Source organism: Diplotaxodon limnothrissa, linkage group LG17 (genome assembly GCF_057381915.1).
Source record: "Diplotaxodon limnothrissa isolate DT_005_m linkage group LG17, D_limnothrissa_male_GT1.1, whole genome shotgun sequence".
In the NCBI taxonomy this organism is placed as follows: domain Eukaryota; kingdom Metazoa; phylum Chordata; class Actinopteri; order Cichliformes; family Cichlidae; genus Diplotaxodon; species Diplotaxodon limnothrissa.
The window spans coordinates 38,863,286-38,935,374 of NC_140612.1; the positions used below are offsets into that span (position 1 = coordinate 38,863,286).

The 72,089-nt window shown below is 42.1% G+C and overlaps 2 protein-coding genes across 2 annotated transcripts; both read right to left on the reverse strand.

The window, feature by feature from the left end:
- Positions 1-15,133: 15,133 nt before the first annotated feature.
- lrig3 (leucine-rich repeats and immunoglobulin-like domains 3) lies at positions 15,134-39,525 on the reverse strand. Its single transcript, XM_085375445.1, has 19 exons — positions 39,202-39,525; positions 34,994-35,065; positions 34,810-34,884; positions 26,365-26,499; positions 25,836-25,979; positions 25,020-25,163; positions 24,784-24,927; positions 23,733-23,876; positions 21,409-21,489; positions 21,230-21,301; positions 20,659-20,730; positions 19,882-20,045; positions 17,461-17,796; positions 17,088-17,369; positions 16,524-17,000; positions 16,254-16,412; positions 16,022-16,141; positions 15,643-15,897; positions 15,134-15,553 (listed from the first exon to the last, which is right to left on the reverse strand). Exons 1-19 carry the CDS (start codon positions 39,399-39,401, stop codon positions 15,318-15,320), a joined length of 3,312 nt encoding a protein of 1,103 aa, XP_085231571.1. The 5' UTR covers positions 39,402-39,525; the 3' UTR covers positions 15,134-15,317.
- A 29,362-nt stretch (positions 39,526-68,887) lies between these two features.
- Positions 68,888-69,996, reverse strand: LOC146615425 (uncharacterized). Its single transcript, XM_085375560.1, has 4 exons — positions 69,931-69,996; positions 69,519-69,840; positions 69,292-69,419; positions 68,888-69,178 (listed from the first exon to the last, which is right to left on the reverse strand). The coding sequence occupies exons 1-4, from the start codon at positions 69,994-69,996 to the stop codon at positions 68,888-68,890; spliced, it is 807 nt and encodes a 268-aa protein (XP_085231686.1).
- Positions 69,997-72,089: the final 2,093 nt, after the last annotated feature.

Here is a 72,089-nt window from a genome sequence, read left to right on the forward strand (position 1 = left end):
CTGGCAAGACTTCCAACAAACCCCCTCATTCCTTTAGACTGGGGTAAAAGCATACAAACCAGACCAGCGTAGCCAACAGCCAGGTGTACTTAAACATTAGTCAACCAGAAGGATGAGAGAGAAATAACACATCCTATGAAAGCAAGAGTCTACATCAGTGTTTCCATACACAAACTGAGTGCATGAATCCAAAGAACTTTACGGTGAACATGACTACAAGAAAAGCAGTCAGTTTCACTGCTTTCCTCTACAATGCTTTTCACACAGTAGACCGAGTGCAAGACTAAAGTTACTGCTCCTGAATAGGGGATCTGATTAAATCCTCTTCCAAACTGCCGGCACCACCATCGTGAATCTTCCATTTCATAAACACACAGCTCCACTGTGGCAGCCAGGGAGCCGCAAGACAAGTTCCAAGTGCAAGTTTCAACAGCTAGCCCGGTGCACAAGCACACCTTTTTTCCTCATGTTGAAGAGGAGAGGCCTGAAACAACAAACCGCCAGGCAAGAAGGGCTGGGGGGATTAGGGGAGGGGGATGAGTCATCCAGCAAACAGAGAGTCTAGTATGGAGTAAGGTATATTGTGCCATACTGTTCTAACGGCAGTTTGTGGGTTTAATGCAAATTACATGTTGTTACTTAGTTATAAGCACCGTTATTTAAAGAGCTATTATTAATGATAGGCTACTGGCCCCTATCATAGTTTCTGCTGGTTTATCTTTTTGTATGACATTAACACTTTGTTTTCCTTGATACTTTGCCTGCTAAGCTGAGGGTGGAAGGGTATTAACAACATTTCGGACTTACAAGATTTATTCGTGTGGTGCAGGATGGGTCTCTTCAGTATCCAGACATAAAAACGTATAAGCCAATAAAAGGAGGCAAAAGGCCAGTATTCTTCCAGTGACACATGCCGTCTTCTCGTTTCAATATTTATTAGCTCTGACTCTAATACAGTCCACTCATGCAGGATTTATGGCCCCGCATTGATCTTCTTTGTTTGCTTTTTGGCTACGTAGAGCAACAGAGGGATTTTGAGAATTCTCATACATTTCGGTTTTTTTGAGCAGTCCACCAAAAAACCAACAGCATGTAGCCCCATGGTGATGACACTGTGAGTAAATTTAATGGCGATTGGTTTAAAAGTTGGCTTGAACATGAAAGCAAACCACAGTGGAGTTGACTACAAAGAAGGATTAAAAAAACAAAACAAAACGCCATCAAAGATCAAACAGGCACACACGAAAAGCATGGAGAATGGCTGCTGTCGGCAGTTTAGGTTGTTGTTTCTAACACTCAGTTTCACTCTGACACAAAGAAGGGTTTTCTTTTGGCAAAATATGACTTCTGCCCTTTCTGTGGTATGCCACAAATCCAAAGTATCAGCGACAACCGAAGAGCAGCCCACCTCGTGGGTTCAAGGCTCACTTTGATAGACAGCTACAACACATAGATACTGGTCTGCAAAGCTTTGTTAGTGTGGCACACCCAAAATGCATGGCCACTTTTGTGTTAATCATTTAATTAATTAATTTAATTTGTTTATCAGTTATTTTCTGTGGCTATTAATATCCAAAATGACTTTGACAACATGACCAACCTAACCAGTGCATTATTTTGTCACATAAACTGTATAGAAAGTACAAAGAAATGGAGCAACACCCCAGGCGGAACTATTATTCCAAGACAGGTGCAACCCGGTTGCTTTAGGGGGATGGACTTCCGCCCACGAGTCAGATGCAATCTGAGAGGCAAACCGAGTGCGCTGTCTTCATTGCTCCTGAACTTTACCTGTGTTTGCAGGTTGGTACCTGGTAAAGAAATACTACCACTGTTTGTACATAACAATGTTTTATCTCCATGTTAACTTGTGAAGAAGTAGAACAGTACCTGTAACACTTATGGGCACTGCCGCGCGGTCGACTCGCATCAGTGTGAGACAGCGGGGTCAGGCTGCGCAGGCCGCTAGCAGAAATGGCGCGGTAATGTTTTGTATTGTGGGTCATAGCGCCCAGAGCGTTGTCTTGTAGGAAGGTCATTCATATAGATTTATTTTCTTTTCATTATGAAAGTTGGTACTCCCACACACTTTACTATTCTATATAAAGTTTATGATACAAAGATGTTTTATTGTTAAAGTGTCATTGAGGTTTGGAAAAGTATAAAGCTGTTTAATATGTGAGTGTTAATGACATGTGAAATAGAAAGAGGTTGCCCATGCTATGCAAAAGTGAGTTTCATCCTCAGTGTGCTGTAAATGTGTGTCTAATTCTGCTCAATTTCAGTATTCAGAATCTGTACAGTCGTATATTGCTGTAAATTCATTGTAGATTACAGTGGCTTCCAACTGCTTAAGTAAGAGCAGGTGTGTACTTTTGTTTTGCTTAGACTGAGCGATCGCGTGAAGTACATGTAAAATAGTGGAACGTGTAGAGTGTGAATTCATTTATTTTTCTACTTGTGACTTTGGGGAAATGGACAGATATGGACACTGGGACTGAAAAAGTCATGCACACGTGGATATTGTTAATGCTGTTCATGTTTATTGAAACTTGAATAAGAGATGCAATCTGAGAGGCAAACCGAGTGCACTGTCTTCATTGCTCCTGAACTTTACCTGTGTTTGCAGGGATTTCTTCTTTGTTATTGTGGCACCATTCCTGGGGCCCGTAACAAATTGTGGGGGCTCGTCCGGGATCCACTTCCTGTTGAGTCTTCTAAGGAAGAGGGTCCAGAGATACTAGAACCAGAAAGTCAACGTGAGATGGCATCGCTGTAGCCGAGACGACAGCTGGTGGGTGTCCACAAAGAGAAGTCAAGATCTGTACAAGGGTCTTCACTCCACCAACGGAACTGCACCTCTGTGTCTCATTAGATGAAGCTCATCATGGCAGCAGCGCGCAAGGAGCTGGTTTGGAGCATCAAAAAGAACTTGTATAAGCTTTCAGGTGCAGAAGCCTATCAGCTCGCAAGGGACCTGGTCACAGACAGCCAGAGTAGTGAATTAGAGTCCACTGATGAAGAAGGTTGTGTGGATTGCATTATTAACTATATGCAGTCAGATGCTTTGTTAAATTCTGAGGATGAGGGAATGAGTCAGTTGCTGGTGCTAAATGATCTTGTATGCAGTATGGTTGAAAATCGTGGCCTATTGAACACTGCTAATGGGGTGGCGCAGCCACTGGAGTCACCAGTTGTTAGTGCTAAGACAGTCGAGCGCACTACAGTGACACATGCTACCTTAGGCCAGTTACCACCAGTTACTAACACTCAACAGCATACCACCCCCTTACTTTCCATCCCCAGAGAGCCTACAACATCACAGCAGACTGACTTTGGTGCACAGGCTCGCACCACCAACCCAGCCTAGAATCATAAATGATGAGCGGGGTGGAGAGCCACAGCATTTTAGAAATGCAAGTAACACACATCCTAGTGGGGCACACAGTATAGGTGACCCAGTAACACATGCAGCAATACCTCACCCCTCATCACATGTAACCACTGAGAGAATGGTTTCCTTAAAGGACCTCTCTTACCTCCAACGGAGGGAATTTAAGGTACATGGTGGCCAGATTGGGGACCACAATGCTGACATAACTTACAGCAGCATGTGTAAACAGATAGATGAAGGCATTAGAGAGGGTTTCACAGAGACTGAGGTTATCCGGGGTGTACTGAGAATTGTAAAGCCAGGTGTCTTCAAGGATATGCTCATCAACAAAGATGAAATCACTGTGAATGAACTCAAGGGCTTTCTCAGATCACACCTGGGTGAAAAGGCCAGCACTGAATTGTTCCAAGAGCTTATGTGTGCAAGACAGAGTGAACAAGAAACCCCACAACTGTTCTTGTACCGCATGATTGGACTCAAACAGAAGATCCTGTTCCAATCAAAACAGGTCAGTACAGACATTCGTTATGAACCCAAAACTATTCAGGAAGTCTTTCTTCACAGTATCTACCAAGGCCTGGGCACAAAACATACTGACATCAGACAGCAACTAAGGCCACTCCTTTCAAACAGCGACGTCACTGATGAGGAGATTCTCAGCCAGGTTATGAAGATGATTAGCGATGAAAATGAACACCAGCGTAGGTTAGGTCATGCCCCCCGTCAAAAGACAACACATACACATAGTGTCCAGGTGGAAGGAGGAGATGTGAGTGCAAACAGTGGGGATAATGATGCGATCCAACAGCTTAGTGCACAAGTAGAGGCTTTGACTAACATGGTTGCGACTTTAATGGGCCAACAAGCGGCAGCTATTCATACAACCCAATCAAAGACTGCACCTGTCCAAACGCCAGGCCAGGACCAATTCCATGGCACCCAACCTCTTGTTAACCAGGCACCCACTCCTCCACCAAGTCAACCTTCAGCTGCAGATGTCATCCAGGGAAGGACGGACGTTGTTTTGCTGTGCTGTATTTTAATGTGAAGTGTACATATTTATTTTTTATATTGCATGCATTGGTTATATTTTGTGCAGTGTTTTATTTAGTTTGCATGTTTTAGTTATCGTCAAATTGTCCTGGAGAGACTCCGCCCTTTTCCCCGTTTTGACTAATTGGACACACCTGAAGAGGAAAGGAAAGGTAATTTACAGAGTGCTCAATGACACATAAAAGGGTTGGAGCCGGTGTTCAACAGAGGATGCAACACGAAGAATGCGAGACAGACAGAGGAAAGACACAGACGATCAGAGGGGAGAGCGAGAGACGATCAGAGAGTAGAGATGATCAGATGAAGCAGATGACCAGCGACTGGAGAGTGAGAGATGACCAGCGACTGGGGAGGAAAAGAGATTACCAGCGACTGGAGAGCGAGAGATGACCAGCGACTGGGGAGGAAAAGAGATTACCAGTGACTAGGGACGCGTAGCAGCAGTCAAGTGGCAATAACGACAAGAGCCAGCTCGTGCACTGCGGGAGAACAGAAGCAGTGAGACCGCGGTGCCGATTGCAGTTTAAGGAAGCGGCGGGCGGAGTTGAGAGCTCTGCCCTCCCAGGTAAGTCTTTGACTTATCCTTTTTTATAAAGTAAACTGCCAAAGGAATAGTGACTGCCGCTCCCTCCCTTTCTTCAGTGCACCAGGACGTGGAATGCGAGGAGGAAGGCGAGGACTCTGCTGGGTTTCCCTCTTTTATTACTACGCTGGATTTCTTAGTTTTTCTGTGACTTTTAGGCCGTGGTGGATTCCACTGGACTTTTAATGTTGTGTGTTATTGATTTTTATTGTGTCTTCCCTTGGCCAAGGTTGTTTTAATTCATTTTACCTTTTTAACTATTTAAATATAATAAATTATATTTTTAATTCTACAGTTTTTGTATCGTGTGCTTTTCCCTCGGCGGCTCCACTGCTCTGCCCGCTTTGAGGAAGGTTTCCTTCCTTTTAAAAAACACAAACCATCTTGGAAACATAATCAGCCTTTCCGCTCCGTTACACAAGGAGAGGTAAAATACCCAGCTGCACCAAATGTATGCAGCAAGGCTCAGAAAACTGTAATCACTGCTTTGTGTGTGGGGATGCCGGGCATAGGGCAATTGGCTGTTTAAAACGAACCAACCAGCTGGGAAACGGGAGCCGGTCTCTGTTGAGGGACAGACAGAGACCATCCCAAATCCCCAGTCCCACTCAGTAATGCCCACTAGCAAACTGAGACGTTTGAAGGGAAAGGAAAAAAAACGCTGCAAAGAAGAAAGCCAGCCCTCCCCACCGAAAAGCCAAGCAGTTACTGACAGTACAGCCCGAACAGTGCCATTGATTGGTAAAAAGAGCCTACTAAATTGTTTTGTCAACGGCTATGCTGTGACAGTACTATTTGATACTGGCACACAAGTGAGCATCATTGATAGATCCTGGAAGGAGATGTTCATTCCCCAATATGCAGTGAGGCCCTTACAAGAACTTCTTGATCCTGGGGAAAGCCTTGACCTGTGTGCAGCAAATGGACAGCCAATCCCATATGATGGGTGGGTGGAGCTAACAGTTAATCTCCCGTGGAACACCGATCCCAACCTTACAATGGAAGTACCCTTCCTAATCAGCCAGTTCCCCCTCCCCCAGCCACTACTGGGAGCCAATGTCCTCCAAGGGATGATTAATAGTCATAAGTGTGATGCAGATGCACACACTATGGCTACGTTCACACTGCAGGCGAAAGCGCATCAAATCCGATTTTTTGACCCTATGCGACCCATATCCGATCATGCTATGACAGTGTGAACGGCGCAAATCCGATATTTTCAAATCCGATCTGGGTCACTTTCGTATGTGGTACTGAATCCGATACATATCCGATGTTTTAGAAAGCGACTGCTGTTTGAACGGTCAAGTCGCATTAAATCCGCCTTTTACGTCACCGACACAAGACTGAAGCCAATTATCAGCGCCAGAGAAGCGCCCGAGAAGACATCGCGAACGCTTCCTGGCCATCCAGTGTAGATGTCAGTGAAACTGTTGGGAAGACAACGTAAACATTTTATTTGTACTGTATAATCTGCAGATTCTGACAGAAATCTACAGCTATCCTTTGAAGCACCGCTCCTCTCTTAAACGGCAATAAGGATCATTATTAGGTTATTTACATTATTATGTAAATAACAAAATAACTTAAAGCAAAAATTGGGAAACGTGAAGACCGAAGTCTTTATATTAAGGGCCATCAGTCAAACAATACTGTTGCTCTGGGTCTAAACAGAGCGCGTTGTGTGTGACATCTTCTTTTGCGCATGCGGGCCGCTTTGAGCGTTCACACTAGAGCGCGTTTGCTGTCGCATTTTATTTGTAGTGTGAACGAGCAGACAAAAAAATCGGATTTGATCAAAAAATCGGAATTGAGCATTAAGACCTGCAGTGTGAACGTAGCCTATGATCCTCAGCCTTCTCCGCAAAGCCCTAGGAGTGGAGGAGGAACAGGCAAGAGCCATGGTCAACTTTATCAATCTGCAGAAAGAGTCAAACCACAGTATAACCACCATTAGGGTAGGGAAGGAAAATGTTTATGTTCCACCTGGTAAAACGGTAAATGTGCGATGTAAAGTACCATCTACCTTTGACATTTCCAACCCTGTTGTCCTGTATGAGCCACTAGAGGATAGCGCCACGCTAGAGCAGCTGAGTGTGGGGGAAGGATTGTTGGAAATCAGTAACACCAAACAACCATTTGTTAGAGTGCCAATTTCCAACCACACAAACCAAGTAATCACTCTGCCAAAGAGGTCCCAACTTGGCTCCATCCAACATGTTGCCAAAGTTCTGGAGCCAGGCGAACAGGACGTTGGAGATGGGGGTCCAACACAAGCTTGTGTATTGAAGGCTGAAGTTAATGTGGCCTCTCCTGGTACTCCCCCTGCTGACCTGTGGCGACCACCGGTTGACCTCAGTCACCTTAGTTCAGAACAGCAGAGAATAGTCGAGAAAATGTTGAATGAGGAATCAGCTGCTTTTGCACGGGACGGCAGTGACATTGGATGTATACCCTCTCTCCAAATGTCAGACTCAAAGATGACACCCCAGTCCAAAAGGCTTATGCGTCAGTCCCAAAGCCATTGTACAGGGAGGTTAAAGAATATATACAGGAGTTGCTTGTGAAGGGGTGGATTGTAAAATCACACTCGCCATATGCTGCCCCTATTGTTTGTGTGAGAAAGAAAGACGGATCATTGCGCCTGTGCATTGATTACCGGCTTCTCAACAAAAAGACTGTGCCAGATCGGCACCCCCTCCCCCGCATACAGGACCTGATTGACTCACTCGGAGGCTACAGGTGGTTTTCCATCCTAGATCAGGGCAAGGCTTACCACCAAGGCTTTATCGCGGAGGGGTCCAGGCACCTGACTGCATTCACCACCCCATGGGGCTTATATGAGTGGGTCAGGATCCCGTTTGGCCTTTCTAATGCACCAGCAGCCTTCCAAAGAAGCATGGAGGAAATGTTGGACACACTCAGGGATGAGTGTTGCATCCCTTATCTGGATGATGTGCTATGTTTCTCCAGGTCCTTTGAGGAACATGTTGAGGTCTTGCGGCGTGTACTTCAAGCTCTGCAACGCCATGGAGTTAAGCTCCGCCCTGAGAAATGTGAGCTACTCCGCAAAGAGGTCAGGTATGTAGGCCGCCTGGTGTCGGCAGATGGAGTGAGGATAGACCCAAAGGACCTAGAGGCAGTACAGGCGCTAAAGCAAAAAGCCCCTCAAACAGTCGGTGATGTCAGGCGGCTACTGGGTTTTCTGAGCTACTACCGGGCTTATGTGCAGGACTTCTCCCGCATAGCCAGACCGCTTTATGAATTGCTCAAGACAAATCCCAGCCCACCTCTAACTAACCTTGTAAGAGAAAAGGGGAAGGGGCCGCAGTTATCTTCACGGACTCCAGTAGAGTGGGGCAGCCAACACCAACAGATTCTTGAGCGTCTCATAGACATTCTAACAAGCCCACCAGTGCTAGCCTACCCAGACTTTGATCACCCTTTCATACTGCACACAGACGCGTCCCAACAGGGCCTGGGGGCGGTCCTGTACCAGAAACAAGATGATAAGATGAGGGTGATAGGTTATGGGTCACGCACACTGACCCCAGCAGAACAGAATTACCACCTCCATAGTGGGAAACTGGAGTTTCTGGCCTTGAAATGGGCAGTATGTGAAAAATTTGTCGACTACCTGTACTATGCGCCCCATTTCACGGTCTTCACGGACAACAACCCCCTGACCTACATTATGAGCACAGCCAAGCTCAATGCTGTGGGTCATCGCTGGGGCAGCTTGCCGATTTCCATTTTGAAATCAGGTATCGGCCAGGCAAACAGAACATTGATGCAGACACGCTTTCACGCTGTCCACTTGATATCAGTGTTTTTATGGATCAGTGCTCAGAAAGACTACCAGAAGAGGCAGTGTGTGCCACTTGGGAGGGAACTAGGACTGCAGAAAAAGGGGATGTAGCATGGGTGGCAGCCCTCAACATAACATCACAACACCAGACACATGCAGACACTGGAACATTTCCAGTCATCAGCTGCAAAGAGCTCTCAGATGAGCAGCGGAAAGATCCTGTTATCAGCAAAATGTTAGAGTTAAAGGAGAATAACAGAGATCTAACTGATGAGGTTCGGAGAACATTGGACAAGTCCACAAGGAAATTGTCACGAGAATGGAAAAAAAAAAAAAAAAAGAGAATGGAGTAGGCTGCAGGTGGAAAATGGCTTACTCTATAGGAAGACTCCCAGCCGAAAGCAGTTAGTCCTGCCTGCCATCTACAAACAAACTGTCCTCTCACACCTCCATGACAACATGGGACATGTTGGCGTGGAAAGAGTCCTTAGCCTAGTAAGAGATCGCTTTTATTGGCCCTTTATGAAGAGAGAGGTTGAGGAATATATCACCAGACAATGTCGTTGCATTAAGCAAAAAAAGCCAGCCTTACCTGACAGGGCACCTATGGGGAGCCTTACATCGAGCTCGCCCCTAGAGCTCGTATGCATTGACTTTCTGCACCTTGAGACCAGCCGGGGTGGGTACGAATACATACTGGTTGTAGTCGACCACTTCACCAGATTCGCACAAGCATACCCCACTAAAAACAAGGCTGGAAAGACCGCTGCGGAGCGAATCTTCGGTGACTTCATCCTACGGTTTGGCTATCCAGCTAAGCTTCACCATGATCAGGGCCGGGAGTTTGAGAATGAGTTGTTTAGGACTCTCAGGCAATTGGCCGGTGTAAACCATTCTAGGACTTCCCCATACCATCCACAGGGCAACCCTGCAGAGAGGTTCAATCGGACTCTGCTACAAATGCTCAGGACGTTGGGCGAGAAAGAGAGAGAGAACTGGAAAGATCACCTGTCTCACGTTGTGCACGCATACAACTGCACCAAACATGAGTCCACTGGGTTTTCTCCATATTACCTCCTTTATGGTCGCCATCCACGTCTCCCCGTCGATCTCCTCTTTGGGTTGGTAGCTGAGGACGAGGCCGACACTCCAAGTGGATATGCAAAACGATGGAAGGAGAAAATGATCGAAGCATACAAGATAGCCAGCACGAACAGCCAACATTCGAGTGCCAAAGGCAAGCACTATTATGACAAACGGAACAGGGGTGTAACCCTACAACCAGGTGACAGGGTTCTTGTTCGCAACGTTGCAGAAAGGGGAGGTCCATGCAAACTGAAACCCTATTGGGAGAAAACTATCTACATTGTCAGAGAGCAGGTTGGTGACAACTCAGTTTATAAGGTCAGCCCTGAAAACAGAGGTCACCATACTCGCACCCTCCACAGAAATTTGTTGCTTCAAGTTAATGATCTACCAGCAGACATTACAGATGATCGCATGCCTGATAGACCGCCAAGGGCAAAAGGAAAGTCCAATCAGCCACGTGAAACGGTCGACCAAATAGAGGCTGGTGATGTAAGTGGATCTGAAACAGATGAGGAGGCACCTTGTTACTGGCTGCGGGTACCCAGAGAATCATTAAGGACCAATCGGGACATTCCTAATCAGGTCCCAGTGAGCGGGTCATTGGTAAGTCCTGAGACACCTGGTGACATGCAGGGTGGCGATGTTCCTATGGGATCAGAGTTTGACCGAGTGAGTGTAGGAGAGATGGAGCAGGAGAGAGAGAATGACATTTCGCCCCCTGTGGAGGAACCAGAGTTTGGCGAAGAGCAGCTGGCGCCCCAGACCAATGACTCCAGTGAAAACACTCAAGGGTCTCAACCTGAACCTCAGCCCGTACTAAGGAGATCTACAAGGCAGAGGAGACCTGGCCAGATACTGACCTATTCTTCCCTTGGCCAGCCAACGTATCAGCCACGTCTTGCTGTTAGTTCTGTGGGTGTACAGCCAGTGTTCTATATGCACCAGTGTCCACAATCGTACTGGCATTCAGTCCAACCCATCCATATTATGCCTGGTGTACACTCCGCTGTCACTTACCCGATCTGCTGCTGAGTTTAAGACGGGCATAGGACCTTGGGTACATATAGTGTTGGGTATTCAGAAAATGTAGAAAATCATTGCACACCCATATGTATTTGTAATTTGTGAGTATATTGAGTGAAGAGTTAAAGCTTGATTCAGAGTTAATGGAAGTTTACACTGTTAATTGCAAGTGTCGGGAGCCACTTTTGTTTGTAGGGGAGTGTGTGGCACACCCAAAATGCATGGCCACTTTTGTGTTAATCATTTAATTAATTTATTTAATTTGTTTATCAGTTATTTTCTGTGGCTATTAATATCGAAAATGACTTTGACAACATGACCAACCTAACCAGTGCATTATTTTGTCACATAAACTGTATAGAAAGTACAAAGAAATGGAGCAACACCCCAGGCGGAACTATTATTCCAAGACAGGTGCAACCCGGTTGCTTTAGGGGGATGGACTTCCGCCCACGAGTCAGATGCAATCTGAGAGGCAAACCGAGTGCACTGTCTTCATTGCTCCTGAACTTTACCTGTGTTTGCAGGTTGGTACCTGGTAAAGAAATACTACCACTGTTTGTACATAACAATGTTTTATCTCCATGTTAACTTGTGAAGAAGTAGAACAGTACCTGTAACACTTATGGGCACTGCCGCGCGGTCGACTCGCATCAGTGTGAGACAGCGGGGTCAGGCTGCGCAGGCCGCTAGCAGAAATGGCGCGGTAATGTTTTGTATTGTGGGTCATAGCGCCCAGAGCGTTGTCTTGTAGGAAGGTCATTCATATAGATTTATTTTCTTTTCATTATGAAAGTTGGTACTCCCGCACACTTTACTATTCTATATAAAGTTTATGATACAAAGATGTTTTATTGTTAAAGTGTCATTGAGGTTTGGAAAAGTATAAAGCTGTTTAATATGTGGGTGTTAATGACATGTGAAATAGAAAGAGGTTGCCCATGCTATGCAAAAGTGAGTTTCATCCTCAGTGTGCTGTAAATGTGTGTCTAATTCTGCTCAATTTCAGTATTCAGAATCTGTACAGTCGTATATTGCTGTAAATTCATTGTAGATTACAGTGGCTTCCAACTGCTTAAGTAAGAGCAGGTGTGTACTTTTGTTTTGCTTAGACTGAGCGATCGCATGAAGTACATGTAAAATAGTGGAACGTGTAGAGTGTGAATTCATTTATTTTTCTACTTGTGACTTTGGGGAAATGGACAGATATGGACACTGGGACTGAAAAAGTCATGCACACGTGGATATTGTTAATGCTGTTCATGTTTATTGAAACTTGAATAAGAGATGCAATCTGAGAGGCAAACCGAGTGCACTGTCTTCATTGCTCCTGAACTTTACCTGTGTTTGCAGGGATTTCTTCTTTGTTATTGTGGCACCATTCCTGGGGCCCGTAACATTAGCATCTGTTACCAGCTTACAATCACGATGGGCTCAACTATGCTGAAAACATTCCTCTGAGAATCTGGTTCATATTGACATGACGGCATCATACAGTTAATGCAGATTTGCATCCCTGTTGCACCATATCCCGAAGTTTCTCTTTTGGATTGAGATCTGGTAAACATGGAAACCATTTTATTAACAGTGAGCTTATTTTTTTCAAGAGGCCAGTTTGAGCTTTGTGCATCTTGCTGGAAGCACCATTGGAAGATGGATGCACTGTGGTCATAAAGGGATTGACATGGTCAGCAATACTCAGGCTTTTGTGTCTAAATGGGTTTAACTCTTCAAACCCTAACCCGTCGTTAGCGACGGGTTAGGGTTTAAGCAGTAGTGGCAACTCCAGGCCTCAAGGGCCGGTGTCCTGCAGGTTCTAGATCTCACCCTGGGTCAACACCCATCCATCCATCCATCTTCTTCCACTTTATCTGGGGAATGGGTCGCGGGGGCAGCAGCCTAAGCAGAGAAGCCCAGACCTCCCTCTCCCCAGCCACCTCCTCCAGCTTATCCGGGGGAACACCAAGGCGTTCCCAGGCCAGCCGAGAGATATAATCTCTCCAGCGTGTCCTGGGTCTTCCCCGGGGCCTCCTCCCGGTGGGACATGCCCTCACCCGGGAGGCGCCCAGGAGGCATCCTTGTCAGATGCCCGAACCACCTCAGCTGGCTCCTTTCGATGTGGAGGAGCAGCGGCTCTACTCTGAGCCCCTCCCGGATGGCTGAACTTCTTACCTTATCTCTAATGGAGAGGCCAGCCACCCTTCGGAGGAAGCCCATTTCCGCCGCTTGTATCCGCGATCTCGTTCTTTCGGTCACTACCCACAGCTCATGGCCATAGGTGAGGGTAGGGACGTAGATCGACCGGTAAATTGAGAGCTTCGCTTTTACACTCAGCTCCCTCCTCACCACGACGGACCGGTGCAGCGTCCGCATCACCAATCCATCTGTTGATCTCCGGCTCCCTTCTCCCATCACTCGCGAACAAGACCCCGAGATACTTGAACTCCTCCACTTGGGGCAGGAACTCATCCCCGACCCGGAGTGGGCACTCCACCCTTTTCTGGCTGAGAACCATGGCCTCAGATTTGGGTCAACACACCTGAATCAAATGATTAGTTCATCACCAGGCCTCTGGAGAGTTTCGAGACATGTTGAGGAGGTAATTTAGCCATTTAAATCAGCTGTGTTGGATCATAGATCTAAAACCTGCAGGACACCGGCCCTTGAGGCCTGGAGTTGCCCACCCCTGATTTAAAGGGTTAAATGGTGCTGAGTTGGTACAAAGGGGCTCAAAGCGTGCCAAGAAAATATCCCCCTACTATTACATCACCACCAGCCTGAATAGCTGATATGAGCCAGGATGGATTCATGCTTTCATGTTGTTTACAATAAATTCTGACCCTACCATCTGAATGTGGCAGCAGATATCAAGACTTTTCCATTCTTCTCTTCATCTTTGTGAGCCCGTGTGAACTGTAACCTGTTCCCTGTTCTGAGCTGACAGGACTGGCGTTGTGGTCTTCTGTTGCTGTAGTCCGTCTACTTCAAATCTGAGCTATTGTACATTCAGAGATAATTCTCTGCATATGTTGGTTGTAACGAGGTTATTTGAGTTACTGTTGCCTTCTTCCCAACTCGAAGCAGCCTGGCCATTCTCCTCTTACATCAAAAATAATAATAATGGATTGCATTTATAGAGCGCTTTTCAAGGCACCCAAGGCGCTTTACAATTCCACTATTCATTCACTACAAGCTACAGTTGTAGCCACAGCTGCCCTGGGGCAGACTGACAGAAGCGAGGCTGCCATATTGCGCCATCGGCCCCTCTGGCCAACACCAGTAGGGTAAAGTGTCTTGCCCAAGGACACAACAACCAGGACAGAGAGCCCGGGGATCGAACCGGCAACCTTCCAGTTACAGGTGCGCTTCCCAACCCCCTGAGCCACAGGATATTTTCTCCTTTTCTGACTATTTTTCGTAAACCCAAGAGACGTGTGGGGAAAATCCCAGCAGGCCAGCAATTTCTGAAATACTCAAGTGATTTTGAGTCGCATTTTAATCACCTTTGCTCCCCATTCTGATGCTCAACTTCAGCAGGGCATCTTGTCTACATGCCTTAATGGACTGAGTTGCTGCTGTGTGATTGTTTGGCCAGATATTTGTATTAATGAGCAGCTGAACAGGTGTACCTAATAAAGTGGCTGGTGAATATCCCAATATGGCACTGAAACATGAATTTGTATGATTACGGTACTATGAAAGTCAATAAACAGTAATACCCAGTTGTTCCCAAGCTGTTTCTGGAGTCAGACCGTGATACTTAACAGTTAAATATCCTCTCTGTGTGGGGGGGCTCACTGATGACAGACCTAGACTGTCCTTGGTGGTTTGTGGTTCTAAAAAAAAAAACAGACTGGGTATAAAAGCCAGCATTAACCTCCCACCCCCCGACATATGCCACATGGCCACACCTCCATCTCTTGCAAGATGAAGCGAGTAACATCGTGAAGCCTTCAATGAATTTAGCAGCACACATTTAGGTGTTTTTATTGTTTACATAATGTATGTGCAAAACAATGCTTCATTCAAAGCTGGAATAAGTGAATAGGCAGAGCTGCAAAGTACTCAAAATGTAAGCAAAAATAATGAAATCTTTTTTATATACAATTTACAAAATATAATAAACTTTGATAAAAAAATGTATATATTGATCTTTAATATTTAACAGAATCTGTATCCTCAACAACAGCTGGTAATATGTTTCTTTTTCTTTCTGCAGGAACATTAAATTGTCCTTTACATTCACTCGTTGTCCACATGAGGAGTCCTTTTATTGCAAAAGTGTACATTCAGTGAGGTAGAAATGTTCTTTTTTTGGGTTGTTCTCTTCATGAAAAACACTAGCTCACTGGAGCTCAGTCACTCAGCTAAGTGCTCGATAGACACTGTGAGGTGGAATCAGTCCGCGTGTTGTCAAATGGCTGTTCATACACACTGTTGCTCTGCTCTGATGAAGAGTCGTTGAACTCCTTGTGGTCTGACTCTGCATCCGGAGCAGTATAAGGATTCTCGTGCAGAGTTATGCCATTCTGTGTTACTGACAGTGGGGTGAATCCTGGATGAAGGTCCTGAGGCCTCCAATTGGGAGCTTTCCCAAATGTTCCTGAGTGAAAACGTGCAACAAGAAGTCAGGCCGGAGCACAGGAAATTCTGAAGTAAGAACGGTTTGGGAAACATGAATTTAAGACCTACCCATGAAGGTGTTGCAGGGGGAGAGACATTCATTAGGTCTCCCATAATCAACCGTATCCCCCTCCTCCACTGATGAACGATGGTCGCTCTGATGGTAGGAGGAAGCATGATGCAAACTAGCATTGGGAAGCTGGGTCAGGACAGTGGACGAGCAGAGGTCAAAATGCTCGGTCAGGAAGTAGTCCCTCCTTTTAGAGTTTGTCAGGCTGCCGTTGTAGGAGTCCATACAAGCTGACCTTTGGTCAGTGGAACAACCTGAAGGGTTTGAAAAACAGTCAGAATCTTTATAAAGAGTCTGAGATTTTTAAAGTACGTCACATACACTTGAATAGATTTTTATAGCTGAACAACAGTAATGTTGCCAGACTATTTTGCAGACCTGTGAAGACTTCAGTTGGGTCAGTCAAGTACATGTTATCTCTCTGAAGCAGTGAGCCAATTGGACCTTGGTAATGGCAAAGCAGAGGATCAATGGCCACTTCCATGTCCACTTCACTTCCTGTATCCAAATGACAAAGACCTGTCAGGACAAATGAATGGGCTCGACTAAAAAACCCTACTGTTTCTACAGCTTTCCCTTTGGAAACAAAGAAGAAAAGGCAGCTTTTTACCGATCATTTCTTTGGGCTGCAGACAGAAACCACTAATAGAAGACGTCATGTACTGATGGCTGCTACCGCTCTCAGACGGTATATAACCATCCTGTCGGTCTGCTAATGTGCCCTGAGAGGACAGGTAGCTGGGGATGTCGGCAGGCAGGTTGGTCTCATCTAAAGCATAAGAACACTTGATTAAGTTTTGCTTTCATTATTATATATTAAATATGCAAGGAAAAAGAAATCAGGTACTGAATGATAATTAAATAAGCCCCATGAACTGACCTGTGTTGGTGACACTGCAGTCTTCATTCCTTCGACGGGTGTGGTAGATGATGACTACCCAAACCAGGGAAGTACCAACCACACAACACACCACCGCTATGATGACGATGCCTACTGTGGTCCACCCATCATCGTCAGATCCTGCCCCAGCTCCAATACCCACCCCAACGACGCCCTGTGCTCCAGAGTCGCAGTTGGGATTCGGCACAACCGTCAGTCGAACGTTGCCCCTCTCTGTGCCCAGAGTGTTGGACATCTCACAAGTATACTTTCCTGCATCTGCCTCTGCGGCGTCAACAATGATAAGGAGTTGGTTGGCAGCTGCGAAGAAGTGGCGCTCTGTAACCACTAATGGACTGTCATCTTTGGTCCAGTTCAGCTTTGGGGGAGGACTACCGCCAGCAATGCACTGAAGGACGGCGGTCTCGCCTTTGGCCACGGTGCGATCCATGAGTGGACGGAGAAATGACGGTGTTTCTGTAAGACAAGCACAAGAATAGTTTAAATGGGCCAACAACTTCTACATATAAGACTTTGGACCTGAAATTGGTGCCTTTCTCTCACCTAGAACTGTGAGTGTAGCATTTGCAGAAATGGCTCCAGCTGTGTTTTGAGCTGTGCAGCTATAAACGCCAATGTCTTCAGTCTTGACATCCACTATGAAAAAGACATCATCCTCAGGCATGACATGCATCCGGCGTTCACGGGCGGCAGGAAAGTCGGTGCCTCCATCTTTCTGCCAGGCGATCTGGGGGGAAGGGTGGCCAACAGCAGCACACTCCAGCCTAGCCGTTGCCCCGGCGCGGATACTCAAGTCCATCGGTGTCTTCGTGAAGGAAGGGAGCACTGGAAAAAGACCAAAATACATTCTGATTAGGCTGTTTAGGATCTTTAAAGGTGCGTGCCCATAAAATGACACATCCCACTCCAAACTCACTGTGGACGGTGAGTCTGGCCTTGGTAGAATACGAAGATCCAAAATGGTTGGAGATCACACACTGATACCTCCCCTCGCTGGAGAACTCGACGTTTCGGAGCTGCAATGTGGTCGTATACTCCGTCACCTCCGTCTCACCTCCTGCTCCCCCCTGCACCCGTAGGTGGGCCTGGTTGTGGATCTCCGCATCATTAAGGACCTCATTGTCTTTTTTCCAGGCGAAGGTCATCGGCGAGTCGCTTGAGCTGGCCGCAGAGCACACAAACGTCACATTGGCGCCTTTGAGGGCCGATTGGGTTTCCGGCTGCACAGTGATCTGAGGCTTTGGAAAATCCTCTGTGTGAATAAGAAAAAGGAATTTTTGAGCTGCAAGTACATATATAAATATATAACGTGTTTATATTTTCTTAGCTCATTCCAATTTCCCATTTTTTAAGATTTTGGATTTTAATAACTGACATTATATCCTCAGTTGCAGAAGGTTTGAGGACCTATATCTCTTAATCAAGAAAGTCTTTCAGATAACTTTTTAATTGTCAGGTTAAACGACACCTTGCAGATCAGGGGCCTGTTCTTCGTACCGCGCTAAGTGAGTTAGCTGGATGAGATTGTTGACGATTTCGCGTGATCCTGGATCGTTCGGTTCCCCGAAGCCCATCCGGGACTTGCTGTCATAGCAACAGAGCCGTAAGCGTAAACCTGCTGGGGAGCAGGTTTACTTTATGTAAACAGGATTAGATCGCGGCCACGCAGGTATGTCCGCGTCATTCATACGAAAGCAACAGCGATATTCCACCACTGTTTCACCATAAATAAATAACATCACTGTAACCAAAGATAATGCAGCACTTGATCCTTTTATTGATTTCACACAGATACATACAGGTCATTCCCTAAAAAAGGGAAATGTACTATTAACATTCTATTACATGTATGTGATTATTACAGATGTAATTCATATTTCAGAGTAGTAATTGTAAATTACTTCGTGTAATCAAGATGAGAGACCACGGCTATAAAAGCGAAGGTGGATTTGGGAAGTCTGTCGCAGTCATATCCTGTCCGTTTACGCGAGCAACCCATTGCGGAAGGTGCAAGATTGATAAGGAGAGTTTCCAGAATTCAGCGTATATTGCGGGATAGACAGGATCCTTTAGCTCAGCGCGACAGTGTGCTCATTGAGAGATATTGATTTTCCCGTGAGGGTATTATTCACTTAACCAACTTGTTGACGAGGGGGTGCAGGACCACCACCTGTCTTTTTTTTTGCTCTGCCCTTTTCTTGGTTGCTGTTATGAACAAACAAACAGATTATTCCAGGGTCTCTTTCCAAGAGACGACAAGCAATATAAGTGATAAATATTACCATTCTGTAGAATATTCTTATATTTCACTTTTACTTGTTCCCATGTTCTAGTGGGTCCTGTTGTGGCTCTAATGTGAAAGGGGATATAATATAACATATTATAATATAATATAATGTAATATAATATTGGATAATATGGTGTGATATGATAAATCTACCCTACCGCCTACTGGTGTTGGCCAGAGGGGCCGATGGCGCAATATGGCAGCCTGGCTTCTGTCAGTCTGCCCCAGGGCAGCTGTGGCTACAACCGTAGCTGCCTCCACCAGTGTGTGAATGTGAGAGTGAATGAATAGTGGCATTGTAAAGCGCTTTGGGTGCCTTGAAAAGCGCTATATAAATCCACTCCATTATTATTGTTATTATTGAATTACTTACGAGTTTGATTTGTCAGCAACTTTCTGCCAGCCCTCTCTCCTTGCTTTTGCAGCCTTTGCAGTGTTCCCTTGCGTTTTAATTAAACTCTGAAACTCCTGAAATCCCTCACTCAAGAGTTCTTGCTCTGCTGCCGAAAAATACCGAGCGCGCTCCTTCGACATTTTCGCCGACCAATCAAAGGGTTGCCGATCAATGTTTCTACTATCGATGCGTAGCCCCTGTTGGGCCACCCAGTGATCTCACATTACTTCATCCAGCTGTACTAATCGTCAACAACAGGTGTGTTCGGGGAACCGGAATAGCGAGCTCAGAGTTAGCGCGATGATTTGGTCTTGGATGTTTCATTTGATCTTGGATGTAGTAAGCGACGTACGAAGCACAGGGCCCAGCTCTGATATGATGTTATGTTTTGTTAGTCCTTATCATTATTTTAAAGAGCCAAGACACGAGCGTAAATCTTAGGATTTTATTTGTAACTAAGTGCAGATGGGGCCCTGGAGGAAAAACGTAGTAAACTTCTATCATATTCCTTCTCGAAACCCAGAAGTCAAGGAGGAAAATACCCAACAATCTGGGCCAGTCTGTAAGTGGAAAACCTGTCGTGGATAAATGGCTGTTTCTCAGACATTATGGGACATTTGTGTCAAGGTCTCGCACCAAGTGGAAGCATCACTCACCACACACAAACTCCTCCTGGCGGACGGCGAACACGCTCCTGCCCTGCAGCATTTGCGGGTGGGCGCAGCTGGCATTGACGCAGTACAGGAAGGTTTGTTCTGCCACCCAGATGGGTAGCCACTTCAGCTGGCAGTCGCACAGGAGGCTGGAGGTGTTTAGACGCCTGCCGGGGGGAGAAGATACCAGAAGCGTTTAATTCACTTTGCAGTAATATTTAGAATGGCTGGTAGTCTGCGTTTCCTCACACAGCCGATGAAGGTAAAGCCGTGTGTCAAATAAAGACCACAGTGGAATCTACAGAGGGAGATTTTTATCAGTACAAGACCATCGGTTTGTGTATATGAATCAGGTAAATGTAGAGTGTTTTTCTTAGGAGAAGTGAATACGTTTAGGAAAAAAATAAGATTCATATATTGTTTGGTATTTATACTGGATATTTAATGTAGATATAGACGAACAGACATACTAAAATATCACCTAAAATCCAACTACAATGCACCTGTTTTCTTTAGGAAACATTAATCCGGTGTACTGTGTATGTAATTTGTCAAGACTTGCACTGAATTTGAATAAATTTAAAGATTGCTTTGCTTGGGTTTTTCAGCGAAAGCTATCCTATAATGAAGGACACAAAGAAAACCGTGAACCCGTTATTAACACTGGAGTAAGCACTGTTTGCTGCAGACTTTTCCCAGCAGACCATAATGAGTTTCACCTGGTGTTCTGTCCCACATCAACATTGGAAACACTAACTGAAGCTGCCCGTAGACACTTACAGCTCCTGCAGGTTCTTCATCTGGGAGAAGGCGTTCGCTTGGATGGACATGATGGCGTTATTACTCAAATCTCTGCGGAGCGGAAAGAGAGAAGAAAATTAGGGCCTCTAAGATCCCCACACAAAGATGGCAGCTTTTTCTGCCGACATCAGCCGTGTGGAGCGAAGGCTACAAAAACTTCAATCGAGTGAAGAAAAAGTCTGGGCTCCAGAACAATAAAACTCTGTGCAGCAGTTTGCTGCATTAATCAAGAGAGGCCCAACGCTGGGCTGCTTTTGAGCTTTGGCAACGGCTGGGAAAAAACTCTAATTAGAATCAAATGCAGCTGTTGCACCACCATCCCCAACACATACACATTTACACACACAGACTTATCTCCACTTGCCTCAGTGATCGATATAGTCTGGCACACATGTAAAGATACTAATGGCAGAGTTTTCTTCTTGATTCCACATCAAAGCGGAGGAATGGGAGAAGAAACAAACAGCCTCTCTGTCTTAGTGTGATTCACCCTGGTTAGTTTACAGCTCGGACTTTTGGAAACAATCAGTGAAACACGAGGCCGACTCACAGGTGCTGCAGCGCGTCCAGGCCTGAGAAAGACTTCTTGGTCACCGAGCGGATCTGGTTCCTCTGCAGAAATCTGGGAAAACAACAAAAGTCTTATCAATTTCCAACCTCACTTTTGACTCGGTGACCTTACATTGTTTGTGTTCCACTAGGATTATGGCAAAATGATCCCACACTCACAGTTTTTTCAGCTTGTCCAAAGCAGAGAAAGGTCCATTCATGTCTTCGATAGTCCAGGAGATTTCATTATTTTGGAGATCCCTTTCAGGAGAAGCAAACATAAAAAGCACTTTAAAAAAAAGGAAGAAAAAAAATCCACACCCAGAAAACAACTGCGCTTGTGATGTTAATAAAACTTTATGCGGCTTTACATTTCGCGTGATGGAGGGAAAATGCTCGAGATGTTAAAATTACAAAGTGGCCCCGTGCCCAAACAGGAAGTTGCATCTTGGCCGTGGTGGCACTTTTTAAAAGTCTGCTTTGGCATTTCTGTGTTGCATAGTGGAAAAAAGTTTTACAAGGAAGCTCGGCAATATAAGCTGTGCTTCATTTCATTCGAGGGGATGATATATTCCACGTGCAATTTAAATCTGTACGTGATCATCCCCAAAGGAGTTTACCAAAATCTTAACATACACAAAGACACTTTGTTTATTCTAAAATGGACCAAAACCAACATATCCTTCTATATTTACTGGTTAAGCTCGCCTGACATTAATTGCTTATTTTGCTATGTCCTTGTGAGTTTACATATTTCAGCCATTTTCAGCGTTATATTACGTTGGCTTTGTGGAAACAACTCAAGTAGCTAGCAAGTCTAGTCTCTACATGCGAACTACTTCAGTGAGAACATTAAGTTTCCACTCAATGTTTGAGTTAGAACTTTGAACTTCAGAATTACTCCCGTGGGAATAGAAATAAAACACGAGGTTGAAAAAAAAGAAACATTACACAGAAAAAAAAATGTCTCTTTGAAATCGAGAGACTGTAACCAACTGTTGATGTTGATGAAACATTTTCTGCTACCAAAACTAAAAATTCCTGGAAAAAATATGGTTACATTTATCCTGCTATCCACAGAAAGAAAAATACACGCAAAACAACTAAATACACAGTTTTAGGGTATGAACATCAGTAAAAGCAAAGCATTTCCCTGAGAAATTGCCTGCTTTGATCCCTGAGCGGCTTTCCTGCTTTCAAACAGTTCTTTTTCTCCTCGACACGCCTGCTAGGGCTGATACAAACTGAGGAAGTATGTATGTGTGTGTGTGTGTGTGTGTGTGTGTGTGTGTGTGTGTAGGGGGCATTTGGTTTGAAGGCCTGAAGCAATCTACATCTAACTAGGTGCACACCTGCCCTACGATGACCTAAGGAAGACATTTGGTTCTAGTTAAAAAGACCTAACTGGGAAAAATGTTAGGGAGCCTCTCTGTGGGAACAGGGGACGATGGGTGTATGGTGTGTATGTGTGTGGGGAGGAGGGGGGTGTTGAGGTTGGGTTTGTGGCTCTCTGAAGGTTTTTTTTTCTTTCTTTCTTTTATACAAGCTGTGTTCTTTTTCCCTAGCACGGAGAACCTGAAAAGAAAAGTTTGAAATCTATTTTGCCTCGATATGTATGCCAATGAACTTTGGGTTAAGACTGGGTAGGTAAGGATTTTCTAAGTGTTCGAGCAATTTAAACGAAACATGATTAGTGGTACTGCTGTTTTTAGAAAGGTAGAGAAATGAAACATTCAGAACAACAGTGTGAATAACGTTCTACACGATGATCTAGAAACTACTTACAGTAATCAGTGCTAGATGTCAAGCAGTAATCACATTACATTTACTTACATTACATTAATTTTTGTTTGTAGTGCAAGAGGGCAAGACAATAAAGTGCAAACCGTGATTAGGCCACGAAAGACTATCCACTGCTGCTAACACAAAACTGACACTTTGCTTGCTCTTGCATAAAGGCATAAAATGCATTTTATGGTAACATAATATGGCTGCTGTCCCAGCCAAAATTTGATTTGTCTTTTAAACTTAAATAAAAGATCATGTGCATGTTCTTATTTTATATAAGGACTTATGTGTGGGCACGGAGCAGCAGGTTTATAATTTTAACTTGCAAACATGTAACAATTCATCTCAGGTATAGACAGTATAAGAGATGCACGTAGATGCCGTGACACCATCCATTGGTTCATGCAGTCCTGTTTTAAAGTATCCAGATTAGCGTTTTTACCATCTGCACCTTGGCTTCCAAAACCAAAAAGACCTAGTTGTTTATTCAGTATGGCCCGAAATGACTTAATACTCATAAGCTCATCAGGAAAGAAGACTGACAGTCTTATTGTAACCCCGGCTATCACCATGGTGTGGTCGTCTCATGGAGGGCAGCTTGTACTGTCTATCATCTCAGGCCATGTAAAAGCAAAATATAAGTCAACAAGCTGTGTAAGAAATTACTCTTGTTAAGAGAGTAAGGCACTACTTAGTCAACAGTGAATACAACTTACAGCATCTGCAGGTTGGAGAGACCACGGAAAGCTCCATCAGCGATAAAGCTCACGCGGTTGTTTCCAACGTCAAGCCTGTCAAGCACGCCGAGATTTGCGAATCCCGATTCGTCCAGCCTGGACAGGTGATTGGAGGACAGGTTGCTATGGGAAAAACAAGAAGGTAATAATAAATACATTTCTGCAAAGCGCTGATTACAAACTGGCTCGGCTGTTGTGATGCTTCATGTTTCATATTTTAAAAAAACAAACAAAACAGAACTGCCATTTTTTTTACTCTTTATATTTCCAGACCAACCTTATCTCCAATCAGTCTGCAGAGATCAAATTTTGCATCAAAAAAGAATTTGTGAATCACTCCGAATATACTTTTTTTTCCCTCAAAGTAAACTCTGATGAGAACAAATCAAGATAGCTGAACACGTTCACAACCCACAGGCGACTTGTTTACTCTCAGGCTTGTGTGATAAGAGCAAAAAAAAGTGGGGAAAGAGAGGGAGGAAGAAGGAAGAAAAGAAAAAAACAAGCTATCCGTGAAAAAAAGCTCCAGACATGGCGAACACTAAAACAACAACCACAACAAAGGAAATTCAATCCGCTCGCAGGAACGTGCGTTGATGGCTTGAGAAATCAATTTTGTGGGTATTTCAAAGAAACGAAAATGCAACTAATAATGGAATTTCCAAAAAAAACAAACAACTAACGGGACTTCCAGAGGCCAATGTTTTGGCTCAAGTGACAGCAGAGCAGAAAGGAGGCAAAGGGGTGTGTAATATTTTGGCAGTGCTTTAATGTTGGCACTGACTGGCAGAGCACAAGAGACACTGCTTTGTCTACGTGTGTGTGTGTGTGTGTGTGTGTGTGTGTGTGTGTGTCGGGTTCGGGGTGTATTGGCGACGGGAGGAACTGGAGTGTGAGGAAGGGCAGGCGGGAGTGCCAGAGAGGAGGAGAGGGCAACACGGAGAAGTGTTGGGAGTTCAGAGTGTGAATAGAAAGTGGGGGGAAATATCCAGAGGGACGGCAGGGAAAGAGAAAAAAAAGGTGGACTCACAGCTCACTGAGTTTCGGGCAGGGCTCCCAGGCGTCAGATTTGATCTTGCTGATGGTGTTGTGGCTGAGGTGGAGCTGCTGCAGAGACAGCAGGCCGTACAGCCAGCCTTTGCTAACCTCTGTCAGGTTGTTGTAGTCCAGCTGCCTGCACACACACACGTGCACACACACAGTGAGACTTTATTCTGCAAACAACATTACCTTTCAGGAATAAAACATATCACAAAAAATGCTTACAGGACTTCCATATTACTGAGACCCCAGAAACATCCGTCCATCAGGCGGTTGAGGCTGTTTCTCTGTATCTTCAAGGAGCGAAGACTTGGGAGGTGTTGGAACGTCAGCCCATCCACCCTGCGAATCCGGTTTCTGCTCAGTTCTCTGAAACGCACGCAGAAAGTTTAAAGTGGAAACAGGACTCAAACTATTTTCACAGTGAAAAGCAGTACAAGCATGCCCCGCGCTCACACTACAACTCAGTCGAGGAGGACAGCTCTATTGTCGAGGTGTCACCAGCATGCATCTCTCACCACAGGTGGATACACTATACTGCTAATGGTAATCACGTCCATGGCCACAAGTGGATGAAATCAATCTCTCAGGCATGGAGACTGCTTCTACAAACATTCGTGAAAGAATGGGTCGCTCCCAGGAGCTCAGTGAATTCCAACGTGGTACCACGATAGCAACCTGTGCAACAAGTCAGGTCGTGGAATATGGCAATAGAGTGGGCGAGCTTCCTTCAGGTGGAATTTAGTATAAAGAGACTGCCTGTGGATTTTCCACATGAGCCCAACATGGCAAGTGACAGGCGATGTCCAAAATTGGGAAACCAATACCAAAATAATCTAGATGGATAAACAGCCCTTAGAAGCCAGAGGAAAATGTGGAATTATGGGGCAACAAAATTTGGGAACACCTCGATGGTGGCTGGGATGGGGGACATCTGGGCTTTTCTGTTTAGACTATTACCCCGATGACCCAGAGCCGTAAGTCCTACAGATGGATGGATGGTCAAACTGTCTAGCAAGCCTTTGTCATTTTTTTGCTTACAGATGCTGTAGGTGAGGCAGAGTGAAGATCTTGGGTCCTATGTTGGAGAGGCGGTTGCGGTTGAGCCGGAGAACCTGCAGCGTGCTCGACAGATTGGTAAAGCAGCCAGGCTCCAGAGAGGATAACCGATTGTTGTTGAGGAACCTGAAAAGGGAAGATATGCTTGTAAAATCTGCTTTAAATAAAAATGTACTGCAGAAAAACTGCAATATCTACTGTTGAACTAGATGGAGTGATTAAACCTGCCTACATTTAGTGTGCATCTGCAAGCTGCTTTGCAATCCACCTCCGCCCATTTTCATGCCATCTCTGACTAATAACTGTCATCTCTGTTGTGATCAAATGTATTGTGTTATGTGCTGACTGACTGCTGTGGGGTCCCAGAACAGAAATATGCTGCCAAATATAAATGACTACAGCTGGAAACACCACCTTTCTTTGGCTCTGAATGAATGAGTTTCATGACAGCGCCATGCTTGTGCTCTGATCTGAATGTTTTTCTTAAGATAAAGAAAATCATAACACTCACAAGTTCTTGAGAGGCAGAGCAGGGAAGGAGCCGGACTTTATTTCCACAACATTGTTGTTACTGAGGTCGAGGGTTTCCAGGGCAAGAAAGGGCCGGAGCTGAGCCTCGGAGATCGCAGTGATCTTGTTGTTTGCTCTGAAAATACAGACACCATTGCTCCAATAAATGACAAAAACATCATGTATTTGGCTAGCGGTGCGCATCGGTTTCACATTTCCAGATACACAAGCACTCGCGTTCCCAAAATTCGGCTGCGGAATTAAAAAATGACAAATTCTCGCGCTCTTAAAGCTTAAACTTACCACCCAACATGAAGTTATGTCATCTTTTTTTTCTGCTGAGGTTGCACGCGCATTTCATAAAAAAAGCCAACAAATTATTCAATATGATTAATGTTGCTGCTCTTCACACCAAACAAGCTTTCACTTTACTGATGTGTTATTTTGTTTATAAGGTAATTACCAACAAGGTATTTAAAAAAGTAACCTGCCAATTACTTGGCTGATGAATACCATTCCCTCAGTGAAAGCATGCCTCAGCAGAGGCCAGCAATTTCCTGAGCTGCACGCCTCCTAAATTGCAGTGCAGGGACTGCTTAGTTATAAACAGAGCCTCTACAGTGCCCTCTTTGTGCATGAGACTCTGCACCAGAGAGGGAGAGAGCAAGTGGAATGGAGGGGGGGGGTTTCCCTCCAAAGCAGCAGACTACAGGCCTAGTTTTCATTACTTACAGTCCCTCCTCCAGCTACACCTTGCTGACCAGGAGAGAGGTTTTCCTGAAGCCTCTTTCCAGCAGCCAAAAAAAAAAGAAAAGAAGCAAGGACAGTTTTATAATTTAGGTTTAATATGAGATGCGGTGCCATTAATGTTTAACCAATGCAAATTAGCTGAACCTGCATCACATTGCTATGAAACTGTGGTGTGCTGCAGATTCATAGAACTGGGTGGGAACTGCAACACCTTTTTGTAAACTTCTCATTCACGGGGTGATATGATGGGAAGCAAAGAGTCGGGAGAGATGGAGGAGTTTGGCGGGCATGGAGGCTACGTCCACACTAATACATTTTCGTTTGAAAGCGCATCTTTTTCTCTCCGTGTTGGCCTTTTGTCCTCACTGAGACGGCGTTTTTGGTCAAGGAAAACTGAGCTTTTTGAAAAAGCACTCCAAAGTGGATACATTTGAAAATGCTGTCACAGTGTAGACTGCAAAAATGGGGGCTTTTCGAAAACCTTGACACATTTTAGTCATGTGATGCAGTCATGTGACCAATTCAACCAAGATGGCGGACGGCATCGTAAAGCAGTTGTTTTGTTTGCTCTCAATTTTGACAGCCATAAAAAAGATTAAGGTTCAAGGTTCATTATTTGTCACATGCATAGTTATACAAGTATAACACACAGTGAAATGTAGCCTGACACGCTCCTCGACATGTGCAAAAATTGGGGGGGGGGTGTAGAGGAAGAACATATATATATATATATATATATATATATACACATATAGTATATACACTGGGTGAATGTGCAGTAGTAGCAGCAAGCAGGTGAATTCTGTACATTAATATGAATGGACATCTGACTATTTTACAGGATAGACAATATAAACATATTTAAAATTAAAGGAATTGAAATGTACATTGTGCCTTGGTTTAGTGTCTGGAAGAGAGTCCTGTCTCAGTCAATTATAGATGATGTGAGAGGGCGGGTGTGTGTGTTTAGGGCACGGATGGCTTGGGGATAGAAGCTCCTCTTGAGTCTCTCTGTCCTTGCCTGGAAGATGCGGAACCTTCTACCAGATTGCAGAAGTTGGAACAGTTTGTTGCCTGGACGGGACGGGTCCTTCAGTATCTGCGCTGCTCTAGTCCGGCATCTCCTGGTGTAGGTGTCCTGAAGCGGGGGGAGAGCAATCCTGCAGCAGCGTTCTGCTGTACGGATCACTCTCTGGAGAGCTTTATGGTCCTTCACACAGCTGTTGTACCTGCTCCAGAGAGCTTTTCTTCAAATTCTTTAATTCTCACTCGCTTTTGCAACTTTGTAACCCATTTAAAAAACTCAGTGCTTTTCCTCAACATTTTACCACGATGTTTCAAAGAGCTGGAAAGTAAATAAGCAGCAGATGGAAATGACACAGGTCGAGTACAGTGAAGGAACGTAAGCATTTCTGGTCGTTTCAGCGTGGATGAAGAACTGTTCGGAAACGATTGAAAATAGTGTGGACGCGGAGCGTTTTTAAATGAAAACACCATTTTCAAATTTATCCAGATTAGCGTAGACGTAGCCGGAGACTCATATGTTCATGAAACACATGAAAACATTGCTCCATTAAACTGTCACACAGAATGGCGAGCGTGCCTTCACTTTCTTTTCTTGTTCCACTTTTTTCGAATTTGTCCGGTCTTCTTCCTCTCATCCCAAACCAGTCACGGCAGATTGCCGCCCCTCCCTGAGCCTGGGTTTGCTGAAGGTTTCTTCCTGTTAAAAGGGGGTTTTCCCTTCCCACTGTCGCCAAGTCCTTTCTCAAAAGCAGTCGTCTGATTGTTAGGGTTTCCTCTGTATTATTGTGGGGTCTTTACCTTACAAAATAAAGTGCATAGATGTGACTGTTGTCATGACTTGGTGCTATATAATTAAAATTCAACTGAACTGAATTGTCAAACCTAAACATGTGTTGCAGTGTGCATGAACTACATCATTACCGAAGTAAAACACATTGGCTCACTGTCAGCAACTTTTGTTTGGAGATTTGCAGCGAGCCTTCCGTGCATCACAGCCCTCGGGTCCCAAACAAAAGTGCCGCACACCACCTGTATCTCAGTTTTCATGTTCCCCTGACTGGTCGCTGAGAGAAGGAGGGCTGCCTGGTGAGACAGAACCAGTCTTTCCAGTTTTGCTCAGAGAGAGAGCTCAAACAGGGGACAGGTGGAGGGGCTCGGTGCCTGCTCCTCGCTCCCGGGGAAAGAGCTTAGCCTTCGATTTGACTGCTAGATGGTATCATCGCTGTCTCCCATGTAATTATTGCACAATCCTATCCGTTATTTCGCAGTAGAAAATATCTTCCGCTGTTCATCTTTAAACATTAACCCAACCGTGAACTCTCTGTGTGACTCTCTGTGCGACTGCATGCCCAGACAATTGCGGGACTGTACGTCGAGACCGTGCTTTCAGTCTCAACATCTGCACTGCCACTCAAAGAGTCCTTGCCACACACAAACAAACAGCGCTCTGTACACTTTAAATCCACTCACTCCAAACTTGTTCATTCAATCTAATGTGATTATGGAGTCATTACTAGTGTGATTGCAGGGCTTTGCTGCAGCTTCTGGAAGTCCGTGGAAGGCCAAGCATGTGTCAATAACAGCCCAATGGATGCTGAATACTGAGGAAATCTGCAATAATTATTAAACTATGGTAACGCCCCATGACAGCTGGGATAGGCTCCAGCACCCCTGCGACCCTGAAAAGGATAAGCGGAAGCGAATGGATGGATGGATGGGTAACGTTGTTGTTGCGCAGCTTTCGTGGCTACAAAACGATTTAATCGCATGTAATGGTCTTTTTTTCAAACCTTCTCAAATGCTTGCAATGTGCAATATAATCAGGTAAAGCCTTTTTATACTCACAGGCCTATTACACCAATAAGACAAAGGTTTCACACAAGCTTATACCTGTCAGCACTTGTTGCATAGCTCGATAGTATTTCTGGCCTCAGCCGCCATCGAGCTGACCACATTTACTCACTGCAAAAACCTGAGATCCTCGTCGAGGCTTCTTATTGTTACTGCCCCGTGTTCAGCAAAGCTCGCTGCAGTGACTGGCAAATAATACTTTTGGAGGGGGAAGTTCTTTAAATGGAAAGTTGCTTTTTTTTCTAAATGTATCTTGCCTGTGGTGTGTGTGTGTGTGTGTGTCTGTGTGTGTGTGTGTGTGTGTGTGTGTGTGTGTGTGTGTGTGTGTGTGTGTGTGTGTGTGTGTGTGTGTGTGTGGTATTTCCTATTGGAAAAAGAACAGAGTTTGCAGAAGCCATCTGATGACTCTCTCCCTCTCTGCAGTGGCGCCTGTAATGAAAACCAGCGCTGTGCTTCACTGTTGAGACGCCATATTAAGCTCCGCACATATCTGCATATCTCACTTAAATGGCAGATCATCTTAACACGTCAGTCAGTGAGAAGAACACACTGTGTTAACGTGAACTGAAGGACGCTTGTGTAGAACAAGGATGTCTTTAAGGCTGTACGTTTCTGCACTGCACAAAGTACTAAAACACATTGTTGTATTTCTTAAATTCTATCAAATACATAATGTTAGAATGCTGAATACCAATAGTGAACATAGTCAAATAGTAACAATTTCAGCTAAAACCTCCGGTTTCAGACTGCTCTAAGAACTCTGTTTCTGACACTTTTTTCTGCTCTTGGCTCTGTGTGACATCAGTAAGAGTGTATAACCCTAATATGGTCAACCTCTGACCTACACACAGGAGTTCTGCCCACAATCTGTAAATATATATTTTCTGGTGATGAGGGGCAGCCAATCAGAAGAAAGTTGGCTTAAAAAACAGAGTGGCCTTTCTCCGGCTACACATTCACAGGTATTTGTTTCAAACAAGTTCATTTTGAAAAACATCGTTGTCCACACGAAAAAGATGAGACTGTCAAGAACATGCCAAAGCAACTGGTGGCCATATATCCTTAAACATATACACATGTTTGCCAATTAAAAGCTTACAAAGACTAACACGGCACACAGTATTACATTAGTAAAAGAGATACAGGCACACTCCTTTTAAGATATAAGAGAAACTCTGATTTCTTTGTCTACATACAAACGTAGAAACAGAAGGAACCCTAGAAGGAGCTCAATTTTTAATTTTTAAATGTGGCTGAAAGGCCAAAACACAGAAAAAGTAACATTTAATAAAATGCCCGAGTATGCATGGACAGGGCCTAGGGTAGAGGAGCAAAAACTGCTTGTATCAGAAAGACGAACGAGGGCTGGTATACGGATTCCTCTCAACTATTAATCATACAATTCTACTTAAGCAGACCCCAACAACCAAAGTATGGAGCTGGAAGTGAGCATGGGTAAGAGCGAAAAAGACAACGACAACAAGAAACAAACTTTTAATCCCTCATTTAATTGCAGTTTCTCAAGTTTAACTGTCCATCAAACCATCTGGTTGAAGCACTGAGGCAGACATTTTTAACTTTGAGTTTAAAGAAACGCTACAGTGACACACTTTTCTAAATCTAACACAAATAGTGTATATTTGAAACCAGCTAACACAACTCACACTAACCTCACAGCCGTCTTCCTCACATAACAAAGCTGCCATAGTCTTTTATCTGGAGTACAACCAACAACTCAATTAGCATCAAATCATGTTTAGCTTAACCCATACTCAGGCAAAAACAACTAAACACCTTGTAAAGGAATACCGCCGGGATTTTTAAAGAACAGATTCAACAAAACCCTGATTTATCAAAAGCAAACCAACAAACATTTTCATTAGCAGCTGAATCACATGAAAAATTCAACAAACAATTACTTTATCTGTGCCAATTTTGCTTTGGATCTCTTCATTTCAACAAGGTTCCCATTTCCTGAGGAACACAGAGGTTCACCTCCTTATACACCTAATCCAACCTGGAATCTCTATGGTCATTTGTTGAACCCTCCTTGAACACAAGCAAAGGGATTTAGTGGTGGTGGGGTTCACCCCCTCCATAAATTCCTGGGAAATTGTTCAATTAATTAAACTGATCACGACTCAATTACTACCAGCTGCAGGGTTATTGCCGTTTGTTTTTACTCAGAGCAACGGGGTCAAAGAAGTCGACGAGAGCTGCCGCTATGTCTGACTGGCTGTTTGAATAAGTGGTATTCGATACCCCGAGGTCTTTCCCCCCCCTCTTTACAACCATCCCAGCTTGGAGAAACTAAAGGAGGGAGAGAAATTCTGGAAAAATATTTCACTGGAGGGAAAAATCACACACTGTGCCATTTCATCTGAAGGAGGAGGATGGCTAGTGAGAGAGCAAGTGTTCACTTCGTTTTCTTCTGCGTGAGCTCGTTTTCTTCACTCTGGTTTTTGCATATTTCAGATGAATTGTGCTTGACAACAATAACAGAGTTACAATGCGGTGTGTTTTGGGTTTGACAAATACGGGAGTTTTTGAATGCTGGCAAACCCGCTGATAACCACAGTTTTGCAATGTGATCTTTTTTAAGGCAAAATAGCCAGTATTTACTTAATTATATAGCACAGGCAATGTTTCACAGAACATTCTTTTATGTTTCTCAAATTAAAACAGACCTTGAACTGCATATTGTGAGCTTTTTGGTTAAAAAAAATTGTATGTCAGCAAAATAGGATTCATGAAGCTCCACGGCACTATCCACTTCCAGAAAATTAGCATGACAAACTGTAGCTATTAACTAGAATAGTTTGTTTAAATGAAAGACTGCTCAAAGATGGACGTAGCCCTGCGTGGGCGTTGCCATCTCATTGAGTTGAATACGACCGAGACAAAAGAGAGCTCACCTCACATTTACTTGCTAACGTGTTGTGATTGATAAGTTGTTAGCCAATGAGCATAACTTTGATATTTCTCCTTTCTGACTCTTAGAATTACCAAAATGTACAAAAATAAACTTCAATTTTTATTTAGCATGACCTAAAACTAGTGACTGAACCCATAAACTCATCAGGAGAATGTTTGCAAGAAGGAAAACAAGAGCTGTTTTCTTTTAAACCTTATGTCCTTTTGTAACCCCAGAAGTCGCCCCCTAGTGGCAATTAAATAGAATACAGTTTAAAGGTACTTCAACACTGGCTCCACCTCTCAAACCTGGAAGCTAGTTCCATCTGTTATACAGTTCATGGTTAAGACTAGCAGAAATGTGTATTAGCTAATATTAGCTACAGCTTCTCGCGCATCCTGTTTTTCACTAATTGTCAGCATTAAATGGTATGTTTTATTTCAAAAATGGCTCAAACATTTGCAAAACCATTTGCAGAATCATCCCAGCAGAGGCTCCAATCTGGCCCACTGCATGGCTTTGAACAATACGAAGGAGAGAATGAATTTTAACTTATGTTAACAAAATTTAACATCAGTTTCCTACTGATAAACACCTCCCCCTTGGCCATTCACACTAGACCAAAGTAATTATGTAATAGACAAACAATTCACATTCACTAAGTGCTTAGAAAGGGTTTTTAAAACAAACAAACAATGGATTCACAGTATAAATAAATATATCAGACATTTTCTCTGAATGAACAAAAACTTTCTGTTTTATAGTTACAGGACAGTCTCTGCAGTAGGTTACAGAACTTTTTCATTTACCATAGCAGCATTTTTAAATCATGAATAAAAACTAAGATGTACTGTTGCAGTCGCACTTGTTTACCTAAAATGTGTTAGCGATTAAATGTGTAGTTAAACTTCTTTACACTGACAGAAAACAGAGTTTCAGTGATCCGGCCCACTAAGGCTCAACCTGGGCTGTAATGTAAAATGAGTTTGACATCCCTGCTCTAAAGTATGAAGGGTTTTTGGATTTAAAAAAAAAGTCTACCCTACTCATGTTTCTGTGCTAAGAAACTTATAGCTGGAGGTGACGCTCCTGAGTGAAATCTGTAAACAAATTGTCAATTGACTGACTGAAGACTGCACGCCCTGTGGCGACCGCGGGGTTTCGTGTTGGGGCTTGATGAGGAGAAGGCCTCATCTAGCTCAGAGTGGAGGCACATTCCTCCACAGTAACTTCACTTTGGCTGGTTTTGAGAGACGTGCCACAGAAAGCAAATAAAATTGTTGCAGTTTCACACACTAATATCTGGCGTTGCCCCGAGAGCACGTATTGCACAACAATACTGGTTAAAATCTGACAGGGACCGACTACGACAAGTCAAATCGCCTTCTGCATACTCAGCATCACTCAAGCACACGAAGTGATCGTTCTCAACAAAAGTTAGAAAAACTGATACAACAAGACAATGTTAAAACTTGAAGCATTTTCTTCCAACTCTCTTTAAAGGACTGGACGTGACCCATCCACTTGGGATCACACCAAAAAAAAATTTTTTTTTCACATGACAGATTTTCTTTCTTCCCAGTCTCACGTCACTGCCTCCAGTTTAAAAATACACCAACAAGCAGTGAAAGCCACCAAAAAAATTTTTTTCCCCCATTTCTGTTGATGGCATTTGTCTCGAAACACGTGACCCGTCTGGGGCTGACTGCCATCTCTCTGACTGCCCCGTCTGGGAACCAGCTCAGTCAAATGGGTTGCTCTCTAGAGAGGAGGAGGAGGGGGAGGAACCACTTCCCCGCTCGCTAGTTTAACCAGCCATGACAGCCCCGGCGGAGAATTACCCTCCACACCACGCTGAGGTGAGAATCCAGAGAAGCTTTCGATTTAAAGGAAAGGTTTACTTACAGAATAAGAACTGTGATGTTTGAGGCGTAAGGGCCCAGATCTGGTATCTCCTCCAGTCCATTGTGGTTCAGCTTTCTGAATATATCATCAAAAAAGACACGGTGAAAGAAGAGTTAGAGACACACTGTTTTGGAAAAGCCCGAGTTTGCTCTGAAATGTGCTGCGAAACACGAGGCATACTCACATTTCTTTTAAATGTTGTAGTTTGGAAAACAAAGTGCTGTCGAGCACCTGCAATTTGTTGTGGCTCAGGTCCCTGCGGGAAAAAAAAAGAAGGAAAAATTAAGGGAAAAGTATACCCCACGCACTGTAGTTTTCAGCTGCTACAGTCTTACATTTGGGTCTGCGCAGCAAACATAATTACATACAAATTTGGTGTGTTATTGTGCCTTAAAACTGTGAACAGTGAAAGCGGATCAAAGAAAAACTCACTGTAATGTAACTACGAGGTTAAAGCTCCACGACGTAACAGAATGCTTAGAGTCGCAAATAAAGTCGCAAATTTTAAACAAAGTCCCTCGACTGGTTTGAATTTTAGTTCCAGTTGTTTTTAAGGGTGGGCGTGACTTTGGTTTCAAACCACAGGTATATCCCTTTGAAATACAGTCAAATAGCAGCAACATTAAGATTGTTTGAGGTGTTTTAGAGAAGTGCCCAATATTGGACAACATCTCAAAGCAAGAGAAAAAAAAGTTCCAATACAACTTTTTCCCCTCTGAATGCTTCACAAGTTAAAAGGCTGCTTCTGACATTTGGTCTCTCCTTTGAAACACAGCAGAAAAAGCTGATGCCAAAACAGCTTCCTTCAAAACCAGACGTCAGCAGAGAAAGCCAAAAACCTACAACCTGATAACTTATTGTGTGTGTGCGTGTGTGTGTGTGGTGTGGTGTGGTGTGGTGGGGGTGGGGGGGGTGGGGGGGGGGAGTAAAAGGGACGAGTGGAGTCGGCAGAGGTTTGTTAGTAACTGAGTCTCTGTCCGGACGTCTTTGTTGGTGTCTGGACTCGTAAATCCCTTTTTTCTGACTTCGATATTTACAAATCCTGAAAATCAAATCTAACATGTATTGAACATGTACTTTCAGTGTTATTTAGTTGTGTAGTTGACCTCAAAAACCCCTAGCAATCACAACTCCTCTAAAGTTTTGACAATTTTGGAAACTCCTGAATATAATACTCTATTTAGAAGTATGAGTATGAGAATGTTTGTTTTAGTCTTGAATATTGCTCAATTTGATCTGGTCTATGTCTTGGTTTTGTCTGAGCCCCATTTGGATGGAGGCCTGGCTCAAAACGAGCCTGGTCTTGGACTCGTCTGAAGCAGCTTTGGCTGCAGCTCACTCGGGGTGAGACTCTTGTTTTTGCTGCCTGTTTTTTTGAAAAGGAGCCTGAAAACCAGCTCAAGAAATCTGGCAAGCAGAGCCTCGTGCGCCATAAAGCACTGGAGTTATTGATGCTGCTGCGCACGATCGACGCTGTGGTGCCAGACACTTTTTTCTTTTTTTTTTACACCTCCCCTCCTCCTCTTCGCCCCCCTTACCTCCCTCATCTGGAATCCATCAAGCAGCTCTGGAAGGAGGGGGAGAACCTAACAACTGCTAATGTATTCTCAATGCCGGGAAAAGTGAGAGGGACGCCTTTCATACGCCTGAAACACCCCTGTTGAATTTTCTGGGGCCTGTTTTTGTTCTTTGGTGGAAAGTTTCTCAAGCCACTCAACCAGAGTTTTACTCTAACTAACCTCCTTCACCCCCTCCCCCCATTTTTTTCCTCCAAGCATGCAGCTGTGTGTTGTTGTTGTTGTTGTTACAGCTCCAGCGCTGGGGGCCATAAGGGAAAGGTGCCCTATCATACTCCTGAGATAAACCGTGAGTAGCCATGACACTTTCATATCCCTCACAAAGCAGGCTCTGAGAGGAGCAAGATAACAGGCAGTGCTGCGTGCAGGCTGCACAACTATATCTGCTGGGCTGGTGAAAATGTACTTATCACTCACTAAAGAAAATGAATGAGCTACTCTACACACTACAAGAGCTGTCATTAACATTTTACAATAAAAGGGGAAATAACAAGATTTCAAATTAAATATGACAACTGTTTCTCTAACGATGCATAAACACCACAAGTTAGCCACAAGTTTCTGATTCTGAAATCTGACTGTCACATCACAAACTACAGTTAAACTTAAATTATTCTCAGCTTTAAAATACCAACCACAAAAAATAGGATTTTGGAAGGCATGTAGCAACTACTGGCTTTCAGATTTTAGACACCACACTAAGGAATTAGCTAAGTAGCAAACAGATTTAGCATCAGCTATAATGGAACGTGACTTTTAAGAAAATGTTCTTATGGTTTCTACCTGGTCAAATGAATGTCTCAGTAAAGTTATCCAATAAATGTTTAATCAAATATACACTATTTGTCACATTTCAAATGTCATAGAAAAACTAATAGTTTAACTGGCTAGCAGCTGGGGTTCACTAGTTTTAGCTAGTTAAACTCATCAGGTACTGTACTACTAATTTTTTCACCTCTTTTTCAGCGTTGCATGTTCTAACAAAGTTTGTGTATGAGGAAGCAGCCCAAAGTAAAAGTAAGTTACCACAACATTGCATTGTTTAGCACTTCAATACTTTATTCAAGTACTAAACAAGTATCTAGTTAAAATTAGGCTAATTTTAAAATTTGGCTAATGTGCTAGAAAATTCACATTTATGACGTACTATCAAGTCATTACTACATTTCAGAGACCAGTCGACTGATACTGCCACATGACAGATATATCTATATCTTAAATGTGGTGTCTGAGATTCACTCACATAAAAACTATTTTTAAAACATAAAATGCAAAGTAGACATTTTAATGTAGAAACCCTGTCACTATCAGTATATCTATCCATCTGTGATATTGGGTCTCCCTAAAAATCATGTATTTGTCGAGGTACAATAAAGTTACCTTGACTTGACTATATATGTTTAACATTATGCAACTGAGACTTTTTTTTAAAAGGAACTAAAAATCAAATGGTGCACTTTCCATTTAATAAATATGTTCTCAGTTTAAAAATTGGACTAATCTTTTGCCTTTTCTCTCAACGTCCCCTCATATATGTGAGGCTTAATCCTACTTCTCCATACTTTCTCCATGCCCCCCTCCTCTTTCTGAGACTAATCCTACACGCTCCCCCTTAATCAGTACCATCGCTGGCTCTTGTGTTGCTAATTCAGCAGAAATAATGGGGTGCTGGAAAACAAAGGGTCGGGCGGTCTAAGGGGTTTAAAATGTGCTGGAGAGCCACTCGTAAATTAGCATGCCAGAGTGAAAAGAATTTTTCCCCCCATATGGAACTTTTTTGTTTTTTTGGGAAGACTGGGCCTCGGTTATGAGGCTCAGGCTGGGTCTGTTTTCTCTGGCAACTTCAAGTTTCCAGAGCAGCACATTTTAGGGAGAGAGAAAACTCACTCAGCAGCAGCAGGGCAAGAACTACAACCAAGCACCGAAATCAAGCGCTGTAACACGGGGCAATAAAAACCAAGCACTCCACCTTAAAGCCAGGATGTAAAAAAATAAGTCACTAAGAATAATTATCTAAGTAGAACACATCTAGGATCACGCTGTTACAGCTGGATATGGTGTCCCAGCTTCAAAAAAGGCCGCAGGCCAAGCTCAACCAAAAGCAGCCTGTGGACAGAGTAATGGAGGTCTGAGTCGAGGAAAGACTTCAGTGCTGCAACCAGACTGCATCTGGTTTACGCTTATATGGCTGTGGGGAGGCCCGCGGGGGTTTGTGACACTAAAAATCTGGACAGGGAAAACACCCAAACAGTGCGGATAAACGTGTAGATGCTCGTCTTTCAAATCGAAACGCAATATTCTTCTTTATTAACAGCACTTATGCTCATTAATAACTGCTTACTGGCAGCTTCTGCAGCTGCTTCTATGATGCGATCGCCCATGGGAGAGCCTGACTAAACGCCCAGTACCTGCAGTCGCTCGGCGGATTTGTTCACAATTAACTGCAGGTTATGTAGAAAGGGGGGTTTGGTGTATGTATGGTGTATTTAACGCTTCCCTCACATAAATGGCACGTTGCTAAAAAGGATCAGTGAATATAACTCACACAAGCGGATTCATGACTAAGGTCACCATTACGCGCAACTTTTTCTGGACTCCTGACTGGATCTATAGCAAATAACAATAAAATCAAAGCAAATTAAGTCAGTCTTCTTCTACTTTTTCTACTTTACAACCCGCTCCCTTTTCAGTGCGACAGGAATGCGGATCATCCCATCTCATCTCAAGAAAACTAAACTTGTTCCCCAAGAGGTGCGCAGAGCTTTAAACCCTTATTCACAGCGATTCAAATCAAAAGCTGATCCAGTAGACTCACAGTTCAACTGTCCACTCCGGGATCACGGCTGGTAGTGTTTGTCCCCTTTTCAGCCGACCGCAGTCCACGAGCTCCCTGAGACAAGCGCAGGGAGACGGACACGTCCTGGCGTTAGTACCAGATCCGCTCTCCACTCTCAACAATAGCAGGAAAATCACAGCGAACTTTGCAAAAGTGCGAGGCAGCGTAGAGGAACGCATTTTCCCCCCAAACGAACACCTCCCAACTTGTTTTGCTTTTATCTTCAGATGAATCCAAGTTATCCAAGTTATCACCCCCAGAAAAAGAAACACGAAGACGAAATAAAGTCCAGATCTGGAGCTGTCTGTCTGTCCTTATATCCAATCCGTTGTTGTTGTGGGGATCGCGGGGGTGAGGTGTAAAAGAAAAGCGTTCTTCTCAAACTTGCCCATTCCTGTGGAGAAACTTTTGTACCGTGAGCCTCGCTGCTTCTGTTGGGGCAACTCGCGCTGAGCAGGATCCCCACAGCGCAGCGTGAGCGCACGCCAGAGGTATGTGGGCGGGACGACAGGGGTGCACGGGAAATGTAGTCCATAGGACTGCTGCTGGCGTTAAGTGCTGTGTACTGTGTCCTTTAGTGCAACAATAATAGAATTCTGCTTATATTTTATGTATCAGTAATTAAATATTTGTAAAATGTAGAGTTTAATCGTTTTTAATTACACACACTTTGCACATACTGTTGGTAATCCTCCTGGAACTTGTATTTAGGGCTCATAATCACACTGGATTGCGGTCTTGCTTAATTGATTATGTTTTTAGTCTATCAAACGCCTGATAATTGCGGAAAAATCCCAGCTGTCAAATAGGAAAATTTGGTAACAGTGACAAGTCCAAATGAAATTCACTTTATTCAAAGACGGGCAAGAGAGAACCTGTAATATTCACATTTAGGAGCTGGAAGCGGTGCACATTAAGCGTTTATCCTCAAAGGAAAGCAACAAAGAGATTAATTTTCTGTTGCCTGACTTGATTAAGTGACTAATCGTTTCAGCTCTACTTGTAATTGGGTATTTTCCATCGTGGCCTCATTACTTTTAATTAAGGGAGGCTCTGAAATCTTCCTTTGCAGGTCTTGTTTGTGCTGGTCGTTGTCGCAGACAACAGAAGCCACTGCCTGGTGCAATGGTTGATGACACCCACCTGTAACCTATCAGTAACATGTGGGTTATGGACAATAATAAACCTGCAAAAGTGTTGAAAACAGACAAAACTACAAGAAATGCTTTGTCATTTAGACGGTGGCTGGAATTGATGTTTTGTTTACATTCACTGTGTAATAGTGCAGGGCTTAATTCATGAGCAATGCTAATTACACAGAAGGCAATATTTCTCCTTGTAGGACACCAAACAGTGTCCTTCACCTTACAGATAGAGTTATTAACAGAGGATTTAATTGGCATTCAACACTTGAAAGCCCATTGATATTTTCTAATTTGCAATTTAAAAGGTGTGAGTTCTTTTTAAAATTTCCACATGAAAAGACCCCTCATAGGAAATTCATGGCCAGGCAAATGTGTTAGTTTCACCTTAGGCAAAGTGTGGAGCAGTTTCCTGTGTGGCCAAAGGCGTGCTTTCTCTGCTGACTGACCATTCAACTTCTCAGTGAGGACACAGACTCATTATTACTTATCTTGATGCTGAATAAAACTAAATGCCATCGAGTCACTTTGTATGCTATCTGTGGCTCAAAGAGGCATAATATGCTTCAGACAAAGATCATGTGTTTATATATTTTTTTAAAGTGCCCACTCGAGGTATGATTAATATTCAGCTCTGTATTATTTAAATGATGGGCATTTTTATTAGACTGTGTTGGAGCCGCTTTTGCAGTTTGTGTGCTAAAACCAAAAAATAAAGGTTTTACTGCTTAACATGATGTAATCTCCAAACATTTATTGACAGGTCATTTTTCTGAAAATCAAAAAAAGTCTAAAAGATACTGAAGACTGCTGTTTGTTTTCAGACAAGCTGATGATATTTGTTTAAACCACACCGTTCAAAAACTTAAACTTTCCTTGCTGCAATCAAGCTTCTAATATTTGAAGCTTTTCTACGGGTCCTATCAAATAGTGTGAACCTTTAAAGCCGACTATTTCTGAAGACTTATCTAGCTAAGCTAGTTAGTAGTATAAATTTTAGGTTGTTACATGTAACAACTATAACTATGCTTATCTTAAGAGTCAGATTAGGGCACTGTAGGATTTTCAACTTGCTCACCCACCATAGCCTCTGCAAAATTGCAGACTATGTAACTGTGCTATATTTATAGCTTGTGTTTTATTTGATCTTTTAACTTCGAAAGTGCTTTTTAAATGAAGTGTTAGTTCCATCTCTGTGGTCAGCTCAGCTAAAACACCTTTCTGCAATATGTCAATACGCACCAGTGTCTGTGCCTCACCAATAAACATCCCGTTTATAGAATACCCGCCCGTCAGTACTAACATTACTCTGAGCTAATACGCTTCAGTAAATTCAGAGGTTCTTGTGTGATGGCTGTTGTGATTTTACAATGCAGGCAACTGATGGTAAGCAGCTCCATTGTTTTTGCTTTGTTTTGTTTGTTGCCTTCTGAGTGGGTTTTATTGTCTCAGTAACAGCTACCTATTGGTGCAAGAGTCATCCTCTAATCAAGCAGCAACTCATTTATGTTAACAAAAAAGCAAAGCGAGAGCGACAGCTAACGGAGACACATCCCTGCACACTGCTAAGAACTGTGAGGATCATTTATTAAAATAGACAACACTGTACAAGCACATTGTACCAGATAAATGTTAATAAATATCCCCGCATTTAATATCACAGTTTAATCAGATGTTTAACTCGGTTGTTTAATGTGTTTATGCCTCTTTCAGCACCTGTCAGCTGCTTCCTGTTGCTCCATTTGCTGCCAACTTCAGTCATTTTTAATTACAAATTTTCAATAAATTGGATTGTGCCAAAAAAAACCCTGAAAACAAGGTTGTTGAGCAGTGTATCGATTCCACTCCTATGAAGCAGGATGCATTATCAATACTAAACGGTTATAGCTGGAGAGAACGCAAAGACATTAATCGAATGAACCAAAATCCGTGTTCGTTTTTTTTTAATTAAAGCAAAAAAACATCTCCTAGCATTAGCAGAAAAATAATTAAAAGGCAACAAATTCCCAGTGGATGGCACAACTTCTTAGGAAATACACAAATAAAATCTCTCTCTGGTGGTTAAAATAATGAAAACTAAATTTCTGCAGTTGTTTGCGGCGGCATCAATCTAAACTATTTGTGTAAAGATACCTTTGTTTTTCGTTTGAATAGATGAAAAGTTTTTCTGTTTGATGTCAAATTTGATGTAAAAGCCATGTGGCGTGACTAACTGGCAGAAACGTAATAAAGTTTAATCTTTACTGGAGCTGAATAACAATAAATGTGCCAATAGACTCAACAGATCAAAACTACGAATAATAACTCACTTTTTTTTCAGGGAACTTGCTGTTCTTCACTAGCTCAGTATACTGATTTGACATTCGGGGGAAAACAACTGCAAACTTAGCAGGAATGCAGGGCAGGAATGGCATGTCTGGGTATTTATCCTGCTTGTAGTGATTGATTGGATTTCAGCAGACTCCTGGAGGATTTTGGAGAGCGGAGGAGGGGTTCAGACATCCCAACAGGCCCACTCATCGATGGGCTGATTGCTTCCTCATGGCTTCATCTGCTTGAGGTCTCAAGCAGGAAACCAACACCGGACAGCAACAACAACAGCAGCACCTCCCTCCAAGCTTAACAACTTGCTTAATCTCCAACCGAAGGAGAAAATCTTCACTGAGTATGTAACAGTAACTTGGGGTAATTTCTCCCACTTTTTTTCTTTTCTTGAAAGTTTTGAACAGCCTAAAATCAAAAAGCACAACTGCAAATGTTCAGCCCAGACCCCCTGAGCACTTAGATGTTCTTTAACGTGAGCCTTCACCAGCTGCAGGCCCGCAGAACCTCCTCATCCCATCCTGCCGTCGTTCTCACACAGCCATACAGTGTGCGCCAGCCTCGAAGCGTCTCAGCTCCTGCATTCCTCCCCTGGTGAAATCATATTTTCTAGCCGCCGCTGATTTGTTTGGTCACAGCGGCGCCTGCATGATAGATGTTTTTCTGGCTGTGAAACACCTCCTGTACCCCTCTCTGCATCCCCTCCTCCACCCAACCCTCGGCCCCAGAAAGTTTGGAGGTATGTGGACCTGAAAAGAAAAAAACGGTTTGTCAGTCTCTGCAGAGTCTGTGTGAAGCACCTACAGATGTTGGCAGTGAGCTCGTGGAGCTGCTAATGCTGTGCATGGCTGGCCGCCAGACATTATACTCAGAATAGCAATGGCACTGAAAAATGCTTTCCCAGCATGCTCAGCTCCAGGTATCATCTCTGCCAGGAACAACATACAGCAGAGGAGTGGAGCGCTAGGAAAGGTTTGGCTCGGTCACTCAGGCGCAGCTGGCTGCCGGCGGAGCTCACGGGCGCGTCACTGCAACTCCCCCTGGCTTCTGCTCCGCGGCTGCTGAGTGAGCCCTCATCTGGGACTCTCCTCAGCTCTTTCCGGGACAGTGGCGCAGCTGCCCCTCTGTTGGTCTTCCTTGGTCTCTTGTGTTCTGGGGGCCTCTGGATGTCTGGAGTTTTGATCTCCTCCACACCTGCTTCACGCCCTGGAGGACGGGGCTGTGGCCCCCCCACACCCTCTAGCAGATTATTACATGAAGGAACCTTTTAAAAAAACAAAAAACAAGCGCGTCCATGCTCACAGGTGTACACACGGGTGATCACACCCACAAACTACACCCTTTTTGGCTCCTACCTCAAAGCACACTGTGTTCTGTTGATCTTATGTGCTGCACAATAATGTTTAACATTTAGTATTTACTGTCATATTCCCATATATCATTGTGATGTTGTTTATTCTATTACTCTTGTTCTCTTCTGCTTGCTTTCTTTTTTCTTTCTCAGCAGGTGATCCAGGTGATTGATATATGCATTTTTTTTTCTCTGCCCGTTCTGTTGGTTTTTGTCTTTTGCCCTTCTCCCCCGTCCCTCTTCTCAGCTGTTTCTCTTTCCCTCTTTCTTTCTCCCCTTCTTTCCCCCAGTCAAGTCTGTCCCGTATTCAGTAAGTGAAAATAAAATAAACAATAAAAGGTGAATCAAATGGACCATTACGGCAAGGCTGGGATGGTCAGTTTGGTAAAGTAAATCCGTTGGGCATCTTTCTTTGCCTTTAGACAACAATTCTGATGGCAAAAGAGCCAAATGGGACAGGCCAAAAAAAAAAAAAAGGAAAGGTTTGGCTGAACACGCAGCCAAACTTTAAGATTATTTCCTAAATAAATGAGTAGAATTCTGCAGATGCACATTGTCAACTCATCAGTTTTTTTTTCTTTTTCTTTTTTCCCAAAAGAAGAAGAAGAAAATCATCTGGGAATATTTTGGGTAAACTGTGGCATCTTCATTACGTAATACACTAACCAGTCGTTTCATTAGGTACCCCTCTTCAACTGCTTGTTAACACAAATATCTAATCAGCCAATCATATGCCAGTAACTCACTGCTTTCAGTCATGCAGACATGGTATAGACGCCCTGCTGAAGTTCAAAATGAGCATCAGAATGGCGAAGAAAGGTGAGTTAAGTGATAAAGTATTTCAGAAACTGCTGATCTGTTGGGAGTTTCCCACACAATCATCTCTAGGGTTTACAGAAAATGGTCCAAAAAGAAATGAACGTCAGTTTTCCCAGCAAAAATGATTTGTTAAAGTCAGAAGAGAATGGCCAGACCACTTGTTACAGAACAGCATCACTGAATATATAACACATGCATGTTTAACCTTGAAGCAGATGGGCTACAGCAGCAGAAGACCGCACTCCTGTTAGAAGATTGGGGGGAAAAAAGGGTCCGAATCTGGCGTAAACAACACCATCCTGTCTGTGGTGTAATGATGTGTGGGATGTTTTCTTGGCACACTTTGGCCTTCTTAGTACAAAGTGAAAAATATTTAAATCCCACAGCCGACCTGAGTGCTGTTTTTGACCATGTCCATTCCTTTATGACCACAGTGTACCCATGTACTGACGACTGCTTTCAGCAGGATAACGCACCATGTCGCAAAGCTCAAATAATCTCAAACCGGCTTCTGGAACATGACAATGAGCTCACTGTACTCAAATGACTCTGGGTTCCTCCGGCTCTGGAGGTAGAGGAGGTTCGACACCCAGCTAGGGCTGCATGTGGAAGTATCCTTGGGCAAGATACTACAGAATAAGTTTCCCTGATGCATCCAATGGCGTGTGAATGTGTCTGCAATGTTAGACAAGGTGCTTGTGTAAAATTGTGTGTGACCAGGTGAATTAAGTTTATAGTAAAAATGAGTGCTCAGTTAGAGAGAAAAATATGGAAGTCCATTCACCCTTTTACCATTTACCACAGTCAGAAGATCTCCATCCAATAAAGTATGTCAGTATGGACCACAGTCTCTCACAGTGTTTCCTGGTAGAGGAGCCAAGATTGAGGAACGCAAACATGTTTTAATGCTTTTAACAATTTCTGACTAGTTGTCCTTTACAAACAGAAGGTTTTCATGGTGTGGAGTGAGACTGCTTTATTAACCCATTTAATCCCCAATTTTTCCCTGCAAAATAAGTGCATGTATTTACCCCTTAGACTCCCCCTACACACAATGTGTTTAATTTGGTTCATGTAATAGGGGGTTAAAACGGTGGGATTAAATGAATATGTCTTCTCTATGACATCATTTAGCCAAATACTGTAAGAAGCCAAATATTTAATGCAGTCTGAAGGTTGAAATTTTGGCCAATGTGATGTACTTGCACATGCATTTACCTCATTTAAATGCTGTAAATATAATATTATGAAGTTTTAATGGAGGTTTCTGTTTTGAGGTAGGGTTTAGACAACGTGAAACGGGTCTGTCACTAACATAACATATGGCTCCTGTAAAGTAGTCCTTGGCATGTTGTTTAAACATCCTGGTTAGAGTCATTTTTCATTCACAGGGTTAAAGGTGTGAAAAGGTGCACTTGAACCCAAACTATAGTTTAGGTTATATGCGGTATAGTGTAATGCTAAAGTTAAACACAAAACCCGTCTGAAAACTGGGTAAAAAAAGTCTTCAACACAGTGCCTCCCAAACAAGACGCCTCCAGCGTTTGGCCCTCTTACACTGCAGAGGTTATTTGCTCTTTACTAAAGGACTGTTTGCTCTCGGTCAACAATATTATAACAATAACAGCTGATAACAATTGATGTGGCCTTTGAGTCAAGGCACAAATGCCAAAGACCACTTAGTACAAGCAACGCCTGACTGAACTGACAGCCTGACGTGAGCATTCACTGAATTTACCTTGAAGTTGAATCTTCTTCATTTCTGGCTAAAAAATGACTGAATAGATAATTTGGGGGATGATTAATAGGGAGCATCAAATTTCTAAAGCAATACATTGTACTGCCTTACAATGTATGGTGGGTTTATGCCTCATGCTACTTGACATTTCCTGAAATGAAATAGTTTGCTCATGTAAAGTGGGATCCCTTTTATGTCATTTCAGGAATACTCACCTGGGCCGTTTTAGTTTAGAACCTTTACTGATTTTGCTGAGAGTCACAGCTCTCATTGACATTTACAGCTATGTAAAGTTCAAACAAAATTAAATGGCAAACATGCAAAATTAACAGCTAGTGGGGTGGGATTTAAAGGCTAAAAAGAACGTTTTCACCCAAACAGAAGCTAAACGGGAAAAAAACTGGACTGAAATTACAAGAAACACATAACTACATGACTGATAATGTTTCTTTGTCTCTGCCAAATGTGTAGCTAACTTTTCATCATCATCATTTACTGAAGACAACGTCAGTATTATATTAAGACTTGTTTTGGTTTAATCCAACCAGCATCATCTTCTACCACATCACTTTCACAAATGAAGCCCAAAGAAAGTTGTGTCAAGGAATTTGGTTAATGAGACTTTTGGGAATTCTCGTGTGCTCATTTCTTTGTCAGCAAGTCAGAAATCTGGTTTGATTTGTAGCACGGTTGTAAACTTTCTGTTGCGTCATTGAGTGCTTTTTATTAATATTACAAAAGTCTGTCTTGTTTTTTTTAATGAACCTGAAGTTGTGCAGGTTTAATCATGTGGTGGTCTGACTGTTAATGCAGAAGAAACCCTATTTTGGTGGTGGGGTGATGCTGAGGGTATCAGTGCTCCACCATGGCGATGATTTGTGTATTTTTAATGCTACACTGGTGCAGGAGATGTTCCGTGGATCGTGCTGCATCAAGTCTCATTCCAGGTGTCAAGCCATATTTGTGTTCTCGGTACCTAACACAGGATCTTTCAAGCATTAAAACAGTGCGTGTGTTGTCAGGGCCAAGCCTGTGCGAGGTTGATGTTGACGGGTGGCTGAGAGGCTCCAAAGTGGCCCGTGTTAAGGTCTGCGCTGTGTGGCCTCTGCCAATTACAAATCTCCGAGCCCGAAACAAAATGTCTGCTGTGCGAACAGGTCAGCAGGAATAAACGAGGCAGTGTGCGGCACTCGGTGAGGGTGCCTGCCTCTTATAATTAATGGGACGATTGACTTTGGCATGGAGTGTGCCGGCCCAGACTGATGGCCATATGATTTGTCAATATGTGTCCTTTCACCTCATAATTCCACCCCCACCCCCGGCAAAAACACACACATACAAACACTGCCTGAAAACCAAGCAACAGTTTCGCCTTTTAGCAACTTTCTTATCATACAAATCGTACCTATTTTCACTATCTTGCCCTTGACACCAGTGTGAAGGGAAATTTCACTTTTAATATGGAAATAATTAACTACATCAATACCATTAATTCAACTGTGAAAAAAAACCCCATTGCATATACGTCAGGCTCAAGGTCAGACGATACAGGACTTTAGCGTAAGGTTAGTATTGATTGTAATTATCTTTCACCCTGAGGTAGAATTGTTGCTCATTTGTAACCCAATTGTCCTGTATTTGCTAGCTCTTATTAGACAGGCACGGCTATCATCCAATAATCCTGACACACTGACCGAGATGCACACAGCTCAGTCAGCTCAATATCCAATTTAACTTCCCAATCAACCTTTTGCACTTTCCTTCACTGACATTTACTTCACATCATACTCTGGTTCTCCGTTTAATGAGCGAGTATGCATTTCTAAAATGTTAATTCACATGGATAAACATATCGAAGAAGGAGCAGTGAATGGGCATTTGTCAAAAAAAAGAGTAGTTATAAAAATATTTCCTTGCAAAAGATATATCAACAATAAGCAATATAATAGTGCATCTTTGGAGATGTGAACAGTGAGCGCCTCGAGACGGCTGAGTATGTGTGCGCCATTATTTTGAAAAGTAAGATGCAAGCAAGTCCACACATGCTTTCAGTCTAGTTGTAACTGTGTTTGCCATATAATACAAAGCAAGAGAACGCTACAATATTAGAAACAAAATAACAGGATATTTAACACATAATATAAAGCATGATTAGCTATCTGTGTCTTTGCATTGCATCAATACTGGTAGCTTTTTTGTCCAAATATAGTAACATCTGGCTTCCAAGAACAATATCATGGGCAGCAACAACACTGAGGCTTCAAAATGTTCAAAAATGGGTTAGTGCTGCTGTGCCTCCATCTTTTATATACAGTCTATGGTAGACATTGACATCAGCATTTTTGCCCAAAGAACTGCTGCTCACTGGATCTTTATTCTTTTCAAGAAAAAACGATTCTTGCAGGATTTCTTTGAACCACATGTTGGCCAGGGCCTGAATCCTTACGTGACCTCCTGTAGTCCACAGTGGATCTCTGTCCTGGTGTTTGTGAGTGTGTCCTGTGAAAAATAAGGTGTTATTTTTCTTTTCACTAATATATATTAAGCACTTGTGCTCCAGTGTTCATGATTAACCAGAGTAGTGTAAATCTCTTGGTGATGCCTTATCCTCGACTGAGTTTGGCCAAACAAGGCAGTAGTCACAGCCCTCCTTCCTGCTGAGTGCTTCCAACCTCGGGACCCCCCACCTTTACTTATTCACCTCACTTACCCCTCCCAGCAGGAAGAATCAGCGGTAGGTCCACAGCGGTGATAAAGAAAGCCCAGGTGTTAAAACAGTTGGAAGGAATACAGCGGGGATGGTCGGAGGAATACATCAGCTTATTTAATTTACAGAAATGAATATCCATGCATATCAACAGACCACTGATTAATCAGAGCAAAAGCCTCACGTCAAACATGACCCTGAAACCTGTCTAACTTGGTGAGATTCTGTTTGCCCCTATTTCAATTTCTAACTAAGAGACACATCTCCGAGAAGATGTTTTAAATGTTTTCCTCTCATTGCAAAAAAGTGCCATATTTTTCTTGTTTTCATGGAAAACTAGGGAACAACTTTATCAGCAGACTAACACGCTTAGGTTTGTGGCCTTGATCTGGGCCATTACAAAATACAAAACAGTTAGTGTTTAAATTAAAAAGTATACTACAGAAAAACAAAATCAAATGAACCAATCACACATTCACACATAAACAGGCTGACTAATTGGTATTTAAGGGGAGGGTACTCGCCTACCGGTCGAACCAGAGCCCAAATAAGCGCTGGATTGAACCACTACAAATTTAAAGGGTAAATCACCCACAAAGTCAACCACGGAGTAAACAGTGAGCCCCCAGCATGACGCAGAACTTAATGCAAGCTCCACATAAGGATAAAAATAGAATCAAAGATGTCCCTGAGTTAGCAGTTGGGAAGGTCTCGTGCTGCTTGAATGCTGCTATATTGAGGTTTCTCATGTGACATCAAGTGCACAGTTCTCAAGAGTTAACCCACTATATTGGATCAGATAGCAAAGTTGCTAGCAGATTGCCATGGTAGCCTGCAAATATTCACTAACCACTAGCTGAATGATAGTAAAATGTGCAAAAACAAACGAGAAATGAAGAAGCTTTGCCTTCAATGCAAAACCTGTGCTGTAGCTAACATGTATGAAAAGCCCCAACTTTTACTTTGAAGGAAAAGGGTCTCAATTTCCAGTTCCTGTTTACAATTTCACTGCAGTTCAGAGAGGAGCTGATCACCCTTTTTTTGAGTGCATCACTTTCATTTAAACTAGGCTTAAAGCACAATGTTAGCCAAACCAAAGCAATCACGAGGATGTTTTTGCTAACTTTGTGGAATACACGTTTTCCCCTAGCAACAGGTGGTTGCCAGCTGGTTACTGTCATGTCTATAGGCCTATGTGACACAGGCCTTATTCACTTTATGTTACAGTGATGGTCACACATTCAAAATAGTGGACAAGCTAACACCACATGACTGTATAGCATGACATACATTACATGCAATAGTGAATCTTAACAGTGCAGAAGAAACATGTCTCATCTCTTCACCATTTTTAATAATGCTAGCTAACACACAGAGAACGAACCTATGCTGCCTGAAGACATGGATACAGTTTTGTTAAAATCCATGGATGTCATTAATTACAACATTTTTTCACTGGCTATACAGAAATGAGTGTGTTCCAAAATGCTACCGGACCACTGAAATGTCCCTTTTTGGCAGTTAGCTCATTGCTCAGATTATCCTTCATTTAATTTTTCATTTAATTGTTAATATATAAATGATTTTGAGATAGTATCAACAGCCATGGGGGAGGTCTCTCAGTAGAAAACGCTGTAAAAGTTATGAAAATACACTTATGAGTCCAAAACTTATGCTGTCCAGTAGGGAGTCTTTGCTTATGTTTGACACCCCCTTGTTATAGTGTCCGTAACAAATACGCTAGGATAGGGTAGGTTTTGAAATAAGATGATCAAAAAAAGAAAAGCTGTAATTAAAAAGGAACCTATATTCAAGTATACAAAGCCAGGGTCACACATTTGATCTCGACAGCTTGTTCAGTGGCAGCCCCGGGGCAAAACCCCTCACTGAAACCCACAAGTAAGAGTTACTGAAACAAAATATCAAAAATAGTTGATCTCACTCACCTGCTGATCAGAGCTGAAAACCCCCCCAAACAGTGTCCTTTTGCTGCTGACAGGACTGTGTTTGCGCATGTCTGCTCCGGTCATTGCTTTTGCATTTCAAAGCATAGTTGTTTGATTTAATAGCTTGGCTCTCAAATCAGTAATGGGTTGAAGGGTCACTGCGGAAAACAATGTACCGCTAATAAGTGACTCATTTTGAATAGAATAGAGGAAGCAAGCATATCTGATGGGAGATAACAGGGAGAGGGCCTGCAGGGGACACACAGTTAATGAGGACTTTTACTATAACACAAATATACAATGGATGCTCTTCATGTTTTCGTTTGATATTTTTTGAAATGTTCTGTGTTGAAACAAAAGACTCTGAATGCCCTCGAAATGATTTTGCATTTTAAGTTTTGCATTTCTAAACATTAACTGCTACACATTATCACTTGTTATAGTGTAACACCTTTACAATAGTTAACTATTAGCAGTCTAATCAGGAGTGGGGCAGTGCACCTTCACAGGGATTCTGACATCTCAACCCAGCACCCCCTCCCGGCTTTTATCCCCCAGGAACCTCCTGCTGCTTGTCTCCTGAATGCTTTCCCTCCTCCTTTCACCTCTTCTGTTTTTCCATCCTGACCTATTGTTTGCTGACTGATGAAGCACAACATTCAAACCGGCTTGAGCTCTTTGTTTCCGGAGCAGCAGGAGATACCTGGTCAACCACCTGAAAAAAGGAAGGTAGAATCTTTAGGTTTGTGGTAAGTACATTCAGTATTGTTTAGTTACTTTCCAAGAAAGAGTATGAGCTCTGACTGTCAAACACTAGACTATGTCCTGCTGAAAAAACACCCCTGAAACATCTGAAGCAAGATTTTCATTTGCAGTGACCAGAATCGACATGGAGTTAATCGTCAGAGAGACAGCTCAGGTCAAGGTGTTTGAAGACAAAGTTAAAGAGGCGAGACGACGATAGTTTGCACATATGCAGAGAAATGATAGTGAATACATGGGACCAAGGATGAAGATGAAGGCAGGAGGAGAAGAGCAAGACCTCCGAGTATGTAGTGAATGAGGACATGCACAAGGTTAGAAGTGATTTCGATTTAGACCGGACGCCCCTCTTAACCCTGAACGTTGACCTGATGAGTAGTTACATTTCTCAGGAGGTGGACGTCAGGTTATGTGGAAGGTAGGTATCTGGGTTTGAATCCACCATATGCCCCATGTCTGGGCTCTCTCCGGGTACGCTGGCTTATTCCCACAGTCCAAAGACATGCAGTTAGTTTGGTTAGGTTAATCGGTGATTCCCATAGGTGTTAATGATAGTATCAATGGTTATCTGTCTCTGTGTCGCAGCTATGCAACAGACTGGTGACCTGTCCAGGATGAACCCCACTTTTCTTATTCTATAGCAGCTGGGACAGGCTCCAGCCCCCCTGTGACCCTGAACTGGGTAAGCAGAAGAGAATGGATGCATGGATGAAAATAAAAAAAACCATTTAGTGCGAGGTTCAGTAGTTCAGTTTTCACTTTGCTTTTCTCTTGGTTTTTGGTCTCCAAGGTTTCATTGTGTGTTAGCCGTAATATCTGCACATCCTTTACAAAGAAAACAGCAAAGTCAGTATGATAAAAAGAATACCTCAATTTCAACTTTGTCAATATTCAGTTTTGTGTATCATACTGTATTGGGATATATTAGAAGTATTTGTATTTGCTAGAGCTATTTTGTAATATATTGTATTATTTAATATTATGATCACTCTTGGATTAATGAAGGATTCTGATCAGGATGGTTTCAATGATTATTTTTTTCCATTGATCTAACCAATATTCAAATTGAAAGTACTGATTTGTATGGTGCTATGTATGAATCACTACTTAACAAACTTAAGAAAACACCAACAAATAGAAAAAAGCTGCAAAAGCACACAAAACAAAACAGAAGTTGAATAAAACACAATTACAAAAAATGAATGAAAACTCACAAAACACAACCAAAGTGTTCATGGGGAGACAATAACGTGAAAATATCACATGTGGAAGTGACAAGCTAACAGTTATCGACTAATCAATGAATCCTTCCCTTTGGGAGTCGGTCTTGTTGCAATCTCTGGCATGTTTTGGTTCCTATCACTTCAGAAGCTGTTCTACAACATTATTGTGCCCCCCGAATACACCTTTGTTGTGTTTTTGTTATTTATTTTTTACATCCGTTGTGTTTTATTTAACTTCCATTGTGTGTTTTTTTCCTAGGTTACAGTGAGTTTGACCTCTCAGGACCACCATAGATCATGCAGCTTTTCAGCATTTTACATAAATGTGAAAACCTTCAGCTCAATGTATTATCGGACAAAACTCTCATCTCAGGCGTGCTGCTAAATAGACCATGTAAGGGAAAATTTGCAGTTCTTTTAGAGTTGCTTTTTGAAGTGTATTGAATGGTAATTTCACTGTGCTGTAAAATAGGAATGTGTTGGTGTGAAAAGCAGAGACAGGTAGCTACAGCTGTTCGGTGTCTCCTCTCTCCTTCATCCCCACCCAAGTGGGAGGTGTTGAGGTGAGAATGAAGCCCTCCCTCCAGCTGCAGTCCCTCTGACCCAAACAGTCAGGGCACTCCCAGCTTTTGTGGAAACAAGCTGACAGGAAAGGTAAACATCAAGGTGTGGAAAGAGCCTCTTCCTTTGGTGGTCTCATCAGTCACAGAGCCCCGCACCAGTTTAACTGCAGCTTTAAATCACGAGCGGAGGCCGTGAATTCAAACATCGGCCAGCAGAGATGAGAAATTATGATGTGAGAGCTGACGTGATGATGTGAGAGAATGGAGCTGCTTTTCGCCTGTTGTCAAGGAGATGTCTGGTGTATTGTGACCTCTAGGGGTGGAGACCATGGAGAGGACATCAATTTTAAAAACTACACTGCATGTTTCTGTGTTCTTATATATCTGTACAAAACACTCCAGTGACCGATCTGCTTTATCTTTATCTTACTGCATACTGTTTTTTATAGTTTTTTTTTAATTAAAAACTTGTTTTCATGAGTTTCTTATTTTCTTTATTTTTTCCATTCTTATTTAACTTTTTATTTTTTATGATGGCAAAGCTGTCTTTAAAGCAACGCGCCAAAAACAAACTTATAACAACAAATACAACTTGATACAACTGATTTCTGGTATCCATCCATCCATTTGCTTCTGGTTGTCCTTTTCAGGGTCGCAGGGGGCACTGGAGCCTATCCCAGCTGTCATAGGGCGAGAGGCGGGGTACACCCTGGACAGGTCACCAGTCTGTCGCAGGGCCAACACACAGACACATTCACACCTTTGGGCAATTTGAAACTGCATGTCTTTGGACGGTGGGAGGAAGCCGGAGTACCCGGAGGGAACCCACGCAAACACGGGGAGAACATGCAAACTCCACACAGAGAGACCCCGGCCTGATGGTGGAATTGAACTCAGGACCTTCTTGCTGTGCGGCAACAGTGCTAACCACCATGCTGCCATTGATGTGCAATAAAATGATAGTGGGAATTTAAACTGTTAAAATGACTTTTTGACCTAAAATCAGTCAAAAGTACATAAAACTAGGGATTCCAGTTGTCCTGTTTTATTCGGGACATCCCATATAATGAGCAAAATTGGTTCGTCCCTTATTCTACCTCAAATGTCCTGTATATTGCCATTGCCCGCAATGCCACAGATGGCACACTTACAAATACCAAATCTGATTTGGCCGCAATTGTAACAGACGAGTGCTTGTATTTGAATATTTTTTTATTTTTTTTCCTTATTTGTCGAAGGAACTGCCCATGTGATTTCTGTCATCATTTACTGCAGCTTTGTATATTGCTTTAGATGAGGTATTGATTAAACTGAAACCAACATTGTACTGCATTTTTATTATAAGAATATGAACATGCATTTATATTTACACTATGCCCAGCTGTCTGTGCATTGTGCTTCTGCCATACCAGAGTGTCCCTTATTTGGTAGTTATAAAAGTGGAAACCCTAGGTCAAACATATCTCTCATGACTGATATCAAGTCATTTTAAGCCAGACGTAAGATTCCCATCACCAAGTAGAAGCTGCAATCAATTGTTGGCAAAATGACTCTTCTGTGTAATTTATGTAACTGGGTAAAAAATCTCATTGACATTAAAAATGTGTTTTTTTTAAAGAGAGATCTGGTCAAGAGAGCACCAGAAATTGTAAGAAATATAACATCACAGTTCTATAAGCACAGTTTAAGTTTCCAAAAAAGGAGAAGATTGATTGTAATCCGGTACAATGAGTAGAGTAAAAACATTTTTTTATATATAACCCCTTCATAAATACTCTTTACTTCAGTGTATTTACTCATTTAAGTAAAGATATTATGCATAAAAATCAAAGAAAAAAATCAGTTTTAGTAAACGATTACCAGAACAGTGTAGTTGTCCGTAAGTTACGGTCATGGTATTTCAGCATCCAGTTAGCGCTGCCAAAGCATAAAGGGAGTACCATTAGTTCCGCCCAAAGTTTTTAAATTCAACATTTCTATTAGCTCAACAAACATCAGCAAACACACAAACTGTTTGTGTGCAGTTTGTCGTACAATGTGTTGCTAGCTAAAATTCCAGCAGCTGTAATTCCCATTTGTACTCACATTTTTTTCAAATTCTCTTTCACTGCTTGTGTCTTATGGAAGAAGATGCATGATTTATGAAGTTTAACAGAGTTAGAAGTTAGCAGGAAGTTAGCGTGCTGTGTTCCATCAAAAGATGACACACTGACCGTGGGATTTCTTGAAAATTGAAACGTATAGTTCTGCTATCAGCGTGAACATAAATGAAGACAAAAAACTAAACTGCAGCATTGTTTAGGATTACTGTTGTTTGGCTAGCTGGTATATAATGGTCTGCTACGTGGTAGCTAGCTATGGCTAGGATAATATGAACACATTAGCATAGTGAAGCTGGACAATGAAGGCTACCCTTTTCCATTTTTTTTTTTTACCCTTTTCAATAAAAGTTAAAGTGAGGGTCCCCAATGGTCAGAAACAAATGTAGTTGCATGGCAGTAAAAGATGCTGAAAATGGGCCACACTAAAGTTAGGAGAACATCTGAGATGATCCATCCATAACACAAGGTTCGTCATTAATGTACTACTGCATGGTTTGGGTGAGTGCTATCTAAAATTCTTAATCCTCAGCTTCATCTTTCTTTGGACTCAGAGAGATTCTTTTGTGACCTGTTCAAATATTTGGTGTCTGGCAAACCATGGGGTGAGGGACAAGCTTTTGAAAACTGAGCTTTAAAACATGCTGCAGATTAATACTGCTATTAAAAAATGCAGAGAGGCCAACAGTGATCACTGACTATTTTGGGGGGCTTCTTCAGATTAAATGGAACGAGACAACAGCCTTGATGAACACAATAGGTGTTTGGACCCAGAAGGACAGTCTATGGGTTATCACTTAACAACTGATTACAAACTGTGGATGTTATCACCCCAACTATACAGTCAACACAAGGCTGTAAATGTAGGGCTACGTCCACGGGTATTTTTGAAAACGCAGATTTTTCTATGCGTTTGCACCTTTTGTCCACATGTAAACGGGGTTTTCGATCACTGAAAACTGAGATTTTTAAAAACTCCTGCCAGGGTGGAGATTTTGGAAAACTCCGTTTTTGTGTTTACGTGTGGACGAGGAAAACTGAGATTTAGTCACGCAACATCAAAGCATGCGATTATTTCTACAATGGCGGAGAGCGACAAAATACTGCTGCTGTGAATCTGACTATCTGCAGTTTTAACACACTTGCATATACACACGCAGTTACTGTCCCTCCATTTACAAAGACAGAGGCGTCAGGGTGAACTTCAGACGTGGCTTCTACATTCAACACAGCCGCTGTCACAACCCAAATCCCAACATCAGTTTTGAATAAATTTACTTTTTTTTAAACATTTAAATTTATGTATACTGTGGGCATTTTGTTCATTCCTAAGTTGTGAGTCTATACCAACCAAAATACTCTCTTTAGTTTTTAACATGTGAAATATTGGAAGGCACTTGAGAAAAGTAACACAAAATGATCTGCCTTTCCAGGAAAACAAAAACTTTTCAGAAGTACTTAAGGTTCTGAGAGGGTACAAAACCCTGTTTACTCTTTCCCTCCCAGGCTTCTAGACTTCTGATTGGCCAACATTTCGTTTTTAGCGTTTACATGTGGACGGAGATATTTTTCAAAACTGCACGTGGACGGGATCTAAAAAAAAAAGAAAAGGAAAATCTGTTTTCAAAAATACCCGTGTAGACGTAGCCTAAATCTCTAAATTAATATATTTTTTAAGTTCAGCAGGTCCAGTAATGGTGAATAATCTTTAACTTCCTGTGACAGGATATAAAAATACCAAGAAAGTAAATAATAAAACTCATGCTTGTTTATTTGTGAACTCTGTTGTATCTGATGAGTGTATTTATGCTGGATACCTAGTAAGCAAGCACTGTTACCATTAGCTAAAATGGTCATTCACGCTGGTTTTTGTTCTGCCCCTAATGAGGAATGAGGGATTTCTGTTGATTTCCTCGTTCCTCATCAATCAAGTGCTAAATAAAGCTTTGAAGGAGACTTGGCTCTCTGTGGTGTGTGTGGTTGTGAATCCAGCATGGTGGACTGGAAAAACCCGTATGGGTCATATTTAAAGAGCAGGAGCGCTTCATCGGAGCACTTGTTGGTTCACATCATAAAATATACTGTATGCATAAAAAAAAAGAAATGAAGCTTAGCTATTAATTACTGTAACATATTCATGGATTATGTGGTAATTCAGTTCAGTTCATTTTTATTTCAAACATGTGCATTCACAATCATTACAAAATACAATTCCATTCTTTTGTTTGAAAAGGAGTAGGCAGAAGTATACACTTATTAGTCCCTACCCCCTCAAATTAACCTTAATTAACCTTATTGTACATGAACATTGTTTGCAGCTGCAAAATCACGAACAAACAACAACTTGCTGAATTTGTTGCAACACACAGATGTTAAAAATATGGGTTAAACTAGGGTTACAGCTTACAAAAAGCTATTTTTTTCCTTTTTGAAAAGAAAATTTGAACTAGTTTAAAAATAAACTTTAAGAAAAAAAGACAAAGTAAAAATATTTTTATTTTAGACACATGTTCTAATGTACAATTGTTTAGTAATTGCAGTATCTCTAACCAGAGACCTGCACTATATGCATTTACACATTTACAGACAGCAAAGCAACAGGAGGAAAGAAAGAAAAATATATAAAAGGGAAATAACAGAAGATGAAGAGGTGGTTGCAGGAGGGTTGATGAGCGGGACACAGGTGCAAACAATCATCTGATTTTAAATCCTTATGTTTCGATTTTGCAGCCAGGAGTGCTGTTGACTTTGTTCCAGTGTTGCTCACTTTAATGGACTTTGAGTCAAACACATCTGCAAAAAAAGCAGCGATCAGGATGGAAACTTCAGTGATAGTTTGGAACTTGTAAGTAAAACATACTGCACGGCGTTAGCACCAAAACACAAGCTTTCCTTCCATTTTTAGTCATGGTCTGGGTGAGTGGCTGGAAACTTCCACTAGGATCCTGAACTTCTCTGGTCTCCACCCATGGGCATGGCCACCACACCCTCTACCACCTGGAGCTGATTGAGCTAATTAGGCTGGCAGATTTAAGCTCTGCGCTGACGTCTCTTCTCCGCCAGTTTGACTACTCTACGTTGGTAACCAGGCTGTATGGCTCATGCGTCTGACTGTAGGTGCTTTACTTACCTTGTTGTTTTTGTGTATCAGTGCTCCCAGATGCTCCATGGCTTTAAACCACACATCCTTTTGGTCTTTCAATTTTCCCCTATATTTCCTGGGATTCACTCCTTGCCTAACCTGCCCGCCCTCCTGCTGTCCCTTGGTCTTGGAACCACAAGGAACTCCGGTCAGCCATATTCACATAATCAAACTCACCCGGACCTACGCCGGCTCTCCTTCAACGCATCCATCTCTCACCTGCAAATTAAGCCAAAAGAATAATTACACATACTTTCTCTGGAACTCCCCTCTTGCTAAGCGCTAATTTGGTTTTCCTCAATTCCCAGTGTGACTATTTCCGCTCGGTTACCTTCTCAGTCCTGCCCCTTTGTTTTACCCCAGCCATGTTGCCACATCACCCAAATCCTGTATAGTTTGTCACTATCAAATATTATTCTTGTGTTGAGCAATAAAACTGTCAAAACCTTTTCTTTGCCTCCGCTCTGGGTACTGCGCTTGGGTTCAGTTCCGCTTACTGGCCTCTGGCCTTCATAGAGATATTTTCTCAACTTGGGACATCTCAATATTAAAAGCAATTGTCGTGCAGAGACACTTGGATGTGGTAAATTGTTGCTTTCAATCCAGCATGTCATATGGCATACATGCCCAACTGCCAGACTGTGGTGGGACCTCATATCTCCCATGGGTTAAACACAAAGACAAACAGTTGCAGAGCTGAAGAACAAACTGGTTCCTGTCAGTGTGGCAGCTATCAAACAAACAAGCTCTGTGGAGCTTCTCTGGGAAAGTCTACAACACAAATCTGTATAAAACTAAAAAAGAAAAACTTCCTTCACCCCAGCTTCAGTACCTTCTCCTTTACACAGGGGACTCTCTCCATGATGAGAAGAACCTTTTTCTCAAGCTCATACCAGTCCAGTATGGAGACGGCGGCAGATTTCCCTACAGAGGTGGCCCACTTCCCACTCTAGTCATGGGTAGAACTTCAGTGGAACTGTTCAGGTTTTCCCACAGAAACTGTAAAAAGAATAAAAGTGAATGAGCACACGAGTTTTTCAGACAAGAAGGTGAAACATCTTTATTAAAAAGTTCTGATCACTCACCACTTGTTCACATTGTACATCTTCTTTGTGGATGTGTTTGATCACCACCTACAGGCCAGTCAGGAGTACTTTGGTTACTGCAGGGAACGCTATAAGAGATATATAAGAATATGTATGTTATTACTCACTGGCAAATTATCTCTTTTGCTTCTCCCAGCAAAAACGGATCCAAAGTCGCCGCCTCTGACCATTTCAAGCTTTGTGTATTCAGCCTCAAAGTGGGCTACACATCCAAAGATACATGTTTTACACACATGAACTTTGGATAATGTAAAAGGTTTCTCCTTCTGTCAACTTTATCACAAAGCAGGCGTTTTAATTCTGATGAACCAGGTTCCTTTCTGTGATATCACAAATACACAAGACTGAACTACCCAAATGAAGAAACCAAAGACTTACTAAAAGAAATGTATTGTATGGCATTAGGCAGTTTGAAAATGAATGATGATCAAACTGTGTTGGGTTTCTTTCCAAATGCAACCCTAGGACACAGAAACTGTAAGAACTGACCACAAACAGAAATACTGTACGTACAGAGTACCAGTAAGAATAGATTCCTAACTTATCCCATTAACCTTCTATTGTCTAGTCTTCTTTCACACGTTAAAAACAAGTCTACATTTTTAAGCTTTTTTTTTAAATTTTTTTTATATATAAATCCTGTCCACATGTAAATGTCTATATCTCCGTTTTCCTCGTTCACATGTAAGCGCAAAAACTGAGTTTTCGAAAACTCAGCCACGACAGCCATGGTAAGCCGACGGGTAAAGAGATCGGTTTTTATCAGATTACGTCGTGGAAGAGAAATTGTTTAAGCCATGTTTCCGAAGTAACAAAGAGCCGACGGATGGTCTGGATTGCAGCCATTCCAAGACTAAATATAACGTTCCAGAACACTCCAGCTCACATGTTAGTCTGCCCCAAGCATTTCCACAAAGGTAAGTCTTCTGTTGTAGTTGTAATTACGTAATTTATCATAACATAATTGTTGATGTAGGTTACAAATAAGTCTTCTATTGATTTGAATTGAATTCGTGCTATGCTGCTTTGTTCACTGTGGCTTTGCGGGCTAATGTTTGTTGTGTTTTGTAGGAAAACCAGCCTACCAAATGCTGGAATGCGATCCAGACTGGGCCCCTCTATCAACCTGGGTCATACCGAGTTTAAAGCTGCTACCGCAGCGAGATTTGATTGGTTAAAAGAGAGAGCGATATCAAAACAGCCACGAAACGTCCCGCATATATGTGCCCAAGGGAAGCAATCGAGTGATGAATAACTGTTTTCCAGTATGTTGTTTTGATATGTTTTTTTTTTTTTTTTTTGTGTTGATTTGTTTTTCACCGAAACTGCTAAATAAAGCATAATGGAATACAATTTTGCCTCTTTCTTGTAAGATTCTATAATAGAATGAAACAATAATGCCAGTTCTAAATAAAGACAATAAATTGAATGAATTACAAAACACATTTTATTTCTATTAGCTCTGAAAATGTTGTGTAATACTACAACCTGAAACGACAGGTTTGCGTTTGCCTGTACAGGAGATAAGGGGAAAAAAAACAAAAAAAAACAACAGCTGTTAAATGGAATAGTCTAAATCACCAAAGTAAACTGGACCTGGGCTTGTTGCAGGGATCTGAAGTTAATAAACGTGAAGTGCATACACTCACGCTTAGGACCATATAATAATAAATATGTGCGTGATGAAAGTTGGGCAGCACACTAACGTCCTTACTCCACTCTGTATGCTCGTATGGGTCTGACTCTTTCACTCCTTTGATTTTTTCCTCGTACTTGTTGTTTGCCTTTTCATCAAGTCTGTCTTTGTACGGACCTGCCGTGTTCTCCGTCGTTTTGTACATAACTTTTTGGGGGGCAAATAAAATTGATGCTTGATGCAGTGTTTTGATTTTGTTGCCACGGGTACCCACAAAGCAATGCGCGAAAGTCACGTGGTCTGTCAATCTCTATAGTAATCATCCACAACTATTTTCAGTTGAGTATGATAAAGGATTCAGAAGGTTTATTCATGCGGGCCCATATGACAGAATATGCATCTTCTTTATGTTTTCATATTTTAATTTATATTTAATTGTGTTGTGGTTTGCAGTGTTTTGTGTTGTTTCACTTTAAATTTGTTTAAAGGGAAAAAGCTGAAAATTTAAATACCGGTACTTAAAAGTTGAAATGTGAATAGTTGGTTTTTGTATTATATGATTTATTTATTACATTTTATGTGGAGTGAATAAATAAAAGTATATTTACGGTGGCCCCTAGAGACATTGCACGTAAAAACTCCAAAACACGTAAAAACTCCAAAACACGTACAAAACACAACAGAAGTGCTCCAGGATGCTAGGCGCAGTGTTGAGCTCTTGTTACCTAGTGGCTACATAAGCCAGGAAGTACCAACGACCGGATTTGGTGTGTGGTAGTAACAAGTAAATGAAGATTTTTTTTATTTTTTTTGTTAATTATTTGAATATATATCAGTGCTTGTGTATAAATACACAAACAATACACATATGCTTTCAATTGACTAATTTAAGTGATCTAGGTGAGCGGTCCCCAACCTTTTTTGCGCCACGGACCGGTTTATGCCCGACATTATTTTCACAGACCGGCCTTTGAGGTGTCGCGGATAAATACAACAAAATAAAACTAGTACCGGTACCGAAAACAAGATTTATTCATAACACACGTGAAAAGACACAGGAAAACCGAGTTAACGATAAAAACAATAACAAAATAACGTTGAAAACCGATTAAAAACCCTAAAAACCATACATTTCACACCTGAGCCTCAACTCTCACAGCCCGGCACCAAACGACTCACGGACCGGTACAGGTACGAGGCCCGGGGGTTGGGGACCGCTGATCTAGGTAGCTCTGTTTTGGAAGTTCAGTTAACGCTAGAAATGTGTTTTGGAGTTTGTACGTGCTTTGTCTCTAGGGTCCACCGTATATATTTATATATAAACATATATAAATAAAACCAGTTTGGTTTTTTTTTGTTTTGTTTTTTTTACATTAGTAATTCCTTTTGTGCATAATTTTTTTTTTATTGTTGTTAATAATAAATTAAAGCAACAAAACGACCTGAAGAGCCCGGTTGGGAGCCGAAAGAGCCGGCTCTTTTTAGTGAGTCGTGCCGATTCTCTAAAAAGAGCCGGAAATCTCATCACTAACCTGAATCAAATGATTAGTTCATATTACCAGGCCTCTGGAGAACTTCAAGACATGTTGAAGTTCTGTCTTTCTAAATGGAGGTCTGTGGTGTGGCGGGTCGTGTGTGCAGAACAGCTGGCTGTTTTACCTCAGTGAGGGGTTTAATAGTGTCAAACTGCATCACCGCCCCACTCACCTGTGGCTGTTGTGCTGGGTCGCTGGTTGTATTCTCCCCCAGGTCCAGTGGCTGCCCTCAAATCTGCCAGTTTTGCCACAATCTCAGCTTGGGCCTGCTCCAAAGATTCGGGCTGGAGGCGGCGGCCCAGGTTCCTCTTGGCCCAGGACATCGCTAACTCAATTGGGCCTCTCCAGTCCTGTTTAGGGAACTCAAAATGAGCTTTTACTTCCTCTTCTATGCTCTCAGTATAATGATCACGGAGGATCAGAATGACTGTGTGAGCCCAGTTTCTAGCATTTCCCTCAGAGTCTGTGTCTTTCTGTTGGGGATGGCTGGCTTAAATGTCTCTTGAAACATTCTTCAGATGATGCACTGCTTTAATCAGTCTATGAATAATGCGGACCTTAGCAGAAAAGTCTGGATCATCTGATGGTATTTTGTTAACAGGCGGTCCAGCTCGCTCAATTCGGGTGGGTTTTACATACCAGTTGTTTTGAGCTGGTCTCCTTTCAAACCTCCGGTCGTGTCCGGTCCGACTTCCCTGTCGGGCACCATAGTGGTCTGCAGCCAGCTGCTCTCTCTCCTCCGGCTCTGCTGCCGTGCTTGGAAGAAATCTCCCTCACCGTTTTGTTGTCCTCCTCTGATGACCAATGCATAGGTTCTCCGTCTGTCCTGGGATGGAAAGCTGTTGTGTCGTGGCAATCAACGTCACATTAGAAAGGTATAGAGATTGACAGACCACATGACTTTCACGCATTGCTTTCTGGGTACCCGTGGCAACAAAATCAAAACACTGCATCAAATGCTAATATTTCCAGCACCGGTAATCATTCATTCTGCGGTTGTAATCCCTACTTGCATTTTATTTGCCCCAAAAACAGTTATGTACAAAACGACGGAGAACAGGACAGGTCCGTACAAAGACAGACTTGACGAAAAGGAAAAAAAAAAAGTACGAGGAAAAAATCAAAGGAGTGAAAGAGTCAGACCCATACGAGCATACAGAGTGGAGTAAGGACGTTAGTGTGCTGCCCAACTTTCATCACGCACATATTTATTATTATATGGTCCTAAGCGTGAGTGTATGCACTTCACGTTTATTAACTTCAGATCCCTGCAACAAGCCCAGGTCCAGTTTACTTTGGTGATTTGGACTATTCCATTTCACAGCTCTTGTTACATTTTTTCCCTTTATCTCCTGTACAGGCAAACGCAAACCTGTCGTTTCAGGTTGTAGTATTACACAACATTTTCAGATCTAATAGGAATAAAATGAGTGTTTCGTAATTCATTCAATTTATTGTCTTTATTTAGAACTGCCATTATTGTTTTGGAGTTTGTACATGTTTTGGAGTTTTTACGTGCACTCTCTGTGATCTTGCGTAAATACAAGTCACCTGCTATAGTGTCAACAAAGGCACTTTGAGGCAACATCTTGTTTCCGTTTGCCTTAGACCAGTTGTAACCCAGAGGGGGAGTACCTTGTGAGGATCTACATCTCATCCTGAGGTTGTTTCCTTCCTCTGCTTCACCATCTATGTAGCATACTGGTGTACTTGGCCTCTCCATTACGAACAGGTTAAAAATTTTCATACCAAATCAGGTAACCTTTTCACCTTGCATTGGTAAGTTCCCATATCTGTCAGCTTCAGGTCAAGGATTCTTAATGATGCGTCACCCATCTTGAGGATCAGGAGAGGCAAAGTGGACCCTATTCTTTAACTTCTCATATAGATTACTGTATATCACACCTCCAGTATACCAGATAATGATCTTGTCATCCTGCTGTTTATCTGAAGGCACAATGTTCCACGCTATTTCCGTATATCCCAAGTTCTCAGATTCAAAGACAAACTCACAATTAAGGGTAACACTGGAATCTCTTGCCACATAATAGTTTTTTATGTGTGAGGTTATTTCTAGAGCACAGACTGAGTCTTTGGTCAGGGAGTACAATATTCCCATGAAGATCAAAAGCCATAGCCCAAACTTTATGTTGAAATATCTTGTCCTCAGTGGCATAGATGAGATGCAGCAGTTCTTTTGCTGAAACATCATTCTGTGGTTCACTGCATGGATCAAACTCGAAGTGAGCTGCCAGCGTGATGAAATGTTTCTGCTCAAATGGATTCTGTCAGGGTCCTGAGTCTGTTGACAAAGTGCTTTTGGTTATAGAGTTATATTATCACATGTTTCGGTCTAAGTTTTGTTATGTTTGAGAGATTTTCTAGTTCTTGATTCTGATTCTCTGCTCCTTCTGTTTAGTGTCCAGTCATCCCTGCCTGTGTGTTCCCCTTGTTCTCTGTCAGTGTCGTGTCTCTGAGTTCTGTCAGTGTATTTCCTGTTTTACTTTGAAAGTCTGTCTCATGTTAGTGTATTCTGTTTTGCTTACCTTGTCTCGTCAGCTTTGATTTCTCCCAGCGATGTTTCGCTCCTGTCATCCATTCCCTGATTGCCCCTCTGTGTATTTAAGCCCCGTGTTTTCTTGTGCTTGTTGTCGGTCCATCTGCGTTTGTCTGCGTTCTCTGCTGCTCTTTGTGTAACATTGTCCTCATGTTTTCAGGTATCCCAGTGTTTAGCATTTTGTTTTTCAGTTCAAGTGAGGTTAGTTTTCCCAGTTAAGGTTTAGGTAACTCCCCATTAGTTATTGTTTTTGTCACTTTTGCAAATAAACGCTCACTCGCATCACAGCTTTTGCCTGGACTTGGGTCCTTCCTTCCACAAACACCACACGACTGCCATAGCAGCTGTGACAGTTTCGTTGCTAGTTGCTCTCCCGGACTTCCCCAACTATCACTGAATAATACACCAACGATAATGGATGTGGCAATGATGATCGCCTGTTCCATTCACACCAGATCTCTTCAAAGATGGCTATTTCGTGTGCATCTGGAGAAGGTCGACTGCGACCATTCTGAGTTGTTGCTACACACTCAGGTGGGACGGCTTAGTCGAGGGAAATTCCTGCAAAGATTTCGAGAGCTCTATCTGGGAATTAAGGAGTTTTTCTGTGTAGCTAAACATGCAGAATACAACCAACTAAATGATGATCAGTGGCTGCTAGATTTAGCATTTTTAACCAAACTGACCAACATCTGTCCTCAAAGCTGCAGCGACATGATTTGGCAAACTTGAAGAACAGGAAGGCGTGTGTGCAGCTTGACGGTGCACGCTACACAGAGCAGATCAAGAACTGTCTGTCAGAGTTTAACAAACACTTTCAAGACTTTGTTTTACTGGAGCCAGTTACTACATTCATGTCCTCCCCTTTTCGGGAAGATGCTGAGGTTGATTCACTCGCGTCAAAAATTTAAACACTGTTTTACCTGAACTTCTCTGGAGATTTTGACACTACAGGCTGACATTTAACTTAAGGGGTCATGGAAAGTTCTGGAACTTACAGAGGAAAAGTACCCCAACATGAAGAAATGTGTTACCTCCTTGACTGCATCATTCAGTTCCACTTATTTATGTGATTCAGCCTTTTCCCACATGAAGATTATTAAATCCAAATACCGTTCCACCATGATGATGTTAATTAACTGACCATGCATCCCTGGCTGAGTCCATTCAGTGCAAGTCATCAGAGTAATGTAATGACAAGAAATGTACAGAGTTGTATTGTTCAATATGGGTTCATACAGTTATGCAAGGTACATCAGCATATATTGTACAAATAAAGAGTACTCAATATGTTTGCAAATCTATGTTTTGCATTTTTATAGTAGGGTAGGTAATTTTCACTTGGTCATTTTACGAGTAGGTCGCATGCTGAAAAAGTGTGTGCACTCCTGCTGTAGAGGTTGCAAACAAAAGGGCACAGAAATAACACGATCGGTTATTTGTTGGCCGGATTCAGAGGAGTCTACGAACTGGGACAGCCTTCGTCGCATCGCTGTCATGTAATCAGTCTACAAATGTGTCCTCAGGAGGATGCCTATGTTTTGGGACACAGCTTATACCATGTCTGATGCCATACAGCAAATGCATGCAATTGATTTGATTGCTAATGGGTAATTGCATTAAACATTTTACGCATTTAAATTTAAATAGATGTCAACCTATATAGCCCTCCACCCTTCCATTTAATATTACTCCAGATCCATGCCAGTTATTACAGTAGAGTTTAAAAATAAAGAAGTACCAGTTTTGTTATGCCTTACTGTTTATTGTGCCAGTTTTTTATCCTTATTTGTCCTTTGGTATCAATAGGGTATTTCTCATGTGACCTAGTTACTGCAAACCAACACTGATATTTGTTAGTACAATACACACGATACACACTTCTACACTTTTACCACACTTTCATAAACTGAATGATTCTCTTTTTGAAGCACTTGATGTGATGTTTTAGGAAACACTTATTTAATTCACTTCTTCACCAAGAACAAGAAATGGACTTGAATAAAGTTCCTGTCCTCAGAGGACACTAAAAACATTTGTCCATGCAGTATGACCTTGTGGAGGAAGTCACCACACCTCCCTCTGCTGGCTGGATTTATTACACCCATTCGTGGGCTGTCATTAACCATTTGTTGGCAGCTTTCTGCAGTCAGTGTTGCTAAAGGTCACCTAAAAAGTAAAACCTAAAAGGGCACCGACAGCTTGTCACGATTTCTAATGAAAACACATCATGCAGTACACAAATATCAACAAAATATTTTACCAGTATGCAAATGAATGGGGCCAAAAGACACTAATTAAATAACCACAGCGCTTTCTTACTTTATGTACACAGTATTTTGTTGGTTTAATTTTCATTACCATCAACCAAACTTTGTCACTCACACGTTAGTCAACACCACAGCTGAAGCTGCAGTAAATCTGGTGATTTTCTTTTTCTCTCTTTAAAAAGTTGTGAAAAGAATCAGTTCAGTGTATTATGATGTATTCCACTATTAATGTTCATGCTCAGAGCTTAAATAGCATAACTGCAGCATTTTCTTTTCTGCGTCACATACACAGTAAAAAACCAAGTGTAAATTTTACACTTAGGGAGTTAATTTTAACTCTGCTTCAGATAACATTTGGTCCCACTCAAAATTAGAGTTAAATTTACTCTATGGCCAGTGTTAACTTTTCAGTGTTAATTGTACTCAATTTAGTGTCAAAATTAACAACAAAATGTGTAAAAATATTTAACACTGAGGGTTATTCACACTGTTCAGAGTAATTTGATTACACTTTATAGAGCTATTTTTACTCCAAATTTAGTTTAATAATAACACTCTGATGTGTATATATCATTTTTATTTCTCTGTAGTGTGATTTTTTTTCATATTCATCTTATGATGCTATATTACTAAATAACTGTGATCTATCCTACATTATGGAAATAACAAATATACAGGTTAAAGTAACAGCATTTATTATGTTTCTCATTTCAGTGTCATTTAATTAACGTAACAAACCTTTACAATTCACAGTTCTATGATGCTCACTAGAGAAAGCAATATGACATTTCCCCAATGTCGTAGTTGCAGAAAAGTAAAAAAGTTTGTCAGGGATGAACTGTATGATGTACCAAAGACATAATGGGCCCTAAAGAGTTCATCAAGGGCTCCTACAGAACCTGTCGCATTACATGGAAGTGCATGCTTCTCAATCACAATGAAGGTGTGAATGCTGCTTCTTGTGGATCCCTGAGTAAGAAGGTAGGGCTGACTGCTTCGGGTGATGTTGTCTAGATGCTGCTGTACACTGGTTCCAGCCTACAACAACACATTAAACAACAGTATTAAGTGACTATCCTCTGACAGTAGATTAGCTCAACTCACTGTCCATGAAAATAGAGGTGATGGAAAGTATATTTTAAACAACATACCTTTGGGAATTTGATGAGGTTATTGACAGCTTGAGATGCAGACATCTTTCCTGGTCTCTTTCGCCCTTGTGCAGATGGTGGTAGCAGATGTAGCAGCAGCAAGATAGTAGACAAGTCACTGTCCCAGCCTACAGACGAATAAATAAAGAATTATTCCAAAAATACATTGAATTGACAGAATTACCTATATAACCAACAATGGCAAATAAAAACAGTCACAATCATACCATTCTCAACTTCAGTACCTGACTCAGCATTGCACATTAACTCCAAGAGCTCTGAGGTGGGGACAAGTCCATGACTTTCCTTTACAACCTTTGCTTTGAGATTGGTGAGCCACCTCTCCAAGAATTTGCTCCCAGTGACCTCACAAAACAGGAGTCGGAAATCTTGTTCTATCAGTACATCAGTATCATTTAAATGATAAGTGAACTTACTTTTGGGAGATTTGCAAACTGAGACGCTTCTTTCCTCCACAGCTTTTCGTTGAATGGTCTTCAACCGCCATGCAATGTATCCTGAACTGCTCTCTGGATCGTAGTAATGTTTCTATGTAATTAAATAAATGAAGAAGGACTATGTTATCAACATTTCTGAGGGCAATTATGTATTTAATGTTGAAAAGTTCCCTTTACTTACATATCCATGTTGTGAATATGGGTCTTCCAGATATGGAGACAGAGCAACAATGCCCTGCGCATACATCACTCTTACGCTTTTAGGGGGAGATGTCCTAGTGTATAAATTCAATAATTGGCATTAAACATCACAATTAAAAATAATACAATGTTTAAAATGTTTCTTTATATCTTACATTTTTGATTCTTACCCATGTCATTCTGTCATCTCAGCCTCAAGTATGTTTCTCATCCGTCTTCTGGTTGCATCTCTCAGAGATTTGGTTTTTGCGTACTCTTAAACCTTTCTATAAAATAGAAACATTACTTAATATTACTTAACATGTCATTAACATTGCTATCAGTTAATTTACACAAAATACATATTTCTTACTAAATAATGAGCAAAACTCTAAAGTAGTGTATGCCTTTGGCATTTGCTTAAAATAATATAAACCAGTAAAGTTAACTTTATGGTAATGTTACCCACTTTTTCTGAAAGTATGTTCGCTTATGTAAGCTAATTAGCGATTATTAGCTTACTGATAAACGGCAATTTAGTTGTTCAAACTGTGCGATTTGACATGTGACAATGATATTATTTAGACAGCATTTAGAAGAAATACATAGTTAAAATGTTTTAGGTTCATATTAACGCAGTGAGAAGATAACAAACATCTAAACTTTTAGCAACTGCTAGCATGTAGCTACTGGAATGCCATTAAAGCACAGCGTCTTACCAGTAGTTTTCTTGGTGACTGTGGTACCTACTACTTTCTGATCATTAAGAAGCTCTTAGCTTCTCACCAAGCTTCTTAATGATGGTATTGTAGTCCATTTCAGCCAAGTTTAAAGTCCCTGACAGCCAATCGTGGAACTCAGAATTCTGGCTGGGTTGTAGTGGATCAAACTACTGATTTCACTCAGTGACATGCAGGTCAGTTTATACCTTTTCTTTAATGTGTTTTTTTTTTTTGTTCTGGATTTTTGGTTGGTATTCTGTCTCTCTTCATTATAATTATACAATAAAAAAAAGAGAGGCTTTATTTCCATTTGTTTGGAAGTGAGCAAGCTTATAAATTCATAAATAAATTCAGCAGGGGATAAACAATAATTCCCAATTTATCACAGCATAAACCAAACCCACTAAAATCCCCAAACCAACTTTTGCCACAGAGCTCCTCTGTTATCCATGCATGATTAAGGCCATGCCAAAACGGACTAGCTGACATTCTCCTTCATTATAATGAACATGACACATTCACCATCATGCTGCCAGAAAAAAAACCTCACCAGAATATCAAATATGTATTAATCCATGACCAAAAATAGTCCTTCAAATGTCCTTTTTCTTTGTTTTTCTTTCTTTTCTTGTTCTTAAAAACTGCAGCACCCAGCTGTTACAGGAAGGCTTTCAATGCTAATACAGGTTAAAAAATAAAGTGTGGACTCTGATTTGCGCTGTAACTTTGCATGCATGAGTGTTTTGCACAGAAAAAAATAATTTATATACAGTATTATGTACTAAAGTAGTCTTCAGGAGTCGTTCTCCAGATGTCTTGAAAAAGCCCACCTTTGAAAGATGGCTGTTCTATTTTCTGTCAAAATGATCCCACACTGCTTCAATAATGTCGTTCCAACGAGCAACACCTGCAGTTGTGTGCTTTGTGTTTACATTTAAATAAGTGTATTTATGTCAATTCTCTTGGTAAGATTATCGTGGTAGTGCTTCTTTGGACATATCTGGTTGTTTGTCATGTTGGCCTTGTCTCACTTTGACATCAATTTATGCTCCTCTATTTGTAAAAATGTTGTTAAAAATAAATACATTTTATCTCAGGTTGTTCTTCTGTTTGCTTGGGACTTGTGGCCGATGGATGCCTTTAATGATGTTTCTTGGTCACCTCTAGAGGGGGCATAACACAAACAACTGTAAGATTTGTCAGTGGAGTCAGTCAAGAATCACATATTTGCTTGGCCTTGATTATTCTTCCTTTGGCTGAGATTTCTGAGGTTTAGTTATGATATAGATTTTGCTGTGTGAGCAATGACAGAAACCTACTTTTTCTTTAAACTTACACTACATAAAAGTCTGTGGGATGGCTGTCTGATGTATACATTACCTGACTTTACAGGGTTTGAGACAGAAAATATGGGATGAGCTTGTAAAATGTGCAAGAG

What these genes read in the sequence shown, in the direction of transcription:
- lrig3 (XM_085375445.1), bottom strand. Translation starts at nt 39,401, where the DNA reads ATGCGTTCCTCTACGCTGCCTCGCACTTTTGCAAAGTTCGCTGTGATT. An exon ending in CCGGAGTGGACAGTTGAACT is followed by an intron (nt 35,066 to 39,201) that starts GTGAGTCTACTG and finishes TTTTTCCCGCAG; the next exon opens with GGACCTGAGCCACAACAAAT. An exon ending in GCTCTGCCTCTCAAGAACTT is followed by an intron (nt 25,980 to 26,364) that starts GTGAGTGTTATG and finishes TTCCCTTTTCAG; the next exon opens with GTTCCTCAACAACAATCGGT.
- LOC146615425 (XM_085375560.1), bottom strand. Translation starts at nt 69,996, where the DNA reads ATGTATGCGCAGGGCATTGTTGCTCTGTCTCCATATCTGGAAGACCCA. An exon ending in CATATTCACAACATGGATAT is followed by an intron (nt 69,841 to 69,930) that starts GTAAGTAAAGGG and finishes TTAATTACATAG; the next exon opens with AAACATTACTACGATCCAGA. An exon ending in AGGTACTGAAGTTGAGAATG is followed by an intron (nt 69,420 to 69,518) that starts GTATGATTGTGA and finishes ATTCGTCTGTAG; the next exon opens with GCTGGGACAGTGACTTGTCT.